Source organism: Quercus robur, chromosome 5, assembly GCF_932294415.1.
Source record: "Quercus robur chromosome 5, dhQueRobu3.1, whole genome shotgun sequence".
In the NCBI taxonomy this organism is placed as follows: domain Eukaryota; kingdom Viridiplantae; phylum Streptophyta; class Magnoliopsida; order Fagales; family Fagaceae; genus Quercus; species Quercus robur.
In genome coordinates this window covers 59,589,103-59,661,191 of record NC_065538.1, presented here as the reverse complement: position 1 = coordinate 59,661,191, position 72,089 = coordinate 59,589,103, and the positions used below count along the sequence as shown (strand labels likewise).

Here is a 72,089-nt window from a genome sequence, read left to right as displayed (position 1 = left end):
TGGGGCGTCGTATGTGGAATTTCTTCCACGTATCATGCAACGTGTCATATTTTGCTCATCTGAGTCTAATGGAGGATTTTCTATAAAACTCACCAAGTATGATTCATTCGTCTATGTAAATGTCGTCTGTAGATACACTCATCTATGGAGAATTCCCTTTATTGCATGACTTGGTCATTCATGTACGTGTCTTTATGTCTTCTCATTCTTGGACAAGCTGATATAATTTTCACTTGTGTTTTGGACGGCGACACAAGGACCAGTAACACTTGTATTTATCCCCATCAATAAACTTTTATGTACTTCCTATTTTTCCCCATGGTTCTCAAGTATAGAGTTCAATAAACGTCTTAAAAAATATGCAATTTACACCCACTAACTTTGCCTAAAAATCATTTTAGTTATTTAAGTTTGAAGTTGGTAATCTTAGTGTAATAACTTTGCCCAAAAATTATTTTAGCCCTTTAAGTTTGAAACTGATAATGTTAGTCCGGTAACTTTGCCCAAAAATCATTTTAGTCTTTTAGGTTTGAAGTTGATCATTTTAAATAGAATTCCTAGTGTTAACATTTCTAGTGAGTGAAGGATAAGCACTCTAATACCTATTTATAAGAGCAATACAGATATTCAACATTATACAAATTATTTTGGAATAAGCTTATGAGTTATGAGTGCTATGAAACTTTGATAGAGAGTGATTGAACTTAGGTTAAGACATGAAATAAAAATATTAGAGAATTAATTTAGTTTTATGCCAAGGCAATCTACCATTTAAGCAAGTTTCTTATTGTAACGTCTAATGGACAAATGTGGAGAAGCCTATAAAGATCTCCAAATGAGTTTTATTAATTAACCTAGAGAAAAAACGTATGACAGGATACCTAGAGATGTTATGTGGTGATTTTAGAAAAGAAATGAGTTTCTTTGAAGTATATTAAGTTAATTAAAGGATATGTATGATGAAGCTATAGCTAGTGTGAAAACAAGTGAGATGTGGAAGTGTCATATAGTTTGCTCATGTGCAAGGGATAGTTATTAACTAGTGAAGGAGAGTGAGTTGATTCGAGTCAAGGAAAAAAAAAGAAAAAAAAAAAGACCTAAAATAAAATTAGTAGTTGTAAAAAATGACATCAATTAAGCAAATAATAGAAAGTATGGCTTCGGACATATTATAGAAAAATGAAAAAGAATATTTGTGATTGACTCTACAGCTTAGTTTGATGAGAATCTATAATCGATATTAAAATTTTGGGATTGTTGTTCTATAATAATAGAGAAGGGACAGGGCGAATTTTTGGTGAGACTGTGGGGGCAATTCCTCCTCGAACCCCTGGCTCTGCTTTATATGTATCATGTTGTATGTTTGTGTATGTCTTGTTTTTTCTGAGTAACATTATTTTATTAAAGAAAGCAAATACAGAAATTTGAGGAAGAAAGACCATCTACTCCACCATCCAAATTCTTTATTAGAGAGGATGGAATCAAGGAAATGGAGATCTTTCTCGAGCACAGGAGATCTTTCTCGAGCACAAAGAACTAAAGGCTCAACGCATAATATAATGAGCCATGTATGTTTGTGTTTATATGTAAATGAGCCATGTATGTTTGTGTGTGTATGTATGTAAGGAAGCATACATGATATAATCCTTTTTTTTGGATAGTCATATATGATATATTTCTACCAAAAAAAAAAATCATATAAGTATTTTCCCGCGTACTCAAATCTTTCTCATATAGGATATGCTTGAACTGCACCCCACTTAAATACCGCACCATGTTGTCTCCTAGGTAATGCGTAAATATATAATTGTTCTAAGATGGAACCCCAATGAAGTCTAGCTAGCTTTGATTGCATCTTGACCCAACAATGGGGACAAAAAGGTGCTTGTCAGCTTTATTTCCTTTCAATGGAGAACTTAAGGACTAATAAGGAGTTGTTCCTAGTAGTGGAATCCGTATAATATCATAATTAAAGTTGATACACTTTCTTTTCTTTTCTTTTTTTATTTTTTTTATTTTATTTTTGACAAATACAATTAGTGTTTGTTCTTAATGATTACTTTTTATTATCATATATATATATATATATATATATAATTGATTTTTTTCTGTAAACAGAATTTAAATTTCAAATCTTTTATTCAATAACAAAAAATTTTACTAATTAAGTTAATTAGAACTCACAAAAATTGGTACTTAGAATATGTAAAAGCATGAGTAGCTTTTTCATTACAAATCTTCAGCCAGCCTAATTATTCACCCACTCTATCACAAATAGCTCCTTCTTCCATATTGGAATCTCGAGGATACGATTTGAGCCACGGCTTGTTGGTACCAACTTTTCCCAGTGTGGGCATAAGGTAGAACTAGCACAGGTTTAGGAAGGTTTCTGGTCAGATTAGTTGTTTGCAAATCCAATAGCTTGGTCTGAGAGTTAATTCAAAAAAATGAAACTTTGGAAGCATTAATCTTGAAATAACTGGCAGTGAAGATGAATCTAATCACTTATGTATATGTATATGTATATGTTTCCAAAAATATTACAGAAATACTAACTTGCTTAAGATTTGAAATTTAATATATTTGGGCAGATAGTTTTGGTTTGGGGGGGTTTCATGTTAGACATTACTAGTCCAAATCTCTAAGCTCTAATCACTTATTTGATCATTTGGATTTGGGGTGAAATAACTTAAACTTTGTATAGTATTATAACTTTCTTAAATTTTCCATTAAAAAATGCCCTAGGCACATATTAATTGACCTATAGTGCAAAGTCAAAAACTAAAAACTTTAATATATATATTCTTCTTTAGTGCATTCAAAATGGTAGTTACGAGCAGATTTGTTTGCTTAGGAGATATTAAGGTTGTGGAGAGACAATCATTACTGGAAAAATGGCATTACTTTTTAAATTCACGTTGACAGTGATAGTGTCAAAGTAGTGGACAACTTATAGTGGAAACTTGCAATTATCCTTTAAGATTAGGCTCAATAGCCGATTAATGGTTTCTTTTGGTAATATTATTTTGCCAGAACTCTCTCTCACAAAAGGAAAGGTCATCATATTGTTACGAGGGTCAAAGAGTTGAGGGAAAAGAAAAAGTACTTCAGCATTTTTGTTTGGAACCAGTCTACTTTCGACACATCATTGTAACTAAGAGAAAAGGGGCAAGAAAAAAGAAAGAAATATTTGAAGAATATAGATAAATCAGAAAAGTGTAAAATAATGCTATAGGATTCTAGAAATAATTGAAAAAAAGAAACAAATTATTACGAGTTCCGTTTGGATAAGATATTTTAAAGTGTATTTTCAAAAAATAGCGTTTTTAAAACTATATTTGAGTGTTCGGTAAAACATGTTGCTCTAAAATTGTTGTTTTGAAAAAATTACAAAAAAGGACATGACAAGCTATGTTGTAATGATAATAATAAGAGTAATAATATATATATATATATATATATTTATTTAATAATTTAATAATAAGAAAATGTCCCATAAAAAATTTAATAAAGAAAGTAGTAATAATAATATGTTTCTAATTAATAGTGTAATTTATTTTTGTTATTATAATAATAAAAAATTACACAAGAAGGACACCTAATTTTTATCTTTCCCAATGTCTATCTCCTACTACCACAAGTTTCTCCTTCACTTGCTGGGTAGCTAGACAAAAATCCTCTACTGCCAATCACATGGTCCACATCTAACCTGGTAATTTCTAAAAAAATTCATTCAATTGCATCCAAGTTTCTCTAGATTCATCTTCTTTGCGTCACCCACAACCTCATCCCATACCAAAGTAATTTTTGCTTGCGCTCCAATTTTTGCGTGCCCAAAATATTCAATTAATGAAAAAAGCTAGAGAGAAGAAATTTCATCAAAGCTAAGCAAAATTAGATAGTGGCAAGGCCTAGAGGAGATAGATGATGGCAAGGTAGCAGGCAAGACTTATTCTAGGAATTTCAAGCTTCAACCGACTATGATAATTGCGTTTTTTACCCGTAATTTTTCAAAAAACATAATGCCAAACATATAGTTTTTAGCGCTTTTGATCAAAAACACGGGTTTTCATTTAGAAAACGTCCCACCAAACAGAGCCTACATTAAACTAGATTTTATTAGGTGTAATATGCATTTTTCCACCTTATTTACAATATCTCATAAATTTTCAACCCATGGAATCAATTCCGTAAACTATAAGGTCAATTGCAATATAACATAAATTTAAATTTGAACAATCAACCCTCCAATTATAAAATTAATTACAATATCTTAGAAATTTCAATTTTGAACAGTCAATTCCTTAACCTATGAAATCAACTATAATATTTTCTCAATATATATATATATATATATATAATATCTCTTTTTTTCTCAAAAAAAAAAAAAAAAACTATAATATCTCCTAATCCTAAATTTTAAATTTGAGTAATCAATCCCTTAAACCTAAACTATGAGAATAATTACAATATCTCTTAAGCTTTAAATTTGAGCAATCAATCTCTATTGTCTGAGTTCAATTGCAAGTTCCTTTACCATATATAAGGCATAAAGTTTCCCCAATTTTTGTTATACTTAATTTCAAAATTTGCATAGTTATTGTATTATCCTATGATCACCAACTTATCTATACGATTTATAAGAGGATTCTCCTCTTTGAACTAAACTTTTATATGGTTCAAAAATACCCTCATTAATAAAGGATAAATTCTCTTAGAAATAGGGTTATAAATGTCAAATAACAAATTTCATTTTGAATTCAAAAAGAGAACTCATCCTAAAATTTAGGATTTTTTTCCTTCATGTTCATCTTTTTATTCCATAAGATTTAGCTTTTTTTAAAATTCTTTTTTCATTTGAATAAAAGTAAAACACCCCCAATTTAGAAAATAAAAAATAAAAAACTAAGAGAACTCCAAAAATTTAGCCTTCTTTCCCCTCATGTTCATCTTAAAAGAAATTACTGCTTAACTCTAAATTTTATCCCTTTTTATTTTTTTTAAAAATAAAAAAATAAATTTCCAAATTATAATAGATGCAAATTATTAATTTTTTCCCAAAAAAATAGAAGAATCTTTGAGCACAAGCAACGTGTGTGCTTAGAGGCTAGTTTTTCTTTATACATTTTCTATGGTAATGTGATAAGCATGTAGAGACTAAAGATGAAGCTTAAATATTATAAAATTAAGGAAATTTAAACCATGGGGGAAATTGCATCTCTAAAATAATTTAGGGAGTTCATTGGTGAAATCTAAAACTAATTATTATTAGCAAGGATATTACAAATTTAAACTCATTAAAAAATGCAAGTTACTCCATTGTTAGACACTACAAGCAACTAACAACCATTATCTCCATTTAAAATGGATCTGTTCATGGTTTATTATTTAGATTAGATATTGCAAATCTAAAGATATATTAAGTTTCATATCATCTAAAATTATAAATGATGTGACATTTTGTATATAATAGGATTATTCAAACCCTGGATTGACATATTAAGTCACTGTTGTGCCATTTGCACTAAGGTAAAGGGTTGCTGATGGTCTATGGGGTAGTAATCAAAGGTACAAATGACTTTTTGATGTCAGTCAGAATCGTTGGTGATGGATCTTGCATTTCAATGTGTACCGAACTAGGCAATGTGTGTGTGTGTGTATAACTTAAGCAAAATTATGACCTTTAATGTTGAACTAAACGATGCCATTTTGTCCCTAATTAACCCTAATAAAATTTCTCTCCCTCTTTTATGTCAATTTCACTTTGATTTCTCTCTCTCAGTCTCTCCCCCTCTCTTAAATTTCCTTCCCATCCTTAGTGTCACTAACAGTGAATTGAATCCTCCCCCATGGTTGCCACTCATCAACTCCAACCTCCTTGAATCTTTGTTGCCACTGAGATTTTGGATGTGTCAACCTAGTCTCCAGTAGTAGCATCGACGAGAATGCTCCCATCCCTTCATTATTATTATACTATAAAACCAATGTCTTTGACTTTTTGTTGACCATTTAAAACTTTGACAAATTAGCTTTGCAAGCCTCACAAATTTAGACCTCATTAATATTTTTTTAAAGTTTTATTTTATAAAAACCTAAAAGAAAAATCTTTAGGGTTTCTTCCTTTCTTGCACAAGAACCCTGTATGGCACCAACACAAACATAAATCCTTAGGGTTTTTTTCTTTCTCGCATACAAACCTCCCTTTATAGCACCAACACAAACATCAAACCTTATTAGTATCATTGCATCCCTCTCCTCGGTGAAGGTTGATTTTCCACTCTCCCTCTTTGTTTCCTAGAATTGTTTGTTTAATATTTCTTGGAATGAATATATAGATTGCTTTTATTTTTATTTTAATTTTTTTTTTATGAGAATTGCGTATGTTGGAGTGTTCCTATATAGGGTTTTGTGTGTGTGTGTGTGTGTGTGTGTGTGTGTGTGTGGTTTTTAGATTGGTTGCTATCAACAAAGAAAGAGAACAAACTAAGGTAAAGAGCAGCATTGTGACTAATCATATTCAATAGTTGGGAACGTTAAACAACAAATTTAGTACGTTGAGTTACTGGATTTTATCCAATAAAATTTTTGCAATTGATCTTTTTATTTTAGAACTTATTACAATTTAAAATTTAAGAACAAGAAACATGAAGTAAAAAGATGAACTTCTTGAATTCTGGTGAGCCACTGCTTCTGTTTATGAAATCAATCTTTTATATTCATTAATTCTGCGCGGTAGGCAATCATGATTAAAAGTGAATATGTTTAGCATCTGAATTTAAAATATCATATTCCATTTTGTTGAATTCAATAGGTGTGTTTGGAAGATTGAATTAATCTTAATTAAATTTTCAATATCTTTTCATTATCCTCTCCTTATATCAATTTCAAATTATAATCATGTTTTGACAAATCAAGGAGGTGATACTAAATTCCAATATTGTCACCATATTTATAATCAACTTATTGGTGTTTGGGTTTATGAATAATCATTGAACTAGTTATTATTCGTACTATATTGGATGTTTTACACTAATTAATGATAATTATTTCTACTAGACATTATATTAAATTATATTTTTTTAGAATGACTGAATTATCTTGATTTTCTTTTGTTTTGATATTTGGGTCTCTATATTTTGATGCAGATTGGTTAAGGAAGAATAAAATATTTTAATATTTTATGTTATTTTCTTTTTCCTAGTTGAATTAGGATTTTAATTGTTTTTCTTTTCCTAGTTAAATTGTTTTTCATTTCTCAAGTAAAAGTAGGTTTATTATTTTTTTTCCTAAAAGGAGTAGGAGAAATTTTATTTCTATAAATACTCTTTATAGAGAGGTTGATTATGGTTATGTGTTGATTAATAAAAGTTTGCTAGAGAGGTTTTCTCTATTATTTTGCCTATTAGTCTAGTGTTCTTGTAGAACTTAGGTTTAGTGAAAGAGTTGTAGTATTTTGTGTTATAGATTCTACTTCTACATGCTTACGCTGCATCAGTTGGTATCAGAGCTAGGCTAGGTTCCTACTATGACCTGTTGCCATAGATGATGTGTATGAATGCGATGAGGTTACACACGATGCGCAATTAGAGACGTTCTTTCAACGAATAAAGGAGTGGTTTGATGCGCTATCAAAGTAGGTCACCGCCTTAGCCGTTGGAAATCAACCTCAAAACTACCATCCAAATCCATGTTTTGTGGAGGAAGAGGAGGATCTTGATATCGAGCAGGAGGGTTGCGATATCAAATAGGATGATGAATATATTGAAAGAGTTTGTCTAGTAGATTGGGATTCTCCACCAATTTATGATGACTATCCTGAAGATTTTAGTCAAGGAGAAAAGATTGAACTTGATAAAAATAAAGTCATATACATACGAGTAAGGTTTTCAGACCCGGATCATTCATTGAACCGTAAAAAGGAGAGGTTTAAGATTTTTGAGGTCGAATCGGGGTCTAATTGAGATGACGTCATAATTAATTTAATAATTAATAAAAACCTAAATATAGATATTAAATTTATAAAACTAGTAAAATTGACTAATATATCTATATATGTGAGGGGAATTTAATGATTTTCAAACATATATTTAATAATTAAATAAGAAAGTTAATAAAATAAAATAATAACCATGAAAACATTAAAATTTATGATTAATTTTTGAAGTAAAGTTGAATACCTTTGAAGGATTTTAATTATAATTTTTTTTAATTCCTTGTAAGAGATGGATAATTTAATTAAGTAGAATAAAATTGTGTTAAGTTGTTTTTATTAAAAAATAAAAATTGCTAAGGGGTTGGACTGCATAGTTCATGCCACCTGTTCGTGCAGTCCAGCCCCGGTTTTAAGGGTTTACAGAATTGACACATATGCCAGGTTCTCTATGCTTAAAAAACCGGTTTTTATCCCGGTTCCCAGTTTTCACGGTCCGACCTCTCGATCCGGTTCGGTTCTGAGAACTATGCATACGAGATGAGCCCATAACTCACATTGTTGATGAAACTTTCAACATTTAGAAACAAAAGGTTATTGATCCCTTCTAGGAGGATTTTATTAAACAAGAATTGATTGAGGTCAACAAGAGGCGTGAACGAGTGATTTTAAGTAATCTTTGTGGAGGAGGAAATATGAAGTTTATGGATGTGTGCATGGATTCTTTTTTAGTATTTGCTTCTTATATCCCGCCGTGGCAAAAGAGGTTAAGAATAAAAATTCGTACATCAAGATTTATTATGAGTGAGAAAAGATTGATAAGTAGCATATTAATTTGTCTTGTCTTACATAGAAGAAAAGGATGGAGAGAATTATTCGGGGTTCCAATTGATCGTGGAAGATTGCCACAAAACTCGAGAACGAGTTTTCCCCAACCCCGAGAGAATGATGCAGATTGGTTAAGGAAGATATTTTATGTTATTTTCTTTTTCCTAGTTGAATTAGGATTTTAATTGTTTTTCTTTTTCTAGTTAAATTGTTTTTCTTTTTTCAAGTAGAAGTAGGTTTATTTTTTTTTTTTTCCTAAAAGGAGTAGGAGAAATTCTATTTCTATAAATACTCTTTATAGAGAGGTTGATTATGGTTATGTGTTGATTAATAAAAGTTTGCTAGAGAGGTTTTCTCTATTATTTTGCCTATTAGCCTAGTGTTTTTGTAGAATTTAGGTTTACTAGAAGAGTTGTAGTATTTGTGTGTTATAGATTCTGCTTTTACACACCTACGCTGCATCATATTTCCTTTCAATCTATATTTTTGTTGGTCCTAACTTTTGAATGAAATGTTTGATTTAGCTAATGGCCATAACAAACTCCAACCAATTCTTTGTTAGTCTAAAACTTTCACCTAATTGGTGGCTAACCGACAAAGAATAGAAAACCACCCTAAGGAGGTACAAATACAACACAAGACTACAAGAGAGCTTGGTGAGCTTGAATTTCTAGAGTTTCTACTTGTCCATCGAGGTACATAGATATTATTTAGGAATGAAATATCATTTGAGTTATTGACAGAATGATAATTTTATTTTTCACTTTAACATAGGAATGAAATATTATTTGAGTTATTGAGAGAATGATAATTTTATTTTTCACTTTAACATTAAAAACAATATAAATTTTACACATTTATGTTAAATAATACCGTGTATTGCACCGGTTAGCAACTAATTATTAATATTATTATTATGTATCTATGTTTTTTTGTGTGTAACTGAGATTTTAGATATTGTTAGTAACCGATATAACCGGCCTATCAAACCTTCTAGGATTGACCAAGAAAGGCCGAAATTTCGACACCCAACGGGCCATATCATTCTTGGTTATGGCCAAACCGGCCTTCACGGTTCGGTTAAAAAATGGCCTAAAAGTCGACCGTGCGGACCGATGTTCACCTCTATTACATAGTTAAATCCAAAAAATCAAGTTTTAACTATAAAATGAATCTTCTTAATTTCAAGTCAAAATAAGAGGATCATGTTCACTGCATAGACCTTTCTCCCATATCAACATATTAGGCAGTCATATTTATTTTGTTTGATTGTTTGTTTGTTGTTTCTTTTTAATCCCCAAGAACCACTTGTCGCCTTTGCGCTCCTTACAAAAACTGCAATTTCGTTCACATGCATGATTTTAGTTTGAATATGAATAGTACAACCTTTACACCTATGATCATTATTCATTATAGCAACCAGCACAATGGCAGGCTCGCCGGAAGCCTCGCTGCAACACATTAAGAAGCAACTTGGTATATATGGTAAGGCCAATATATAATGGCTGCATGTCAGAATCATTATAAATATGACCCCATGTATATATATTATATAATCAAACACTATGATTGAAAATGAATCTTAAAAAGTGCGTATCAATTGATTAAATGTACCACACTACCGAGTTTGGCACTTTCAGTGAGATAGACCACTCGACTTTCCTTAGTCCTTACCCAAAGATTGGATGAGGATTCGTTTTTTTTTAGTATATCACTATTTTTGTCTTTTCTACGTTTAAGCTAATCTAGCTTAAACATAATTTCAAACTCGTTTCATTAGTACCAAAAAAGAATGATATAATTGGATCAAACAATGCAAATAGATATATATCAAGCTCACAAAAAAACATTTCTTCCTACAAAAAAAAACGAGGCGTCTAATATTGAACATGTGGCATTTTTATGTCATTGTGCATTTGGGATATTCGTTTTTCCATGTCCATTAAAAATTTAAAACCATTTCGATATATATCTTAGAGTAAACAGATAGGTGCAAGTCTCTACCACTAACAAAATTGTGGACCAAGAAAATGTGTCTATCACATGAGATGATTGCAAAAAGCCACACTTATGGTACATGTAACTGGCCTAACACCTCATGTTGGAAGATGCATAAACCCTAGTTTGACGGCAATATTTATCTTTGGTCCCTAGCTTGGCATCCTCGATATAAAAATTATAAAAATTAAAATTAAAATTAAAAATTAATGGGCTGCGCTGGCCAATCACTTTGTGGTGGGGAACATCGATCATATATATATATTTGGCATCTTTTTTCCATGGACTAAACTTATACGAATCACCTAACTCAACCCTCGAGTTTAAAGAGCCACAATGTCAAAGTTTGTGTAATTTGATTTATTCTCGATTTTGATCGATGTTATGTTTTGTCAATATTGCTGAGTGACTTGTTTATTGGATAGTATAGTTTGTAAGTTACCTATATGTACATATATATGCTTTTTAAAAAGCTTGTGTCTATTGTATTAAACCCTAATCATCTAAATTAACGTTTTTTTTAATGTATACTTACATAAAAGTAATAATTTGACTGAAGTTGTATACCTTTTTCTTTTAGAAATGAAGTTTTTATATAGTGATACTGTAGTTGGTTTTTATACCAAGTTTTATTTATATAATTATTATTAGCTACGAAATTATCGAATAATTAAAACATGTATCCTGTAATCTGTATCATATTTTACACATTTAATTAACGTTTTGCTTGATATATTTTTTAAATATTTAAATCTAATGAAGCAAGTAAGTATCATGTATCATATAACTTCCGTTTCATATATTATTATGTTAGGTTTCATATATTATTATGTTAGGTAGTGTTATTATAAATTTAAAAAATAAAAAATAATTGTTAGGTAGTGTTGGTTACTCCAGATTCTTTCATTTTCATGTAAAGATCATTTCCTTCACGAGTAACCTATTCTACCAAATACAGTTACACTTGGTGCAACAAGAAGCACCAGTTTGACTTGGGGGTGCTGATTTAGTGTCAATGGGCAGAAATGTTGCTTTGTTACCTATTCCATTAGGAACTGCGGGTTTGCAACTTGCAACCGTTTTATGTACACTACTCTCTTTTGTATTGTTAGCAACACGTGTATTAAAAATTGAAAAGGTAGAAACATGAATTAATTTTAATACAAAATCAATAATAATAGAGATGAGGTCGAGGTGTATATGAAAAATATAAATAAGAGATATATAGTTTACATTTTTCATATAACATATAATAAATATGTCAGTAAGTGTATTTCAAACACGCAATCATGTCAGTATATATATTTCAAGGTACGTAGATATATAACATATAAACGTCGTTAATTATTGGTGGATTATTCTCACTTTCCGCCAAGTAATGATATTTAACTTAAGCAAAACATTTTTGTAATAGTTTGGTTGACAATTGACGTAGTCAGTCAGGAAGGACAAAGTCGGTTTCAGTGCGACGACTGGGCCAACTTAAGTTGGGCCTGATCAATGAAAATAGTGAGAAAGTAAAAGTCAATCACCAGTCAACAATTTTTTATTTTTTATTTTAATAATTGAATCGAGATATGGTTTGTTTAGAGTGATGTTAGGGAAATTATATATTTTATTACATACATACATTCATACATTCTTACAAATGATGTGGATGGTGTTTCCTAATATATATATATATATATATATATATATATTAATATTATTGCATACATTCATACATTCTTGCCTCCTTTCTTTTGGGAGTGTAGGAGGTGGGGGTGGTAATGATTTTGATTAGAAGTGGTAGGCCAGACGGGGTAACTGAAATGGGAGATATTATGAGTTTTTTTTTTTTTGATAGGGAGTCATATCTAAGTATCTAACCCATCCTCAATGGCATGCCTGCTTTGTTACTGGCTTTGTGTAATCGGCATGTTGTTGACCAAAATGAAATTAGAGACTTCTCCATGTGAAGCAAATGCCACCCACACAATTCTTTTCAAGTATATCAGGATGATCACACCATAACTTGATATCTTGGAAGGATGGTTAATGTTGGGTTATTGACCCTGTTGATGAATTAATATTATTTTATCAATTAGCTAAGTTGATAAACTAGTTCAATTATATATGCAATTTAGCAATTCACAAAATTAAGCGTGTTAAGCAAGTAACAACCAAACACAATAGAAAATGTGAAACGGTGGGAAAGCTAATGAAAAAAATATTTCAAAGAAAAACCACAGTGGAGCAAACCTTCTCCGATAGAGCAAATCTACTATAGTAAGAGAAGTTATTACAATTTCAAAAAAAATATTTTCCTAGACTTTATGACTTATAAACAATTTATTATGATAACTTTTTACTGCACTAGAATGTTTGCACTCTTTAATTTTACAGATTACTTTTACAGATGACACGCCTATGATACAATTGGAATCTCCGATTAACTCCAAAAACAATAGTAACAGTAGCATCTAGAATACAGTGTCTTCAATCACTTTGTTGCCAACACTAAACCTATTAAACCTAATAGTTAATTTGCTTTACAATACGAAATTGTCCTAAGGTTATGGTTTTTTGTGAAAGCATCTTTGATCATCTATATATTAAAGGGATGTGAGATCATTGAGAAGGCAAGTTAAAGGCATATACACAAAGCTTCTCATCTTCTTGCCATTGAAAATAAACATGTTAAAAGCCAAAAATGTAGGACACCCTAGCCTGTAATTTTCATTGAGATATTGAAGGAAAATTTGTGAAGAAGTAGCATACACAATATATTCTGTTTAGGTTTTGACTATCATTCCATCAAGGTTCGATCAATCAATATTCAAGGTTTCGTCAGACATTTGATTGATGTTTGATCGATCAAAATTTAGATTTTGATAGCAATTCATATGCGGTTTTTTCAATCAAAAATTGTAGACTCAGATGATATGTTTTAATTTTGAAATTGGTTGCCTTGGAATTCATACTGTACTTGCGTCACATATAAAAAAACATGTTATAACTTGATTTCACGAGGCTCTTAAAGGCAAATCCGGCTTATCAAGCTTAAATAAAATCTAAGCATTTTTGAAGTGTTTAACTCATGAGTTTAGAAAGTTGACTTTCATAACAGTGTTGATGTCCTATTTGCACCATCAAGCTGTGAAACCACAAAACCACCAATTATAGTGTGACACTGCGATAATCAGACCTTCAAGGAGGGGTCCTTGGAGTTAGTTAAAGGTTTTGGTCGTGAACACGGATGGGTTGTTCGTGAAGAGATCCATGTACAAAGAATTTAGATGTTCTGAAGCTAGTGTGGCTTGCATTAGTTAATTCATCTGCTAGTTGTAGTGTCTTGGGTCAAGCGCCTTGAACTAGATTGTAACTTCTCCTCATATAATGGATTCCCTTGTTTGGGGTTTGTTTCCCTCTTAGGCAGGGGCGGAGCCACATAGTGGCTTGGGGGGCCCCGGCCCCTGCAAATTTATTTATTTATTTATTTTTTATTATTTTTTTCTTTTCATTAGAGTAGGTAGAAAAAAAAATTGGGCCCCCCAATATTGGATAGCCGGCCCCCCCATGGCCCACTCTCAACTATTCTCCTAAGCCCAGCTCAAATATTCTCCCAAACCCGGTTTTAGTTTTAGACCTTATCACCTTATGTACTCCAAATAAAACAAGCTGGCCCACTCAAGTCTAAACACAAAAAACAAAACTTCACTTTCTCTTCATCTCAAAAAATCCACCCACTGACCCACGGAATCCCTTTCTTTACTTCTTATTCTTTTGTTTTGTCTTCTTTGATACACTTTCATTTCCACCGGTACCGTTGCCTACCTACCAGCCCCCAAAACTCCAGTCCTCTGTACTCACAGTTCGAAAAAAAAAAAAAAAAAAATCATGACCAATTTTTTCTTTCTTCATCAGCTTTAGTTTTGGAACTTGGTGACTGGTGAGTTTTCTTCTCTTTCTTAAGTATTAGACATTCATCTCTTTTTAGCGTCTTTTTTTTTAATTTTCTCAACTATCTACACCTAAATATTCACATGCTCTTTATATTTTCATAGATTTTTAGAGAAATACATGATTGAAGGCATGGGGAGATTGTTTGTGATGAGTCTTGAAGGGAAGATCTAAAGTTGGAGGCAGACAGGCAGAGGCAGTAGGCATTGCCACACGGGTGACCCATCTTTGCACTTTGTGAAGACAAAGTTTCTAAGGTAAAATTGTTTTGATTTATTACCTATTTTTTATTAGTTAGATATCATATGGTTGTGGATGTGGCTGTGAGTGTTGTTAAATTGTTTGGTTTATGTTGTGTACCAATACTTGTGTGTTTAATTTTTGTTTTTGTTTGAGGGCTTATTATTAATTAATGTCGTATTAAAAATGGATTGTATGTTTAAATTATAGTGGAAATTTTGTTTTTTCTTGAGTATGAATAACATCCATATAACTAAGTAAAAATTTCTAATTAAAATTTTATTTTTTAAACTTCTTTTCAAGTTAATTTTTGAGTCATATTCTTAAAGCTAAAAGAATTATGAGCAAACGAAAAATAATTGATGCATTCTTTAAGAAAAAAGATGTTAGCAATTCAAAAATTAGGACACCTGTGGTTGTAGAAACAAATGTTGATACTTCAATGCCTGATGAACACCCTGACCCCTCCAAATGTTCAAGAATTCAATCTAAAGAGATAGATCGTGATCCAGGATCACATAAACAAATATGTGAATTCCCTATCAACAAACAAGATGAAATCCAACGAGCTTATCTCAAAGAAGGTCCATATCAACCTAAAAATATAGGCTATTCATACAACGATGATACTCATCGTCGTCGATTTCAACCTTCATGGTTCGAATCAGCCCCCCATGTAAAAATTCCTGGCTACGCTCCTGCTCTTAGTCTTAGGGTTTTCTTCCTTTGGAGTTGTTCTCCATTGGTTTTTTTACTTCGTTACCAAATATGTTTGTCTATTGGTTCTTGCTTTAATTTACATATTTAGTTATTGTTGTGGTTGTGGTTATTATCATAATTGTAATTACTAAATCAACTTAATTGAATGTTAATTGATTGATGCATAACTAACTAATTAAGGGTCTAATCAAGAATTTTCAATTTAGATGATGATAACTACTAATTGATACAATCCAAAAACAAAAGTTACAAGGCTCTAGAGGTTAACATACAAGCTGCCACATCAATCGCAGTTTGGGAGCTTAACTTGGTTGAATAATACTTTCAATATATAGTTCAATACTTTTCAGCAAAAAGGGATAAAAATAGTAAACCGAATAAAGGACCACATGATTGAGAAGGAGTTGAAAATTGGGGAAAATCTCATGATGAACCATCATTTTAGAGTTACAGCCTTCATATTTGGCCGCAGCCTTCCAACCATGCATCACGGGAACTTCCTTCTTTGATCTCTTTTTTAATTATTATTTTTAATCCTTTGAGGTAGGATTTGCAGGGTTAAACATCTAGCATCTAAAGTCAAAGATTTATAGTTAGATAGTCACATGAATACCACACCCCCACTTCTTTTTCTTTTTTTAAAAATCACGTTATTTATATATATATGCACACTCGTAATCAATCACCTTCTAAATACGTCTATCAACAGTTTGGAGGAGTTAAAACTAGAAACTTTTCTAATTTCTTTTCCAGGATTTCATTTCAACCAATTTTTTCAATCGTGCAGCTTAATTAGTAACTTTGCATTGGTTTGATAATTGTTAAAACTAATCTCTATTCTGTTATTACTACAATCTGTATCTCCAAATAGTATAATATAAAATGCAACCATGAAAATATGTAACGTACGTGCGGATCGTATTTTCACCATACACATTGGAAGTTTTGGAACAGCCAAATGGGTTTGGAGCATTGAGATGGAGGATTTTTTTTTTTTTTTGAAGGAGAGATGGAGGAACTTGACCTATATATGTTGGTTTACTGCTAAAAAAAAGAAGGGGAAAAAAAAAAAAACAAGAGTAAAAATTTCAAGATTTTGTATTGCAATTTACTATTTAATATTTACTGCCACTTTCATTTTTCGGCAGAATTAACTATTCTATTACTACCTCATTTCACACTAAATTTAATTAGTGGAATAAAGTACAATACACAAATAATTATATCTAAATTTTATGCGTGAAAAGCGAGATGCATTGGATCCCTACCAAATTGAACTGAATTTGAAATCTTTCAAAACTATCAAATGCCAAGGACACAGGCAAGGCTGGCAACTTTTAGATTGATATAAAGAAAAAGAAAAAGAAAAAGAAAAAGAAAAAAGAAAGAACGAATGGAGAGGGTTCGTTGAACCAAACTCCCAACTCTGAGGCACATGTGGTGCACGTTGTACTTCTTTTGCTTTCTTTGTTTTGGCCGGAAATGCACGTGGTGTTAGTGACTTAGTGCTGCAAAGATTTAACGTGTCTGTGTGTCGTACGTCCTTTGTTCCCTCCTGCATGCTTGCCTTACACCGGGCCAAAAAAAATTAAAAATGGATTAATTGCTTATAAGTTATATATTGTGATGGAGAAGACATATCTTGTACTCGTTGCATGCAATGGATTTAACAATATGTGGATCTTATTAATGTAGAGGGCCTAACGTATTATAAAAGTTTACAATGGATTAATTGCTTATAAGTTATATTTGGTGTGAAGAAGGTATATCTTGTACCTGCTGCATGTAACGGATCTCTCATAACATGTAGACCTTATCAATGTGTAGGGCCTAATGTGTTATGAAATTTTACAATCAAGATATCCTTTCACTAGGTGGTAGCCCTTCTCTTCTTGGCCTTTTTTAAAACCGCAAGAATTTACAACCAAGCATTTCCCCGTTTGGATTAGAAGTACGCCTTTAATACATTACACAATATTGATAGATAGGGACTAGTTCTTATATTATTCTTCTTCCATACTAATATTAAGAATAATATTAAACCAATAACACTTGAGCTATAAAAAAACTATTGCAAAGTTTGCAAGAAATGATAATGTTTTCTAAAGTTTGTGATAAAAACAAATGCAATCTTTATCAATTAACATAAGGGGAAAAAAAAAAAAAAAAGAATTTCATTGATAATAAATGTTAAAGTAAAGTCTTGTCAAAAAATGGTATAGTAAAGTAAAGTAAAGTAAAGTTAAAACATATTTGACTTAGGGTATGTCAGTTCAAAAATGTTATCTATTATGTTTATCAAAAAGTTCAAGGAGGCTTTTTTTTTTTTTATATAATTTTTTTTGAATATTTTTTTAAAATAAATTTTAATTGCAAATTACACTCTCCAAATTTGGTCCATTTTCAATTTTATCCCTTTAAAAAATATATATTATGTCACTCAACTTTCATTTCGTTTCCTATGTGGTCTTTTCTTCACTTTCATCAATTGGGTTGCCATTCATATTATGGTTTTAAAAAGGGATCAAACAATAAACTAAAAAAGATAGTGGTTTTTTTTTTTTTTTTTTTTTAGTTGAACCAATATCGTTATAAATAATTTAATTAATATTTAAGAAATAATACAATTAATTAGAGTAAATCTCAACTCAAAGAAAAATTCAACTTATGACTTGTGAATGTGCACAACACTATGATATATACATACATACATATATATATATATATATATATATTGAGGGTTTAGATGTTCTCATTTTATCTACCTAGTTCCACCTAATGGATTGTTTGATTGTTTTTATATTAATGAGATGACTTAACAATTGAGCATCATTAAAGATTAGATACTTTTCATGCTATAATAAATTCTCAATTATAAGAATTGAATCACTGATTTAATAAGCATTAATGAAGTTTCTTATAATTATCTTGGCAATGGATCCTCAAAAGGTACATGAATATTTTAGAATTGATGATAATTATTTATTGGTGAACAAGTTTTATCCATAAGACTTCACAAATCATAGAAAACTACTGTTGAAAATTGAACCTCATCAATATAAGCATAATGTGGTTTGACATCTACATTTTAGAAATTGTTAAATATTTCCATTGCTGGGATTCAGTTCGTAAGCTGGTATTTATTTAGTCATTCAAATGGTGACTGATGATTTTTTAGTTATGTATTAGACATTTTGTGTGGATTTAGCTTTCAATAAGATATAACCATTTGCGGTTGCTGCTCTGGTATATAGCTCATTGGCTGCTTCACATGAGTTTCATCGTGTGGATATATCTCATGTTTGTAGACAAGATAATAGGCCTGCTCATTTACTAGCAAAACATGCCCTTGACATTGCTGATTTCTTTGTTTGGATTGAAGAGAATTCTTATTTTATTAAACAAGGTCTTCTCCATTATATACTTGTTGCTTTCCATTCTTAATAAAGTTTATGCAATCTTCCCATAAAAAAAAAAGAAAAAAAAAAAAAAGAAGAAAGAAGATATAACACGTTACGAGAGATGTTGAAGGTTGCCGGTTGCTCCATTTTGTTAATAGCTAGTAAGAACCGAAAAAATCAAGTCTATTTATGTAAATAGTGATTGCACTTGTGCTTAATATTCCAATTTCTATGACAACCATGAAACAAGCATTTTCAACCATTGCTCCATTTGTTAATAGCTAGTAAAAACCATAAAATCGATAGTCTTCCAACTTATTTAAATAGTGATTGCACTTGTACGTAATATTCCAATTTTTATGACAAGCATGGAACAAGCATTTTCAACAATGAATATTAACAAAAAGGAAGTTGTTAATTGGAATCTTTGATTTTGTATATTAAGAATGGAGTTGCCATTAAATTTAGTACTTTAGAATCAACTATAGATGATTTTTCTCCCTCAAAAAAAAAAAAAAAAAAAAAAAAAAAAAAGTATAGATGATTTTTGGGATTTTGAAAAGAAAAAGGGTCTAGTTTCCTTTTAATAGATTATAAATGATTAAGTTGATATTATAAAAATAGTTGTTTTGGAAATATTGACTAGTTGTATTTTTTTCATGTATTATTTAATTTTGAATTGTTAGTATAATCATTATTTTGGAATGATCAAAATTTTTTTATTCATATTTTAACCTTCTAAAGAAAAACATTCTGTTTCTGGTCATTCATATTTTTTTATTCATATTCCCACCCATTCTTTTTGCTGATGTCCTTAAATTTGGGCCGGTGGGCATAAATCTGCGCTTCCATTACCTTTGGGAAAGAGATCTTTGAAGGATCCTCCATGGACTCTCTAGAAAACTGGCCGTCTTGACACGTACAAAATACACGAGTACATTTTATGGTGTTCTCTTCTTTCAACTACAACTACAACTCAATTTCAATTTTTCGTTAAAAAAATTGGGTTAATGGCATATATTAAACATTTATTTAAAAAAATATATATAAATTAAAAAAAAAAAAACTGTCAAAACAGTTAGTTCTTTTTTCAGGAATTATTTTAATTTTTATATTTTCAACAACTAAAAGCACTTTAAAAAAATAGAATAAAAAAATACTATTCAAATTTCTATAGTGTCAGGAACTAAAAGCCCTTTATTCCTTTCTATTCAAAATTTCACATTTCGTGATTCCATGAACTCTCTCAATTTTATATTTTCTTAAGCTTTTTTTGTATTGCAATTTAACATTCAAAATCATTAGTAACATCAATTTGTCTAAAGAAGAACATGGAATGAACGGAAAGAATATAATGAACAATTAAAGATAAAGATAGTAATCTCGACCATTCGATTAGCAGCTAAATGTTTTATTTAAAACACTTTGGAATTTGGAATCGATAAGCAACAGATAATCATCAACAAATCATCGGCTGTGGGCGTAAAAGTACTAGTTGGCGTGAAAATCAGTAACTGTAACACTCAGGTCGGTCGATTCGAAACGGGTCACACCCACACACGCAAGAAGAGAGAGAGAGAGAGAGACTGAGAGAGGTGGTTAAAAATATATAGCGGGAATCTTATTTCACACCTATGACTCTTATTGCATTGCATAAACAAACAACCTGGGCACTTAATAAGAAAATGAAGAAACTACAAAAAAGTCTAGGTACACACTTGTTCACACCCCACAACTTTATATGTTAGTGTGGCGATATATTGCATAAAAAAAATTGAGTAAATGATATGAAATATGGAATGATGTTAGACCAATCACAATTTGTTAGTCTAACCAGTCTGTTAGTTGTGTATGCAGAGAAAGTTTGTGTACACAATTTTTATTTTTGTGCCACAACTTTTGCAACCACTTTAATGCGGTCAAAATGTGAATAGTAGAAAAAAAATGGTAGGTTAATGTGAAAGTGATAGTTCATCAATCAAGCAATCACAACAATAGATCGTATCTATTAAGTTGTGACAAAGTGTGTAGTTTTAAAAGAATTGACGATAATAAGATAGCTCTAGAAATTATATTTTGAGCGATGCTAAAGCTATAGACACAACAATTTCTCACAACAATTGAGTTGACAAACTTTTATTGGCACTCATCTGAACGTACCACTAATTCTTATTTGGTTTTTATGATTAACATTACTTTTTTATCTACTGTTAACAGCTTACAAGGTTTGAAATTATTTGTAATTTTTTGTGTGAAATTATTTTTGTCCACCGACTTATTGATTATGTTCACAAGGTTTTGTAAAAGAGTGACATAAGTGTCCGTTTAAGAACAATTTATCTAGTTTTTTTGTTAAAAGTGTGTTAAAGTATACCTGTAATTTTAAAAAAAAAAAAATGTGGGGAAAAAAAGGTTTTAAAAAACTGTATATAAAAGTTAAAAGTTAATCAACTTATAAGGTTAGGTCAAAGAGGCTCTAATTTTAAAAATTTTACAAACTAACGTGTTTCAAATCTTACAAATTGATATGTCAATCTTACAGTTTATTATGAGTATTGTTATAGATACTACAAATTTTATTACATGAAGAAAATAAAATTTGTTAGGTCATTTACTATAAGTTTACCCTAGTAAAGAGTTCATCAAAAAAAGTTTACCCTAGTAAAGATTGAAACCCTGGTGAAGCACGCTTAGCAATTTTCTTTGAAAGAAGTGTCAAGCCCTCTAAAACAACCTCCGATTGGTCCACATGGCATCATTAGTTGAGTCCCTCCGGATTCTACTGCGGCTGTCTGGTCCAAATTCTGGCTTTGAAATGAAAACACCATAAATTTTCATTGAAACATATCTCTTCAAAGCCTTGTGACCTTGTCCCTATGCTATATATATCACACACACCTCAACGCATGTATACATTATGGAGCTCCCACAACCACCACCATCACCGACAATAACACTTACACAACCAGAAGCACCATTACCATTTTCTTTCCTCTTCTATCTCTTTCCTTCTCTCTGTCTCTCAGATTCCTCATCAGCAGTGCAACTGCATTACAAAATGTCTCTCATGTCTGCCACTTACAGCACTTCCTCGTTTTTTCTACCGTCTGTTTCTGGTTTACCTTTCTAGTTCAATCAGGAAAAATATACTCCTATATAAAATCTCCTTTCACATGTTTACCGCTCTTATCTTCCAACCATAGTGACACACTAGCAGCAGAAGCTTCGTGCAGAGTCATATATAAGTAGGAAAAAAAAAGTGTCAACATGTCACATGTGTCACGAGAGTCACCAATAAAAGTTCAATACATATAACCGTTCGAAGGGGACTTACCTCTGCTTAAAGTTTTTTTAGCAGTCTCAACTGTAGCCTCTGGAGGAATTCGAAAACACACACACACCATGTCGTATTCGTGTGTAAAAGACTTCTTGAAGAGGTTCTGTATGGATGAATTTCCTATGGAGGGTGTTCCTCGTAGCGGCAGCTTCCTCTCTAGTGATCTCTTACCATCACTTGGAGCCAGAATCAACCAGGCAACTAAGCTTCGAAAATACATAATTTCTCCTTTCAGCACCCGATATAGGTGATGACCTTTGCAATATACTGATATGGTACTCACTCTAATAATTTGTATAATGTGGCTGCTGATTCTCATGGTCATATCATATTCCTTATTTTCAGGGCTTGGGAGAATTTACTGGTTGTTTTAGTCATTTACTCTGCCTGGATTTGCCCTTTCGAGTTTGCATTTCTGCCTTACAAGCAAGATGCACTCTTCATCTTTGACAACATTGTCAATGGCTTCTTTGCCATTGACATCGTTCTCACCTTCTTTGTTGCATTTCTCGACACCCAATCCTATCTTCTCGTCGATGAACCTAAGAGAATTGCATTCAGGTGAACTAAACTTTTGCACCCTATAATAGTAAACTTCATTCAGTTTGACATGAATCAACAATTCTGTTTCCTCAAGAGAAATCACAGACTTGGCCTTCTTCATCCAACTTGCAGGTACATATCTACCTGGTTTATCTTCGATGTCTGTTCCACCGCACCATTTCAGTCTATCAGCCTGTTGTTCACAAAACATAGCGGTGAACTTGGGTTTAAACTGCTCAGCATGCTCAGACTCTGGCGTCTCAGACGAGTCAGCTCCCTGTTTGCAAGGTCCACAACCCCTTTTGTTTTCTTTCAAAATTTCCAATTGTTAAGGTGGAAGAATCACAGTACTAACTAGTTGGTTTCTTTCCTTCCAGACTTGAAAAGGACATTCGTTTCAATTATTTCTGGACTCGTTGCATAAAGCTCATTTCTGTAAGACACTAAAATCACCATCATTTGTTTCTCTTCTAAAGTTCCATTAAAGTCATTTAAAGTAAATTTTAAATTTGGGTTGTTGTTCTTCCTGGTTTATTTCTCAGGTAACTTTGTTTGCTGTACACTTTGCCGGATGCATTAATTATCTGATTGCAGACAGATACCCTGATCCAAAAAGAACCTGGATTGGTGCAGTGAACCCAAGTTTCAAAGAAGATGGTGTCTGGAATAGGTATGTGACAGCAATTTACTGGTCTATAACCACATTGACAACTACTGGCTACGGAGACTTGCACGCTGAAAACCCAAGAGAGATGCTGTTTGACATATTTTACATGTTGTTCAACTTGGGCTTGACATCTTACCTCATTGGAAACATGACAAACCTTGTTGTTCACTGGACCAGCCGCACCAGAAATTTCGTATGTCGTCTTTACCTAATGATTCATTTACTGCTCCAATTTCTTTTTGTTTTTGTTTTTCATCTGCTAAAAGAACTTCAATGATCAAATATTCTAAATGGACTAAAAATAAATCCTAAATCACAATCATACTACTAAAGTCTCCATTACTTGAGGCAAAAAACTTGGAAGTTATCTGTCTACCTCATATTTGGCAATTTTATGGCAAAATCATTTGAAGATATATTTTCCACTCTTATGTATTTCCACTTCCTGCATGGAGCTAATTTCCAGTCAACTCTACTATAATCTCACTCCCTTCCCCTCATTAGCCTAATTTCCGGTTAAATCTACTCTAATCCTGCTTCCTTCCCTCCATCCAAACTGGCCATTAATTTTTTAAAGTAAGACTTGCATGATAAAACTTTTTTTGGTTCCTTTGGTAAAAGCAATTAATATTCTATTCAAAAGAGATCAATTTAAGAGTGCTAATCCAATGAAGCATGCTTTGATTCTACAGAGAGATACAGTGAGAGCTGCAACAGAATTCGCAGCACGAAATCATCTGCCCCCTCCCATACAGGATCAGATGTTGGCACACATATGTCTCAAGTTCAAAACAGAAGGATTGAAGCAACAGGATACCTTGAACGGTCTGCCAAAAGCAATTCGTTCAAGCATCGCACAGCATCTATTCTTGGACATTGTTCAAAAAGTCTATCTTTTCCAAGGGGTTTCTCATGACTTCCTTTTCCAATTGGTAATACTTCACATGACGTATTAAATTTGAGAACATCATTGTTTTTACCCAACCTTTTTTTTTTTTTTCCCTAAGCTAAGAAAGTATCTTAAATTCACAGATAATACCAGCAAGTAAATACATGAGTTATTGTATTTCATAGCATTTATCGTAAGTTCAAAAGTGCTGATTTAATCACGTTCTTTAAAGGTTTCCCAAATGGAGGCAGAGTATTTTCCACCCAGGGAAGATGTAATTCTGCAGAATGAGACTTCAACAGATCTTTACATAATGGTCTCCGGTGTGGTGGTAAGCAAATTTTGAACTTATATAGCATCCGAAAATCCCAAAGAATGACTACTAACATAAAGTTGATTTTGAAATGATTTATGGTTGCAGGATATCCTGTGCAATATTGATGATGGGCAAGAAAAAGTATGTCATCTAATTTTGACATTTATACATTGTCTATATTAAACAAAAGACCATTCTAAATTCAAATTGCCTTATTCACAATACAGGTTCTTGGAAAGGCATTTGCAGGAGATTCATTTGGAGAGTTTGGAGTCTTGTGTTACAGGCCACAACCTTTCAAAGTTCGGACGACAGAGATTTCTCAAATTCTCCGACTCAACAGAACTTCACTGATGAACATCATACAAACAAACGAAGAGGATGGGCGCATTATCATGAGCAATCTTTTCCAGGTATTTGCATTATTAGTCATCCTCTATTGTGGAAAAGAATTTTATTTATTTATTATATTTTGCCCTTCTTTTCCCAAAACTAATAACTGATAACCAATCTGCACATCTACAGAAATTGAAAGGGGAAGAAAGCTTAGGCTCTGAATACCCACATAAAGATCCTGGACCGATCCTGAGTGAATGGCCTGATGGAGGACCAATTGGAGGAACCTGTTCACCTACAGGATATCAACATAATTCACATGACGATACACCAATGCAGGAAGCAACAGGCATACATTTCCCGGGATCAGAGTCTACAGAGCAGAGTGAAACAGACCAAAGTCAAATGTTTAACAGATCTGCTATGGATGTGCATTTCATGAATGAGGATGTCCAAAAAGCTCTTCATGCTGCTATTCAGAAGGGGCATCTTGAGATGGAGAAGATTCTGCCGGAAGGAGGAGCAAATGTAAATAAACAAGATGCTGGAGGATGTACACCAAAAGCTATAGCTGAACAGCAAGAAAACAAGTGCATAAATGACCTCCTACTAAGTTATGAAAATGGGAGGAAACTGGAAGAACACAGAATAGATTTAATTGGCCCAGAATCAGCTGACAACGGCATGTATAGTCAAAGCAGACTTAGAAGACAAGGCTGCCAATCTGTTAACTCCCAATCGAAAAAGAAACCCACAGACTTCTTATCAACCAGAGTTAATTATCCTGGTGATACAGACGTGATTAAATCGATCAAGAAGAGAGTCACCATCCACATGCAGCTTCAACATAACAGTTCATCACAGAGGCAGCTTGCAAAGCTAATAATCTTACCCAATTCGATAGAGGAGCTGCTCAAAATAGCTGGTAAGCTTTGTTTGAACTCAAAAGACTTGAAGTGAACCTGGAAACTGAGAATTATAATTAATTAATTAATTATTAGCCAATTAGTATCACAAATTTAGATAACAGATGCAATTGAAGCCAAAATTATAAAGGAAAACTTAACCTTGAACTGGTAAAACTATTTTAGTAAAAACATAGTTTCTTCCTCAAGTTTTATCGATTTTTATCCCAGCGGTTTGTGAAACTGCAGGTGAGAAGTTTGGAGGCTACAAACCTACAAAAGTTATTAATGCGGAGAATGCAGAAATAGATGACATAAATGTTATTCGAGATGGCGATCATCTGTTTCTCCTTTAAAACAACTGTGAAAATCTGCATTGCAATGTGACCTAATGTTTATTCAAAGGCAAGGATGTACACATGCCAATAGCTTGTAACTTTTAGCCAATGATTAAAGAGTTAGTAACAAAAATTTGACTGCTTCAAGTGGTAATTTGAGCCTCTAGAGCCAGCAATATCACTGGAAAAAGTCAATTACAAAAGGTGGAATTCTACTCAATACTTTTGATGGGCAAAACCCCATCCAGTAATTACTTAAAACATCCATTACAACAATACATCTTACAGTTTCTCTACAAGTATATCAAATTTCAAAAAAAAAAAAAAAAGTCTCTCTCCAAGCTATTGCTGGTGATGTAGAAGATTGCAGATTTGATTACTGATGCATCGCATATGAAAAGAAACAAATTAAACGACCCCTATACTTCTTCATAACTTAACCAGTCACTTTCACTTCCTATGGGAACAGACGCTACAAGACCACATAATGATACAGCAGTCAGTCTCAGAAAGAGCATTCCAGTCTGTGCACGCTACAAAATGCTTGAGTTTCTCATTTTGTGCAAGCTTTCCTTTTGCATAAATCCTTCAATTTGTTAAGAATCATTCTTAGTGCCTTTTATTGGAAAAGGATGAGCTTCTGTGTTAAAAACAAACTTATCCAATGGAATGAGTGAGCTGTCCGCGAAGAGCAAGTACAAATACTTGAGTGTCTCGCCCAAAAAGAAGGTCTCCATCTTGTCTCTTCTATGGGGGGGAATTGTTGTAACATCATCAAGAGAACTGTATCCACCAGTATCCACTTTTGTGTATTTCTCAAATGCTTCAAAGATCTGCCAACCCCATTCGCGGTATCTGCAGCACACAATATTTTCATCATTTTAAAACATAAATTTAGGGAGGAACCTCCCTCGCCATGTGTGTCTGAGTGTATCTCTCAGACAACAAATAAATTAGACAGGAAAAACTAGCACATGAGGGGGGAATTATACTTTGGGTCTTCTGTGATACGATACAAGAAAAACAATGACTCTACAGTTTCAGGACGCAAAAGATTATGGCGATCAGCAGGCTTGATTATTATGTCCTTTACAAACTCCGAACTCTTGTTCCCACCATCTAGACCTCCTTCAGAAAAATCCTGTTTCAATAAGAGTAATGTGTCAACTTTCTGTACAACATAGACAATAGGTCTTAAGTATCCAACATAGACAAAGGTAAAAGAAAGTTTGAAGCTAATAATTACTAGAAAAAAAAAATGGCAACAAATCTAAGAGAAGATGAATAATAGAGTAATAACGCATTTGTGCACATATATACTTAATTCATTGACCAGTGCTTCCAACACATAGTTCATACATATCCAACTAACCTTTGTATGGAAGTACGCAATTTCTGGACCAAGACCAGTAGAAGTAACTGCATACATCTCAAAACATGTTTTAGCCAGATCCTCTGCAAGCTTCAGATTTTCCAAGTCCTCAAAGTTAAGCAAATTGTCTTTCATTGCCTTTTCCTTTGTAATGCCTTTAGTGGCGCCAAGAGCAAGAGTACCAGACAAGAAACACACCTAAAAGGTAGTACAAAATATTGCTTTTACCCACAAACATCAACATACATTAACTGATAATCTGTACAATAGTGTGTGTGTGTGTGTGTGTGTGTGTGTGTGTATTCCACCCACTTAATTGCTTATTTACAATGGTCATTTCAATGTCATAAAGAATTTTCATTACTAACAGGAGAGCTTCAAACTCAAAGACTTGGCAACATGTTTAACAAAGAAATCCCCAAGACATATTTTAATTCATACAATTCATGAGAAAAACAAATGGCCATGCACCCCAGATTGGAACAAAGAAAGTACTGTATCATACCCAATGCATGCAGTACAACAGAAAACCTTGATACTGCAGATTGCATTTCTTTATCCTATTATTTGATCAGGGAAGACAAGCTTATGTTTTACATAGTACATCAAGTAACATTACTTTTGATAAAGAATGAGATACATTACAAGCACAGAACTTTTCACATAAGAGCAAGAGGATGTAGGAGTGTTCCTATCAGGAATGAGGAGAGACTTCCAATTTTTTTTCTTTAGTAGATGGAAATGGAGGAGACTAGTAACTTCACCATAAAGAAGTTATGGAGACAAAATCTTTAATTTATTTAACATAGTAGTAGAAAGTTTTCCACCCAGAAAAAAGAAGCAAAAATAATCTTACAGAAACTTCATCCAAAAACAAAAATTCCAAAAGCTACATCAACATCAAGTAGTAGAGAAAATACTGCATACCAGGTGATCCATTTTTGGACTAAAAGAACCCTCAGATCCATAAGGCAATTCGCCAACAAAAACTAGTCCATTTGGAATTGATTTCTGAACTAGACGGTGCCTAACACCCTTCATTGCTTCCGTATACATATCATATAGATAAGTCAAATTATTATCTTGGGCAGTTCCTTGCTGAAGCCACACTTTGATCAGGTACTCATAGTAACTATCACCACGAGATCCCAATCTTATATTTTCTCCACTAAATTCACCAGTCTGAGGACTGCATTTAGTAGTAGGAAATATGAAAATGAGTCAATAAAGTAGAAAAAGAGGAAATCTGATTCTTATTATGGATTAAAGGGGAAGCTTCTGGATGGAAAGGAGAGTGATCTCATAGAATCATCACCATAAATAAGAAGGCAAGATCTTTTTATAATAAACAAACAGCCCTTAAAAATAAGGCAGCTATTGTAATTTTAAACTGCAGTAGTTTCTTGCAAAGTTGATTCAGATGAGGCATCTAGTTGTATCAACCCCACCCCCCCCCCCCCCCCCCCCCATGTGCATGGTGGAAGGAACAAAAAATTGAGAGAGAGAAAGAGAGAGAGAGAGAGAGCTACTTATTTGAAATAGGTAAGGCTAGTACCTAATGTAGATAGGAACCAGTCCTTCCACCTTTGGGAGAGTCTTTATGTGTTCCAAGACCTTCATGGTTTCCACGCTGTACTTTGGATCACCAGAAATGGCACTGAGATAATTGAACTCGAGCTGTAAAGTGGAAACTTCTGAAGTGCTGCTTAATCCACCAGAAGCTGGATGTGCTGTGGAGTCACGCAGAATAACATCACTAAAGGGAATAGGGGTTGGACTGGAAGTAAAAGCAGATAGGAGACGATCGGCCAAGTTCTTAGCAATTTCTAGATAAACAGTTGGTTTAGGCCCTGTATGTGTCAATTTCATCCCTTGTTCCCCACCACTCAAATGATATGCACTCAAAAGACCACCCAGAACACGTATGGTAGTTTCAAACAAATTGACTTGGCCTTTCTTAGTAATCCTATCTAAAAGGTGTTTCTCAATCCATGAGCCAGCTTCAGAGACCACTTCATCAACACCCATTATCATGGCAGTATCAAGAGCATCCACAATGGTAGCACCGAGACCTCCTAACCCGTCAACTCCATGCTGGCTCAATGGCATAAGTTCATCATAACCTATCGCATATTTCGTATAGCCAGACCATGCATGGATAAAAGCATCCTTAACACTTTGTTGCCTAGCTATCCATTTTGACCCGGCATTTAGCTTATCAGACTCATGACTAGAGCTATTATTAAAACCTTTTTGATCAGGTGATAATCGAGGAGGAAGCCTTGGCGGTTTTCTCAGCAGCTTCCCCAACCTGCTGCCACCATATGAAACGAACTTATCTTTACTATTCTTAACACCTTTCCCTAGTCTATCAGTTACAGAATTGGCAGGACTTGTATGTGTAAGCATAAGATATGCTATACCAAAGATCAATAGTAATGCTAAAAACTTCCCTGTACTACAACTTAAAGAAGTACGCTTGACATTACTGGTGAAGAAGGTCTGATAAAGAACCTGGAAAACAAAATTAATAACTGGGAGTCATTTCAAGCTGAGAATCTCATATATAAAATCATTGTGACTTGCTATTGATACAAAAGATAATTACTTATTTTCTATAATTGGTCTTGAATCCAAAACCTCATCCTTTACCCAATGCTTAAGCAGAGAGGGTACAATTTGAGCTAGAGCTCATAAAGCATACCACATCAAATGTAATAAAAACTATATAAAAGAAGAAAACAATAAAAGAATATCACAAGCTATGAGAAAATCTTATGTATTTGGAATATCAATTTGTCATTTTATCCATCTCTTGTGCATCAGTTAACATTTCCCATAATTTATTTGACTTGTTTTCTTGCTTAAGGTTATGAAACTTCTTTAAGGGTCTCATTAACAGATGCCCTTAGGGCATTTGTTGATAGGCTATTTTAGGAAAGTTTGATCCCACATAAATATAAAAAGTTTCCAAAAAGTCAATTTCCTTTTTCTTTTTTCATAAAAAGTTTCTTAAAATATTTCTTAAACCAATGCTCTTAGGGAATCTGTAACTTTTTCCCTTCTTTAATAGCTCTAAAAGTTATCAGCAATCTGAAAATCTAATTAAAAACCAACCGGGTATTTAGAATTTTCAATAAACACTTAAAAGCACAAGAAAGTGTCCAGATATTCACACAAAAAAGCTCAAACTTAGTCTCTTTGTAATATAATGAAACTATTAATGGTAAGAATTTTTTCCTAATGTACTTGATTTCAATTCAAAACACAAAATTTTCATTTCATTTTGCAGAAATCGCAATGATCACACCCAATTCTAAAATGTAAACACACAATCCAATAACCAAAACGCGAAGAAATCAAAGATTTATTACTACTGCAAACAAAAAAAGTGCCAAAATTCAAGCTAACGATTAACCATAAATTTGATCAGACAAAAACCAAAAATTCACAAAAATCCAAAATAGTGGAGAGGCTGAGATCTTAGGACCTTGAAGAAGGATCGATGGCGGAACTTGGCGTTGTCGTAGTGAACATCTTTCGTGGAGTAAGGCAGAGACTTGTTGGACGAAGACATAGTTGGTGGGGGTGGTGGGCTGGATCCAGATCAACGGCTAGGGTTCCGTGATCTGATCCGCTCCGCTCAGATGCAAAGTGAGAAAAGCGATTCGATAGAGAATTCCCAAGAAAGTGACGGAATTCGATTGCCGGGAAATATGCGTTTGAGCATTCAACCGTGTCTGAGTCTACTCGGTCACAGAGAGAGAGAGAGAGAGAGAAAGAAAGAAAGATTATAATTTATATAGTGTCTGAAACTGTGAAAAGGCTTTGGGCTTTGTTTTCAAGTCAATGGAGCTCCGCCACCTGAACGTCGTAATCGTTGTACCCTGTTTCAACTTATTTGTACCTAAAAACTTAGACGGTTTGGAATAATATTTTAAGCAATATTTTTCAATTTTTAAACAACAAAATATATATATATATATATATATAAATTTTTTTATTCACACATATTTTTAAAAAATATAAATAATGTTACTTGAACAACGGTTTTAATAAGCAATTTTTTTTTTTTTCAAAAAAAAATTCTTGTTCTAAAAATATAATTTAGGTTATATTTCACATGATTGTACGTTCATTGTACATTGTACACAATTTTGTAAATCCAAGTTACATAATTGATTATGGAATGTACACAATTTAATTTATTCAACATACACAATTTTTCATAAAATGTTCAAAATTTTGTACATTTAACTCACACTCCCCACCCCCCCCCCCCCCCCCTCCCCAAAAAAAAACTTAAACAATACTTTATATATAGAGTTATATACACAATTTTTCAAAAAAATAAACAAAATTAAGTATATTTAATGTACATAATTTTTTATATATATTTAAGGCACACAATATTGCACATTCAATGTATACAAAATTTTCAGACACAATTCTGAACATTCAATATACACAAATTTTCAGAGAATGCACAAAATTTCTATATATTCAACAAACACAATTTCTCAAATAATGCTCAAAATTCTAAATATTCAATGTACCTAACTTTTCATAGAATGTACATAGTTTTAAATATTCGATGTACACAGTTCTATATATTCAACATACACAATTTTTAAAAGGAATGCAAACAATTATGTACATTCAATGTAAACAATTTATAATAGAATGTACAAAACTCTATAAATTCATCGTACACAATTTTTCAAAAAATGTACATAATTCCTTATGTTCAATATACATAATTTTTCAAAAAGTATAAATAATTTTGAATATTTAACTTACACATTTTTTTTTCAAAGAATATACACAATTTTATACATTCAAAGTACACAATTTATCATAGAATGTACACAATTCAATATATTCAGGTTACACAAATTTGTGAATTGAATGTATCAAAATTTTCAATGTATGTGTACAATTTTGTATATTCAATATACACAATTATTCAATGTACACTATTTTTCAAATAATATACACTATATATATTGTAAGGACTCTATTTGTAACGACCCGTAATAACGTTGGGTTCGCACGTAAAAAGACCTAAACAATATCATTTATAGAGCGTGGGTTTGAAAGGCTAAGTTTTGGTCACCAGACAATGGGTTTTTTTTGTGGTGTTCATACATAATTAAACCGTGTGCGCCCTAGGAGTCTTTCTCCAGGAGGCGGGCTGGGAGGCTCTGGTTTTTTGCCATTTTTCCCAACCTCTTCCTTTGGATCCTTACTTTTCCTTTTATACTGGCCTGTATCCTTTATCTAACGTCCACGTGTAGGATCGACCTTTCCAAGACTGATACTTGTCCCATCAACCCATACCTAGAGTGGTTGGGGGTGGTTGTAAAAGCTGAAGGGTATGGCTCTGTCAAGTGCAGAGTATTGAATGGCAGTAAGGGCAGCTTTCCCTTTGTCCTTGGTCGTTAAACTATCCAGCGTATCCTTCCTTATTGACATAGATATTTTTAGATTTTTTCCAAACTGTTCCTATACCGTTTTTGTCCTTCCTCCCAAGGGGACCTCGGACATGCCAGGACTGAATCGTCCTCGGCTGTGTTTCAAGACTATTTTGTACTTGTATTACCTATCCTGGGCTATAACCTTCCTCGGCTCGGGCCTTGGGCCCCAATGAATAAATGGGCCAGGGCCATAAATTATTGGGCCTCACAATAGCCCCTCAAAATCTTACTGTCCGACCTCTTGGTCGGGGAGAAGGGTTTTGGTGATGTCAAGCCTTTATTACGGCTCGTTTAACTTTGTCCTTCATTAATGTTGGTGTCTCTTCATCTACCCAGGAAACATACCGGGTTACGAGACATTCCTCTAAATTCATTCACAATGCGTTCCTGCCGTTTGATTATCCAAAACGCGCCTTTAATGATTTCCCTTTACGAGACCATTTAAATTCGACGGTTATTGACGGTGTGGGGGAAGTGGAACGGGTATATTCTCGTTTACAGATTTTCTTGGAAATCTGGACAGATTAAATACCTCCCGTTTTGCCCTTCATATAAGAAGAAAGGCAAGAGGTTATTTCTCTTATACAGAGACCCTTTTAATTCTTCTGAAATCTGAAACCCTCAGCCTCCTCCAGAGTTTACTTTATCCGCTAGTTACACCTTAAATTGTGATACGTTCGAGATAGGAGTAAGTAATGAAGGAACCATTCCCTTCCCAGAAATACCATGTTCTTATGAAGCTCAAAATGGCTCGGTCAGGGCAGGGATGGCAGAGACTCAAGATACTTCTTACCCTCCTTTCAGCCAAAATCCGAAGTAGGGGCTCGTCACGTCAAACTTTTGACGCGACTGAGCTGGGGTCACTCATTATTAGTACCAGTCGCTCTCTTATGAGCATAGCTAACATGGCACCAATGTGTTAGGAGTCAGGACTGACGCAGGGACAAAGTATCCCTGCTTCTTCCTCTCTTCTTTCACTGGTGCCTCCTTTTGCCTCTCTTTCTTCTTCTTTCCACTACCAGATCCATCCTGGTGCTTTTCCTTCTTCCTCTTCTTCTCCTCTCCTACCAAGGAAGGTTCTCCTCTCAATATGGATGCTAATGGAGCAGAATTTGGAAAGACTTGGGAGCAGAGCTTAAAAAGATTTCTGGCTGTTCGTTTGTTGTTTTTGTTTTTTTTTTTTTTTTTTTTTTTTTTTTTTTTTTTTATTGTTTTAGTAACTCTTTTTCTATATAGGCTCGTTTAAGCCCTTCTTTGTACAATGTAATACCCCTTTATATTAATAAAAATCATCATTGCTTTATTTCGTATGTTCTATTTCTTCTTTTTGAAATGGTTATGTCGTAAATAGACGCACTACTTTGCGACTTCTTTTTTATTTCTATACTCTGAACGATGCTTAAGGCCAAAATCCCAGTTAATAAAAAGATCTTGCTCTGTGCTTATTGAAACTATCCGACTTAATAATACTAAATCGAACAAATGATACTTAGGGCTGAAATCCTTATTAAGAAAAAAAGGAAAAGATATTATGATGAGCTTATTAGGGCCGTCTGGCATAATAACGCCGACCTGAGAAAACAATGCTTAGGGTCGAAATCCCTTACCAAGAAAAAAGATGTTATCATGAACTTACGAGAGCTGTTCGGCACAATAATGCCAACTTGAACAAATGACACTTAGGGTCGAAACCTTTGCTAAGGAAAAGATATTATTATGAACTTAATAGAGTTGTTTGGCACAATAATGCCGACTTGAGAAAACAATACTTACCCCAAAATAGCCGAGATGACAGCTGAATGCTCGGTGCGGTGTAGGAGGTAATCATCCGAGGACATATAACCCAAAAATGAACAGCCCCTACAGGTTGCTGAGTAATAAGGCATTTCACCATCTTCCTAATAACTTTCATAGCTTTAACCTCTCCTGGTATTTGATCCAAGGATTGAGCAACTTAGAATTCTTATTAAGTAGCTGACCTTTCCATAGGTTTGAGTCCGAGGACCATGCAATACCTTGGTTCTGTCCAAAACTTGATTTCTATAAGTAGTTGGTTTCCCCATAGGTTTGAGTCCGAGGACCATGCAATACCTTGGTTCTGTCCAAAACTTGATTTCTATAAGTAGTTGGTTTCCCCATAGGTTTGAGTCCGAGGATCATACAATACCTTGGTTTTGTCCAAAACTTGATTTCTATAAGTAGTTGGTTTCCCCATAGGTTTGAGTCCGAGGACCATGCAATACCTTGGTTCTGTCCAAAACTTGATTTCTATAAGTAGTTGGTTTCCCTATAGGTTGGGCGAATTAACCCCTCGGCTATGGCATGAGACCTTGGTTTTAGGGGACTTAGCTCCTCGGCCAAGCCCCTAAAACCATCCGTGCTACTGACGCTACGAAGCGCAGCCCCTAGTAAAGAAACATAGCCCCTAGTGGAACTTTACGCTAGAACACTACAACCGGCTGTTAGAAATGATAAGGGGACTGTCTCGACCTACTGCCTGTGCCAACACACAAGCCTTCCCCACAGACGGCGCCAATTGTAAGGACTATATTTGTAACGACCCGTAATAACGTTGGGTTCGCACATAAAAAGACCCAAACAATATCATTTATAGAGCGTGGGTTTGAAAGGCTAAGCCTTGGTCACCAGACAGTGGGTTTTTTTTGTGGTGTTCATACATAATTAAACCGTGTGCGCCCTAGGAGTCTTTCTCCAGGAGGCGAGCTGGGAGGCTCTGGTTTTTGGCCATTTTTCCCAGCCTCTTCCTTTGGATCCTTACTTTTCCTTTTATATTGGCCTGTATCCTTTATCTAACGTCCACGTGTAGGATCGACCTTTCCAAGACTGATACTTGTCCCATCAACCCATACCTAGAGTGGTTGGGGTGGTTGTAAAAGCTGAAGGGTATGGCTCTGTCAGGTGCAGAGTATTGAATGGCAGTAAGGGCAGCTTTCCCTTTGTCCTTGGTCGTTAAACTATCCAGCGTATCCTTCCCTATTGACATAGATATTTTTAGATTTTTTCCAAACTGTTCTTATACCGTTTTTGTCCTTCCTCCTAGGGGGACCTCAGACATGCCGAAGACTGAATCGTCCTCGGTTGTGTTCCAAGACCATTTTGTACTTGTATTACCTATCCTGGGCTATAACCTTCCTCGGCTCGGGCCTTGGGCCCCACATATATATATATATATATATATAATGTACACAGTTTTGTATATTAATAGTACATAATTTTGTGTATTAAGAGTATCAAAATTTTCAACATATGTGCACAATTTTATATATCTAATATACACATTTTGTACATTTAATGTACCCAATTTTTCATTGAATGTACATAATTCTGTACATTCAATATGTACACAATTTTTTCAAATAATGTACCCAATCTATATATTCAATGTACACATTTTCTCAAGAAATGTAAAAAATTTTGTATATTTAACATACCAAAATTTTTAAAGAATTTACACGACTTCTATATAAACGATGTGTTCAATTTTTCAAAGAGTATAACCAATTTAGTATTTTCAATATACACATTTTTTTATAGGAATATACGCAATTCTGTACATTAAATGTACCAATTTTTTTTAAAAAAATTACACCATTCTATATATTCTAGACACACAATTTTGTATATTTAATGCACATAATTTTTCAATGAATATTTGCAATTCCATATATTCAATTTACAAATTTTTTCAAACAATATACATAATTTAGTACAGTTAGTATGCATTTGTTTAAAGAACATTCCCAATTCATTATGTTTAAAATACAAAATATTTTACAGAATGTATACAATTTTTCAAAGAAATTACCGAATTTTGTATATTCAACATACACAATTTTTCAAAAAATATAACTAATTCTGTAAATTTAACTAACACAATTTTTTGAATGTCTTACAAATTTTTTTAAATTCAACATACATATATATTTTTTTTAAAGAATGTGCATAATTCTATATATTTATTGTTAACAATTTTTCAAAATTTTGTTTATTCAGGTTAAGTTTGGATTGCACTAAAAAATGAAACTCCCTGCGTTTAGCATTTTTCCTGTGGGTCCCGTGCACTGTTCACGGGACCCGCAAATATGGATTTTAGCAAATGTTAAGTTAAAACTGGGTCTCACGGCACTATTCACACATTTAAAAATTATTTTGATATAATGTTTTTAGTTTTCAGCAATAAACGGCATTCAAACAGACCCTCAATGTACATAAATTTTCAAATAATGTGCATAGTTCTATATATTCAATGTACATAATTTTTCATAGATTGTACACAATTCTCTATATTCAACGTGTATGATTTTTCAACGAATGTACACAATTTTGTACATTTGTTGTACACATTTTTTTCAAAAAATGTGCACAATTTCATACTTTTAATGGACCCAATTTTTTCAAAGAATTTAAATAATTTTTTATATTCAATGTTCACAAGTTTTCATGGAATATACACCAATATTTTTTTTTAAATGTACACTAATTCTATATATTTAACGTACACAATTTTTAAAGAATGTACATTGTGGGGCCCAATAATTTGTGGCCTTGGCCCATTTATTCATTGGGGCCCAAGACCCGAGCCAAGGAAGGTTATAGCACGGGATAGGTAATACAAGTACAAAATAATCTTGGGACACAGCCGAGGACGATTCAGTCCTCGGCATGTCTGAGGTCCCCTTGGGAGGAAGGACAAAAACGGTATAGGAACAGTTTGGAAAAAATCTAAAAATATCTATGTCAATAGGGAAGGATACGCTGGATAGTTTAACGACCAAGGACAAAGGGAAAGCTGCCCTTACTACCATTCAATACTCTGCACCTGACAGAGCCATACCCTTCAGCTTTTACAACCACCCCCAACCACTCTAGGTATGGGTTGATGGGATAAGTATCAGTCTTGAAAATGTCGATCCTACACGTGGACGTTAGATAAAGGATACAGGCCAGTATAAAAGGAAAAGTAAGGATCCAAAGGAAGAGGCTGGGAAAAATGGCCAAAAACCAGAGTCTCCCAGCCCGCCTTCTGGAGAAAGACTCCTAGGGCACACACGGTTTAATTATGTATGAACACCACAAAAAAAACCCACTGTCTGGTGACCAAGGCTTAGCCTTTTAAACCCACGCTCTATAAATGATATTGTTTAGGCCTTTTTACGTGCGAACCCAACGTTATTATGGGTTGTTACAAATAGAGTCCTTACAATTGGTGCCGTCTGTGGGGAAGGCTTGTATGTTGGCACAGGCGGTAGGTCGAGATAGTCCCCTTATCATTTCTAACAGCCGGTTGAAGTGTTCTAGCGTAAAGTTCCACTAGGGGCTATGGTTCTTTACTAGGGGCTGCACTTTGTAGCGTCAGCAGCACGGATGGTTTTAGGGACTTGGCCGAGGAGCTAAGTCCCCTAAAACCAAGGTCTCATGCCATAGCTGAGGGGTTAATTCCCCCAACTACTTATAGAAATCAAGTTTTGGACAGAACCAAGGTATTGCATGGTCCTCGGACTCAAACCTATGGAAAGGTCAGCTACTTAATAAGAATTCTAAGTTGCTCAATCCTCGGATCAAATACTAGGAGAGTTTAAAGTTATGAAAGTTATTAGGAAGATGGTGAAACGTCTTATTACTCAGCAACCTGTAGGGGCTGTTCATTTTTGGGTTATATGTCCTCGGATGATTACCTCCTACACCGCACCGAGCATTCAGCTGTCATCTCGACTATTTTGGGGTAAGTATTGTTTTCTCAGATCGGCATTATTGTGCCAAACAACTCTATTAAGTTCATAATAATATCTTTTCCTTAGCAAGGGTTTCGACCCTAAGTGTCATTTGTTCAAGTTGGCATTATTGTGCCGAACAGCTCTCGTAAGTTCATGATAACGTCTTTTTTCTTGGTAAGGGATTTCGGCCCTAAGCATTGTTTTCTCAGGTCGGCGTTATTATGCCAGACAGCTCTAATAAGCTCATCATAATATCTTTTCCTTTTCTTCTTAATAAGGATTTCAGCCCTAAGTATCATTTGTTCGATTCAGTATTATTAAGTCGGATAGTTTCAATAAGCACAGAGCAAGATCTTTTTATTAACTGGGATTTTGGCCCTAAGCATCGTTCAGAGTATAGAAATAAAAAAGAAGTCGCAAAGTAGTGCGTCTATTTACGACATAACCATTTCAAAAAGAAGAAATAGAACATACGAAATAAAGCAATGATGATTTTTATTAATATAAAGGGGTATTACATTGTACAAAGAAGGGCTTAAACGAGCCTATATAGAAAACGAGTTACTAAAACAATTAAAAAAAAAAAAAAAACAACAACAACAACAAACGAACAGCCAGAAATCTTTTTAAGCTCTGCTCCCAAGTCTTTCCAAATTCTGCTCCATTAACATCCATATTGAGAGGAGGACCTTCCTTGGTGGGAGAGGAGAAGAAAAGGAAGAAGGAAAAGCACCAGGATGGATCTGGTGGTGGAAAGAAGAAGAAAGAGAGGCAAAAGGAGGCACCAGTGAAGGAAGAGAGGAAGAAGCAGGGATACTTTGTCCCTGCGTCAGTCCTGACTCCTAACACGCTGGTGCCATGTTAGCTATGCTCATAAGAGAGCGGCTGGTACTGATAATGGGTGACCCCAACTCAGTCACGCCAAAAGTTTGACGCGACGAGCCCCTGCTTCGGATTTTGGCTGAAAGGAGGGTAAGAAGTATCTTGAGTCTTTGCCATCCCTGCCCTGACCGAGCCATTTTGAGCTTCATAAAACATGGTATTTCTGGGAAGGGTATGGTTTCTTCATTACTTACTCCTATCTCGAACGTATCACAATTTAAGGTGTAACTAGCGGATAAAGTAAACTCTGGAGGAGGCTGAGAGTTTCAGATTTCAGAAGAATTAAAAGGGTCTCTATATAAGAGAAATAACCTCTTGTCTTTCTTCTTATATGAAGGGCAAAACGGGAGGTATTTAATCTGTCCAGATTTCCAAGAAAATCTGTAAACGAGAATATACCCGTTCCACTTCCCCACACCGTCAATAACCGTCGAATTTAAATGGTCTCGTAAAGGGAAATCATTAAAGGCGCGTTTTGGATAATCAAACGGCAGGAACGCATTGTGAATGAATTCAGAGGAATGTCTCGTAGCCCGGTATGTTTCTTGGGTAGATGAAGAGACACCAATATTAATGAAGGACAGAGTTAAACGAGCCGTAATAAAGGCTTGATATCACCAAAACCCTCCTCCCCGACCAAGAGGTCGGACAGCAGGATTTTGAGGGGCTATTGTGGGGCCCAATAATTAGTGGCCCTTGCCCATTTATTCATTGGGGCCCAAGGCCCGAGCTGAGGAAGGTTATAGCCCAGGATAGGTAATACAAGTACAAAATAGTCTTGGGACATAGCCGAGGACGATTCAGTCCTCGGCACGTCCGAGGTCCCCCTGGGAGGAAGGACAAAAACGGTGTAGGAACAGTTTGGAAAAAATCTAAAAATATCTATGTCAATAGGGAAGGATACGCTGGATAGTTTAACGACCAAGGACAAAGGGAAAGCTGCCCTTACTGCCATTCAATACTCTACACCTGACAGAGCCATACCCTTCAGCTTTTACAACCACCCCCAACCACTCTAGGTATGGGTTGATGGGACAAGTATCAGTCTTGGAAAGGTCGATCCTACACGTGGACGTTAGATAAAGGATACATGCCAGTATAAAAGGAAAAGTAAGGATCCAAAGGAAGAGGCTGGGAAAAATGGCCAAAAACCAGAGCCTCCCAGCCTGCCTCCTGGAGAAAGACTCCTAGGACGCACACGGTTTAATTATGTATGAACACCACAAAAAAAACCCACTGTCTGGTGACCAAGGCTTAACCTTTCAAACCCACGCTCTATAAATGATATTGTTTGGGCCTTTTTACGTGCGAACCCAACGTTATTACGGGTCGTTACGAATAGAGTCATTACATACATAATTTTGTAGATTCAACATAAATAAATTTTTAAAGAATAATAACAATTTTGTACATTCAATGTGCAAAATTTTCAAAAAATGTAAACAATTTTACAACCTAAACATTTTTATCAAGGAATATACACAATTTTGTACATTCAATGTTCAATATTTTTCTAATAATGTACACAATTAAGTGCATTCAATGTACATAATTTTTTAAATATTATAAAAAAATCTATACATTTAATATACATAATTTTTCATAGAATGTAAACAATTCTATGCATTTCAAAGAACACAATTTCTATAAAATTTATACAATTTTATATAATCAACATACACAATTTTTCGTGGAATGTACACAATTTTGAATATTCATTGTACACAACTTTTCATAGAATTTACAAAACTCAATAAATTCAATATATACAATTTTTCAAAAAATATATTCAAGGTACATAATTTTGTACTTTTAATGTACACAATTTTTAAAAGAGTATTCATAATTCTATATATTGAATGTACACAATTTTTTGAAGAAAGTAAACAATTTTTTATATTTAACGTATATAATTTTTCAAATAATTAATTTTATATATTCAATGAACACAATTTTAAAAAAAATGTACACAAGTCTTTATATTAAAGATACATAATTTATTAAAATATGCACACAATTTTGTACATTCAATGTAAACAATTTTTCAAAGAATATACCAAATTTTGTATATCCAATGTACACAATTTTCAAAGAATGTAAATAGTTTGTATATTCAACATATACAATCTTTTCAAATAATGTATAAAATTCTATATATTCAATGTATACATTTTTTTTTTCTAAGAATGTTGCCAATTTTGTATATTCAACCTAAATTTTTTTTCTAAAAAATACACAATTTTATACATTAATAAATGTGCACAAAAGAATATACATAACTAGTGGCTAACCCGTACAATGCACGGGAAAAATACTTAAAGAGATTTTAAAAAATAGTAGTAATATTTTCAAAAGATTTTTTCACTGTCATGTTATCAAATTAAAGAGTTTTAAAAATAGTAGTAATGTTTAAATGTTATCAAATTAAATATATATATATATATATATATATATATATAGAGAGAGAGAGAGAGAGAGAGAGAGAGAGAGAGAGAGAGAGCATGACTATCATGTATTTCTTGATATAAAATAGAATATAATTGATATAAAATATAATGGTTACCCCAATGTCATCAACCATAACAGTACAAAGAAAAGTATATAAATTACAAATTCGAGAATACTATGTTTCCAATAAAAACGGGTAGTAGAAATAGAAATAGATATCATCAAAAGCTTAGATAACACATTAACAACATATATAAATCCCACACATATTTATTTGCTTGGTAAGTGGAGGAAAAGAAATAAGTTTTAGTCTTGTGTTTGATATTTATTTGGAATTTAATTGTATTGACAGTTATTAATTTATTTTCCTATTTTGTTTATGAGAAAAAGGTTGAAAAATAGAATTCTTTTTGGTATTTTATATTTTATTATTTTTGAAGAAAGAATACTTAAAATTATAAAATAAAGCAATTTAAGGACTTCAAACTTGACCAGCTATAGACTACATGTTACGGCAATGATAGAGCATATATACCAATGTTAGTAAATACAATTTTAGTTTGTCCAATGGAATATTTCAGTATCGGCCAATTTTAACGTACCGTTTAAGGGTGTTTCAGAGTTTCTAAAAAAATAATATATATATATATATATATATATTATTTTTTATAAAATAATATATCCTATTACTTTTTTAATTAAAAAAAAAGCATAAAATTTCTTCACTCACTAACTTCACTCACTTGCCACCGCAAGTGCTTCTTTTTCCCAGATGCTCTGGTGAAACTTCTTTTCCTTAGTTCTCTCTTTCTCAATATTTCTTCTTCTTCTCTTCATCTTTCACTCTCCCTCCATGGACGAGGTTACGAAGCAGTGGGAAAAACTTACTCTGACAAATCTAGAGGGGGAAAAGTGTGCTCACAAGGAGGATGTGGTTGATGGCTCCTTTGCAGTGGTAGCGAGCTTCTTAACAAAATGGAAGATTAACCTTGAGGTGGTGGCATGAACCTTTCGAGGTGCGTGGAGGGCAGATGGGGACTTTGAGTTTCGTGATTTGGTGAACAATAGAGCACTTATTGTTTTCACTGATGAGGTTGATATGAATAGAGTCCTTCTCCAAAGCCCATGGTTTTTCGACAAATATCTTATGGATCTTCATAAGCTGGGCAAAAATAAATGCGTCAATTCAGTAAGTTGCGATAAAGCTTATTTTTTGGGTGCAAATTTCGAACCTTCCCAATCACCATATGACAAAGGAAAATGGGGAACGCATTGGTAGCACTCTGGGTGAGGTTATTTATGTTGACGCCCCTGATGGTGGTTAAGCATGGGGCACCAGCATTTGTGTAAGAGTTAATATGGACATCACCAAACCTTTGTGTCGAGGTAGAATGGTTCAATTAGGGGCTTCGGATAGACGGTGGGTATCCTTACAATATGAGCGTCTCCCAATCTATTGTTATTGGTGTGGTAAACTAGATCACGATGAGAAGGATTGTCGCCTGTGGATTCAAAGTAATGGTTCTCTGAGTCGGGATGCACAACAATATGGTCCATGGCTCCGAGCTAGTTTTGATCGCTTACAAAAACTGCAGGTGGTTCGGGTTAGAGGTCATGATACACAGTGGGGTGGTCGGGGGTCAACTAAGTCAGCAAGCGTACGAAGTATTGAAACAATACAGTGGCAGAATACGGCGGGTCCGGTGGTGCCGATGAGTAATCAAGATCCCGATATTTCTAGAAATATTGTGCCATTTGATTTGCATGCCCCACAAAATCTGGAGTTTCCTTCAATTCAAAAAAATTCAATTCCTGCAGACTTTGAGGCCCAAATAAGGAAGATTGATAAGGAACTAGAAAGGAAAGTATCGAAGGAATCTCATTCTGCAGAGGGATTTCAGTTTCTTTAGCTCTACAGTTAAATGTTCTTGGTTCAAAGTCAAATAGGGCTGGCGTCACCCCTTCATGTGGGCCAACTCAATTTGGGCCTCTAACTGAGGTAGATAAGGCCACTCTTGTATTTGTTTTGGGCCCAGGGGATGTGATAAGTGAAGCTTTAAATCCAACAAGGAGGAACATATGAGGGACAACGAAAAAACATGGTAAATCTTCCAATGGTGAAAAGGTTAAGAAGGACTTAAAGGGGACTGGGAAACGATTGGAAATTTCAACAATCTCTAAGGAAGTGGTAATGGGTGATCAAAATAAAGATACAAAATGAAAATTGGATGATATGAGAATACAAAAGAGGCAGACACAGTGGTGGCAAAGAGGTCCAAGTTGGAGGATGCAATGTACTTGGGGAAGGTTTTTGAGGAACAATTTGGATCGGCGGAGGTTGGTAAGTAACCCCGCCGGAATCAATGAATACATTAAATTGGAACTGTCAGGGGTTTGGGAACCCCATACAGTTAATGCACTAAGAAAGATAGTGCAATTTGAAGCTCTCGGTTTGGTTTTTCTTATGGAGACCAAACTTCCTCTAAGGGCCAAGAACTGAATGTCCAATATAAAAAACTCTCTAGGATTGAATCAGAGCCTAGTAGTTCTTAGTGATGGGAAAAGTGGTGGTCTAGCTTTGTTCTGGAAGCCTGATGTCAAAGTGAATGTACAATCTTCTTCTCGCTGGCATATCGATGCCGTCATTGATTCTGGTGGTTCTAATGGGAAATGGCGATTGATGAGGTTCTATGGAAATCTTGATACCCGTGGAAGACCAGATTCATGGGCACGCCTATCTCAGCTTGCTGCAGTAAGTAATCTCCATTGGTTATGTGTGGGAGACTTCAATGAGATCCTTAGTGTTACGGAGAAGCAAGGTGGGGTGCATAGGCCATCTAGGCAAATCGATAACTTTAGGTGCTGTATTAATTCTTGTGGTTTAATGGACATTGGTTATGTGGGCTCTTGGTTTACATGGAGTATGTATCGAAATGGTTTGGGTTGGATACGGGAAAGAATTGATTGTGCTTTTGCTACAATGAAGTGGCTTAATATGTTTCCCAGTGCTAGACTTCATCACTTGGCTTCCTCGGCTTCTGATCATTGCTGCTTGATGTTGAGGACAAATAAGAGGTTTCAACGGAGAAAATCAAAAAAGTTTTTTAGATTTGAGTCCATGTGGCTTAAGGATGGAAGATGTGGTGATATTGTGAAGGAATCTTGGGCTGAAGGAGAGCTTATAGGGAGAGGGAACATTTTCTCTTCTTGTATGGATAGATGCAAAGAAGCTCTGATAAAGTGGAACATGCAAGAATTTGGCCATATTGGAAAAAAACTAGCCAAGGCACAAGAGTTACTTCAAGCTTTGGAGGCAAGATCAGTGGGGATGTCAAACACCTTGGAGGTATGCAAACAGAGGGCATAGGTCAATCGCTTGTTGGATTTGAAGGAGCGAATGTGGAAACAAAGGTCTTGTAACCCGTGATTAAAAGAAGGCGACAAGAATATAAGATTTTTCCATGAGAAGGCCAACACTGGAAAACAACGCAACACTATTCTAGGGGTCATGGATGAATATGAAAATTGGCATGAGAATGAGGAAAAGATAGCTAAAATCATAACTGAGTACTATTAAAAGCTCTTCACCACCTCCCAGCCCGTTATTAGTCCGGAGTTTCTTGATGCAATACAAACAAGCGTGACCCCCCCAGATGAACCATATGCTCACCAAGGTTTTTACTGCTTCTAAGGTTAAAAAAGCTCTTGGCTAGATGTCACGATCCGAACATGTACTTCAGAATTTAGAGCATGACTAGCATGTTAATATCAAGCCTAAACCTAGTATTAACAAGAACCAACTAAACTTTTTACAAAAGATTTCCTCTTTCTTTTCATTCTTGTTTCTTTACTTTTTGAGGTAACTTTTTACTTGATATTCAGAGCATCTACATTGTACTTCAACCGATAACACAATCCACCGGTTATTTAAATTCTAAATTTCACATAATACATCTCTTAATACTTTAAGGTACACAACTTCCATTAGATCTTAAAATACACAATACTACAAAGCTAAACATTAAATACTAATTTGGGATTTATATATTAAAACTAAAACCAGCTCATTCCAAAACTCGACTAAGGCTCCCTTTGCTCCAAAATAAAACCTGCTAACTGAAAGAGTGGAAGGGGTGAGTTATATAGCTTAGTAAGGGCAAGATACATAAGAATTTAATAAGAATGCATATAAATCAAATCATTTCATTTTATAAATGTTCAGATTGGAGAACATCTTTTCATGCATAGTATTTTATACTATTTCTAATAATAACTTATATGCTCTTCGTAGGAAAATAATTGTTCTCCTTTTTCTTTTCAGAATAATATCACCAAAACCTTTCGGATTGAACTTCTTTCATTTCTTACAAAGTCACCAAATATGATATTGATTATTTAAAATCATATACATACATACATAAATACATATATATATATATATATATATATATTCTCTTTACAAAATAATCATTTTAACTTAAATCAGATAATTGGTAACTTTGTCTTAAACTAGAAACATCTTAAAGAATAACAAAACTTTTCTTCATAAACTTCTTTTCGTAAACTATTATAATTTTTATAGTCATAAAACTTAACATTTCATAAAAAACAGATATCTAATGACTTTTTAACATAAACTTGTACTGTCATCAGAAACTTTATCTTTACAAAACACTAAAACCTTTTCATCAGATTCTTTATCTTTAAAGTACAACAGAACTTCAAAAACTCTTATCTTTAAAGAACAGCTTTTCTTTTCATCAAAAATTTCTTTTCATGAGAGCTTTCAACTTTTCATAATGCATAAACAAAATCATTCTCTCATGATCAATAAAATAATATAGTTGCTCATAGCATATTGGTTAGTCCATATCTGATAAGTCTGTACTTATGAGCGCAGACACACCACCATCCTTAACACTTACTTTGATTGAGCGTGGACGAACCACCATCCTTAATACATACTTTGATCGAGTTCAAATTACAAGAGGACATAACTCGAAAACGTTTCGTACTTATACTTCATATTGACATTCATAGTTTATATAACATTTCACAATAATAACATTTCCATTATTTTCTTAAAACATCATGTTCGTGGAAATTAATAATAGCATCAATATGCTTAAATCATATACATAAGGTTTTGAAAACTCGCGAACATACCTTTGTCTGAAACATGATTATATGTCATATATTTAATAAAAAACCTTTTAATGCATAATATACTTTAAAATAATTTCATGACTTACCAAATGCCCATATAACTTATCCCTTACCTGAAAGTAGAGGAATCGAGAGCTTAAAGTCGAAGGAGCTCAGATCTAGGGTTGGCAACACCTAAACCAAATATCAAAGGTTATTACTATCAATTATTCCTCATCATAAACTTACACATTAATCTCAAAACCTATATCTTAGAACCAAGGAAATCCTAATCACACCTCAACGAGGTTCCCATAAACACAAAATACATTCATCAAACAACATGATGCACTAAATCATAGAGAAACCAACATTCTCACATTAGTCTCATATCTCTAGAACGGCCAACTTCATTTCAGAAGGTACTTTGAGATTAGGGCAATAATGCATGCATAAACATAAAATCCTTTAAGCATGGTCATGTAATCATATACACTCATAAGGCAACATACAACATGTTGAACAAAACAATTTCATAAATACAACCGTCGAATGATTTAGAACCCCTCTTTTGAATACTAAATCTTGAACCAAGTTATGCAAAATTAATCTATGATCTAGACATACCAAAAGATAAGTATATTAAATTATAGCTCAAAACATTCACCCTAACTTTAGAATTAAATTATCAAAGTTAGAGTTATCATTTACTGTTTGCTACTCATTTCAAAAGCATATGCTTCATTTATAAAATACAAACAGGCTATCTAAACACATCCAATATTCATGCAATTTTACAGAGAAACTCATCTAGATGTCTAGTAAATACCATATCAATTTCGGAATCAAATCATGAAACCATAATTTACTAAAAATCATATAAGACAACATGCTCAAATTTGTCCTGACATAATTTCATGCAACTTAGAAATTAAACCATTATTTTTATATTGATCCAAATACTGTGAGACCACTTACATAACAACCACACGTGTCTTAAATTTCATAGGAAATATCCCTAGCATCCAAATTCACTATATACAATGTAATACATAATTTACCATGTGTAAATACAAAATCTGTCACAGTGACAGCTTTGAAACATTTTCTTGTAAAACTATAAAATGATCGCAAATAGTCTTATTATCATATGAAGATTTTTATACACTCATTAGACATGTTAGAAAACACTTATATATGGTCATTTAATCATTTATCGCAAAATTACCTACAACAAAAATCCTAACAGTAACATCAAAAGTACTCATCCTAACTATTCTTACTTCCTTAATCATATACAATCATTAATTAATAAAACCCTATTATACCTTCAACAAATCACCAACACAGTTTCAAAACTTCTTCAAACAACATATATATATATATATATATATATATATATATATATATAGACTTACAAGTTCATGATTTCCTAATTTCACAAATCACAAATTTCAGTTTCTAACAATCAGATTAGAGAACATAGAAGTGAAACTAAAGAAAACCATTCCACCATTAAAATACCCATAATAAGATGAGGTTTTTATTTACTTACCCACAAACTTTAAAGCTGAAATCTTAGGACTAATCTTTTAATTTCTTCCTTAGAGTGAGATATATGGTTCCGGTGAGAGAGGGAGGGATGTTGGTGAGAGAGTGAGAGAGAGGTGTTGCCGAACAAAACAAAGAAAGAAGATGAACAGAAAAGAGCAAAGAAAGAAGAACAAAGAGTCTTCTGGTATAGCCAAGAAAAGATAAGAGAAATATCTTGGGTGGGGCACGTGTTGGCCAAGAGAAAGAAGGTTGATGGGTCTCCCTTTAGACTTTTTTAAAATTTACTTTCCCCTCCCCCCCCCCCCCTCTCCCCTTTTATAATCTTATATTCTAGAAAGGCCCAAACAACGATATAACTTTACATAAAACCCTTACCTTTATAAACTTCTTTTTATCATTAAAAGAGCACATATCTTTTATAATATCACAATATCAAAGTTTTATGCACTTTAAGTAATTAAGATAATAACAAGCATATAAACCCTTACCTTAAACACTTAATTAAAAACCAATAACTATATATCTAATAACTCAACCACTTAATATAATTTTGTACTTACTTAGTATATATTCATAATACAATTAACCCTTCAATTTTCTATAATATTTACAATTCTTATTCAAAGGCATTATAAAATAGTATGGTTATTAAATACTCTGCTATTAATTATAAAAAGAAAGTGGCTTAAAATAATAATTTGCCACTCAAACACATTGTTTAACTATAAAGTTGGGTTGGGATGTTACACTAGATGTATCAACTAAAATCGCCGGGACTAGACAGTATGCCCCCCTCTTTTTTATCAGCATTTTTGGCCAGTAGTTGGTGATAATGTAGTTACTTGTGTGCTGGATTTTTTAAATAATGGTACTGCCCCCCTTGATTTTCATGAAACCCATATTGTTCTTATTCCTAAGGTAAAGAGCCCCACAAAGGTCTCGGAATATAGACCCATTAGTCTATTTTATGTTGTTTATAAATTGTTCTCTAAGGTTCTTGCTAATAGGCTTAAGACCCTTTTACCATCTCTTATTACCGAAAATCAAAGTGCTTTCCTATTTGAAAGGTCGATTATTGATAATGTGCTTGTTGCTTTTGAGATTATGAATACTATCAGTCAAAGGAGAAGTGGGAAAATGGGTTCTATGGCTCTAAAACTTGACACGAGCAAGGCTTTTGATAGGGTTGAATGGAGTTGCACAGAATAAATTATGAGGAAGATGGGTTTCCATTCTAAGTGGATTACTATGGTAATGAATTGTGTTACTTCTGTCATATATTCTATTCGCATTAATGGTGTTCCTCATGGGCGTATTACCCCTTCTAGGGGTTTACGTCAAGGGGACCCTCTCTCTCCTTATTTGTTTCTCTTGTGTGCAGAAAGTCTTTCAGCCTTAATCCATAATGCAGCAAGCTGGTTTGGCACTCTTTGGGGCCTTTAGGTTTGCAAGCGAAGTCCTCACATCACTCATCTGTTCTTCGTTAATGATAGCTTACTCTTTTGTAATGCTACAATTGCTGATTGCAAAGAAATCCAAAGATTGTTAATGGTGTATGAAAGAGCAACAGGGCAGCAGGTGAACATGCAAAAAACCTCATTATACTTCAGCCTAAACACACTTGAAGAGATCCAAGAATATGCAAAGCAAAGCTTTGGAGCCGATATTATCCACCAACATGAGAAGTACTTGGGTTTGCCATCCTTGGTGGTAGGAATAAGCGAAACACGTTTCAGCAACTGAAGGAAAGAGTGTCTAGCAAGTTGACGGGCTGGAAAGAAAAGTTCTTGTCCATGGCAAGAAAGGAGATATTGATCAAAGCTGTTGTTCAAGCAATCCCTACTCACACTATGAGTTGTTTTCTTCTTCCAAAGTCCCTTTGTGATGAGCTAAATAGTATGGTGAGCAATTTTTAGTGGGGGCAGAAAAATTATGACACTACAAAAAACGCGTTTTTAAGTCGCGTTTTTGTAAAACGCAGCTACAGGCGCTACAAAAAAGATTGCTATTTGCGACGAAACTTTTTTGACGACTACAAAAAGCCGTTGGAAAAACTAGCTTTTTTGACAGCAAGTCTCTTTCGTCGACAATTACTCGTCAAATATTAAAACATTTGTGACGGCAAAATAAGTCTGTCGAAAATGCCTATTATTTTTGTCGAAAATATGATTTTTTTTGGAGGGAAGTGTTCCCGCCTTACTTTTTGTGACCGAATAAAAATATTTGTCGCTAATAAAGTATTATTTATGACGACCGGAGAAAAACCGTCGGAACTATTAACACTTGTGACGGCTTTCATGCATCGAAAATACCAAAAATATATTTTTTATGGTGTTAGTATTTGTGACAAACTTTCTTCCATCGTAAATATAAAAGAGAATATTAGCGATAGACATAAAGCCATCAAAAATGGTAAAATATTTTGGAGGGAAAATCCCCCCCTTAGTTTTCACATTTGTGATGGCATTTATCCATCACAATTATTATTTTTTATTTTTCTAATTGAGTTTGTATTTGCGACGAACATGTTGACCGTCGTAAATAGTTAATTTGTTTTAAAAGAAAGAATGTATTAGTGATGGACTTGGATCCCTCACAATAAATAAGATTTGCGATGTACCTAAGCCGTCGACAATGATAATTTTTTCAAAGGGGGAATTCATGCCCTTATTTTTCATGTGTTTAACTCTTTTTTTTTTTTTTCACTATATATTGCATTTGTTATTTGCAACGAACATGTTGGTTGTCGTTAATAGTTAAAATTTTCTTAAGAAAAGAAAGTACTAGTGACGGTAAGGTAAATCCGTCACAATAAAGATTATTTCCAAAATACATATGGCCATAAAAAATGGTTATTTTCTTTGAATGGTGAATTTTCCTCAATCTTAATTTTAAAAGCTGCTTAAAAACATCTTTCAAGACCCTCCAAGTACTTAAGGGCTATTTTGGTCATTTTAGAGGTAAAAGGTATTTTGATCATCTTAAAGGTTTGAGGGGCACTTTGGTCATTTTGTAGGTTTTGGGTTGTGTTTTGGTTATTTTAGAAGTTTATGGGTATTTCAGTCATCTCCTAGCTTTGATGTCGTATTTCAGCCATTTTGGATGGTCGGATTGTGTCAATAGGGTTAATCAAAGTTTTCCATTAGGTGGGTACAACAATATGTGTCCATCATGCAACTAGATAGAGATCCAAAATTTGACCATTGGATTGGAAGAAAGTGGTGAAATATTTGTGTTTGTAAATTACAGTGACAATCAGATAGCCAGATTGTGAGAACAGAGTAGTCAAATCTTGCAAAAATTCGTCAAAGACTATTAAACTTGTTCAATCTTTGGTCAAACTTCAAAGTTGGTTCTAGGACCACTAGATTTGATCAAATTAGGTTGATCAGGGAGGATTTAATTGGGTTTTGGGTATTAGTTAGTGTTTTAAGGTTTTCTTGATTTTCATGTTTTTATCAGTTTCAAATTTTAAAATAGCAAAACAAGGTAGTCAAAAGTCACATACAAATTCATTATGGTCATTTTGTAGATTTTGGGTTGTGTTTTTTAGATCATTTTCTCAATTCTTAGTAATGTTTATAGAGTATATAACTATCTTGAAAGAGTATTGAATATTTTTAGTGATTGAAGTTTCATGATAGGTGGATACAACAACACGCTTTCATCTTATGCCATAATCTGATTTAAAATTTGACCATTGGATTGAAAGAGTGTGATAAAATATTTGTTTTGATGAACTTTGAGCTCAATCAAACGGTTGGATTGTGAGAACGTGACCAATCAAAATTTCTTGATGTGTTGGTACAATGATACATGTCCATAATGTTCTAGACATAAATCCAAAATCTAACCGTTGGATTGGAATAATGTAATGATATATTGGTGTTTGTAAAGTATGACAAAAATCAAATGGTCGGATTGTGAAAAATGAGTAGTCAAAGTTTGCAAAACTTGATCAAAATTAGTCAATATTTGGTCAAACATGGTCAACATTGAAGTTGGGTCTATGACCCATTGGAAAACTAAAAAATTGTGGGTACATAGTAAGTAATCCCTTCACTACATCCACATCTTCATTTTTTAAATCATCCACAAGTCACATTCACATTCAAGCTTTGGACAATGCGAAGAATGTCTCTCATCTCTCTTCCTATTTTAAATTGAGATATTGAATAAATAAAAAATCTATCTTCTTTTATCAAAAAAGAAATCTTGATGTAAAAAAAAAAAATGCAAGAAGTGAGATTTCATAGTGTTTCTATATTTTATTAATAATAATAATAATAATAATAAAAATAAAAAGTGATATTTCAAAGTGACAACAACAACAACAACAACAACAAAAAAGGTAGTGGCGTGGTTGTCATAAATGAAATAAATAGTTTTGTTATAAAAATAAATAAATAAATAAAGTTATATTGATTTAAAACAAACCCAGCCATGCCCCTTATTATTATTATTATTTTTTATAAAAAAGAAAACCCCACAATATCTTTTTTATCATTTAGTAAAAAAAAAAAAAAAAAGAGAAAAAAGAAAAAGAGGAAAAGACAAAACCCTAGCTCCCTAGCACTCTCCCTCTCCCTTTCACTAAAAAACCAGCGCCCCCACCTTTTTTTTTTTTTTTTCAATCCCCTGCCTCCCTTGCCCCCTCACTCAATTAACACACCTATTTCACTATTCACTAAAAAACAAGCACCCCCACCTTTTTTTTTTCCTTTTCAATCCCCTGCCCTCCCTTACCCCCTCACTAAATTAACACACCTATTTCACTAAAAAAAATAAAAAAATAAAAAAAATAAACCCTTATCTCCATCTACTGTTCATTCTCAGTCTTTCTCCCAATCATAATCAAACCCAAAAGGTTGGTCTTCTTAGATCCTTATCTTTGGATTTTTTTTTTCTTTTTTGTTAATGTATTGTGGTTTAGTAAATTTATTTGCTTGTTTATTTCATTTATCTGAATTTTGGGTTTGGTTTAGATATACCTCTTTCATAATATATCATCTAGTATTTTAGGCAAAGTTCTTGATAGTTTGGTACTAGCTCATAGTGTAATGTTTGTGTGTATTGGTGGCCTCAACCAATCTATTTCACTATTCACTAAAAAACACCTATTTCACTATTCACTAAAAAACAAACGCCCCCACCTTTTTTTTTCTTTTCAATCCCCTGCCCTCTCTTGCCCCCTCACTAAATTAACACACCTATTTCACTAAAAAAAAAAAAAAAAAAAAAAAAAAAAAAAAAAAAAACCCTTATCTCCATCTACTGTTCATTCTCACTCTTTCTCCCAATCATAATCAAACCCAAAAGGTTGGTCTTCTTAGATCCTTATCTTTGGATTTTTTTTTTCTTTTTTGTTAATGTATTGTGGTTTAGTAAATTTATTTGCTTGTTTATTTCATTTATCTAAATTTTGGGTTTGGTTTAGATATACCTCTTTCATAATATATCATCTAGTATTGTAGGCAAAATTCTTGATAGTTTGGTACTAGCCCATAGTGTAATGTTTGTGTCTATTGGTGGCCTCAACCAATCTATTTCACTATTCACTAAAAAACACCTATTTCACTATTCACTCATTTAACACACCTATTTCACTATTCACTAAAAAACAAGCGCCCCCACCTTTTTTTTTTTTTTTTTTCTTTTCAATCCCCTGCCCTCCCTTGCCCCCTCACTAAATTAACACACCTATTTCACTAAAAAAAAAATTAAAAAAAAAAAAAACCCTTATCTCCATCTACTGTTCATTCTCACTCTTTCTCCCAATCATAATCAAACCCAAAAGGTTGGTTTTCTTAGATCCTTATCTTTGGATTTTTTCTTTTCTTTTTTGTTAATGTATTGTGGTTTAGTAAATTTATTTGCTTGTTTATTTCATTTATCTAAATTTTGGGTTTGGTTTAGATATACCTCTTTCATAATATATCATCTTGTATTGTAGGCAAAGTTCTTGATAGTTTGGTACTAGCCCATAGTGTAATGTTTGTGTGTATTGGTGGCCTCAACCAATCTATTTCACTATTCACTAAAAAACACCTATTTCACTATTCACTAAAAAACAAGTGCCCCCACCTTTTTTTTTTTTTTTTTTTTCTTTTCAATCCCCTGCCCTCCCTTGCCCCCTCACTAAATTAACACACCTATTTCACTAAAAAAAAAAAAAAAAAAAAAACCCTTATCTCCATCTACTGTTCATTCTCACTCTTTCTCCCAATCATAATCAAGCCCAAAAGGTTTGTCTTCTTAGATCCTTATCTTTGGATTTTTTTTTTCTTTTTTGTTAATGTATTGTGGTTTAGTAAATTTATTTGCTTGTTTATTTCATTTATCTAAATTTTGGGTTTGGTTTCGATATACCTCTTTCATAATATATCATCTAGTATTGTAGGCAAAGTTCTTGATAGTTTGGTACTAGCCCATAGTGTAATGTTTTTGTGTATTGGTGGCCTCAACCAATCTGTTGATTCATGGGAAGCGTTTTTCACTTGATAATAGTGCTTTGTTCAATTTGTGTTTTAACCTTTTAGTGTTTTCCCTTTTTGAGTTTGCCTCTTCTTTGTTAGTAAAGTTCCAAGTAAAGACAAAAGTAGCTTATAGTTAGATAATAGGATTGGTGATTATATTATTCTTTTATTATTTATATTCAATATATATTGATGGATCATATTAGACTAAAGAATAAATGTAGTTCAAACACACACACGTGTATATATAACAATTTGTAAAGTTATATTATTTTATTTATATTTATATTGAAAATGAAAAATACCAAAGTTCTAAATTTTTTTTTCCAATATTTTCTATAAATTAACTTATGATATGATAAGTGGTTATTGGAGGGAACAATCAGTCAATTGAAAGAGGTGATAGCTTTTATTATAGAAAATGTTTTGAAATCGATGGGCTTTAATTATATGCAAGAAACTACTACACATAAATATTTTCTCAGTATAATCAACATTAAATTTTTTTTGCTATTTTATTTAGGTTGTCGAAATAAGTGATAAATTTGCTCATTATAATTTTCAATTAATTGTTATTGTTGGTACATATGTGCTTTCATGTGACTTGTTGTGGTGATGGATATATTGTTAAGGGTGATGGAGATGTACTATTAATATGGTTATTGGTGGTAGATGTATTCTTTTAAGTTCTCATTAACTAGAACACTACAATGTTCTTATATATTTATTCAGTTTAATTTAAAATATTGCAGACCAATGCCAGAGGAGGAGATCACAATGTAAATAATGACACAAGATGACTATGAGGAGGAAGATGACTCTTAGATGGAGGACGACACTGACTCAGATGCTAATTGATCTTCCAATATTTATGCTTTCAAGTTTAGTGAAGGATATAATATAGCCTTCGTGTATTATTGAACAACATGCTATTTTGTAGACCTTTTAATATTTTCATTTTTAATGCACTTATTAGTTTTGAACAATTATGGATTTGTGTTTGTTATTTGAATGGAGAAACTTTTATGAACAATTATGGATTTGTGTTTGTAATTTATATATTAATTATTCCATATACAGAAATATTTGATATTATCAAATAAAATAAAAATATCATAAATTTTTTTTCGACGGAGCTATTTTTTTGCAAATAATGTATGAGTGACGAGATAAATGGTTTTTCATAACGGCTAAAGTTCGTCAAAAAAAAGTAATTGGTTGCATTGATGTTATATTTTCGATGAAAAACTAGGTATTTACGATGACTTTTAGTCGTCGAAAAAATACAATAATGACGGTCATTGTTCGTCGCAAAAGGTATTTGGTCGACCAACTTCCTCGTTTGAAGTTCTATATTTGACGACAAGGCAAGTATTTATGATGACTTTTAGTTGTCGAAAAAAATACATTAACGACAGCCTTAGTTCGTCACAAACTCTATTTGGTCGTCCAACTTCCTCGTATGAAGTTGAATTTGCGACGGCAATTATTAAGTACTTACGACGGAGTTTTGCTGTCGAAAATAAGTGTTAGCGACGGCCTTGTCGGCAATATAGTATTACCGACAAGGCTTTTGCCGACGGACGTCGACGGCTTTTTGCCGTCAGTCATACGAATTTGCGACGGCTTTTTGTGCTTTTACGATGAACTTTGACCATCACAAATAAGCTTATTTTTTGTAGTGGTGAGACTTTGGTTTGGATGAGATGGGAAAAATTATGTGCGCCTAAGGCAAATGGTGGTATGGGGTTCAGAGATTTGAGATCTTTTAACCTTGCCTTACTAGCAAAACAAGGTTGGAGGTTGCAACAAGGGTCAAATTCTCTTTTTTATAAGGTTTTTAAGAGCAAATACTTCCCGGTACTGATTTTGTGAATGCTTAAAAAGGTAGAAATCCTTCCTATGTATGCCGTAGTCTTTTAGCCGCACAGCCCATTGTAAATCAAGGGATGCGTTGGCAAGTTAGAGATGGAAAAAGTATTCGGATTTGGAAGGATAAGTGGATTCCTACTTTGTCCACCTGGCACCTATCGAGTTATTTCACCTAGAACCTTGCTGCCAATAGAAGCAACAGCTGATATACTCATTGATGCAGACCACGGCACATGGAGTGCTGATCTGGTAAGGGAGTTGTTCCTGGATTTTGAAGCTGAAAGCATCCTAAGCATTCCCTTGAGTACCCGTATGCCTCCGGACAAATTGGTCTGGGCTGGTACATCCAATGGTCAGTTTACTGTAAAAAGTGCCTACTGGTTAGCTATGTCTATCAGTCTATGTCTCGTGCTACACAAGAAGGAACCTCCGGAGTTTGTGGACAGAGGCAGCTCTGGAAGACCATTTGGGGTACTGAGGTGCCAAATAAAATTATGAATTTTGTTTGGATAGCTTGTCAGAACATCCTCCCTACAAAGTCCAATTTGTGCCGACGACAGGTGATTAACTCTGATACCTGTGAGCAATGTGATAAATGCAGTGAGACAACAGACCATGTTTTACTCCACTGTGATTTTTCTTCGGCAGTTTGGGCAGCCTGTGGTTTGGTGGTGGATGGGGACCGTGCTTTTGTGGACTTGCTATGGAAGTTGAGAAATGTTTTGGGACCAGCAGGAGTTAACTTTACTCACTTCATGCCAATTGGGTGGAACATATGGAGAAATAGGAATGGAGTTCGTCATGGAGAGGCCCCAAAAACTGTGCAGAAATTGATCTTGGAAGCAACTCAGTTGGTTACAGAATACCAAGCTCTTCAGGATTATCCCATCTCAACAAACAATACTCTCCCTACTCAATGGTCTCCCCCTGTGTCAGGCGTTTTCAAAGCAAACGTGGATGGGGGTGTCTTCAATGATCTTTCCTCTGCTGGTATAGGTGTGGTACTTCGGGATGACAAGGGTCGTGTGGCTGGAGCTTTGAGCCAAAAGATCTATGCTCCATTGGGACCTTTGGGGGCTGAAGCAAAGGCGATGGAGGCTGGGGTGCTCTTCGCTAGAGATATGGGAATACAAGATATTGAATTTGAGGGGGATTCTCTACAAGTCTGCAATTTTTTGAGGGGGAGTTCTTTAGTCCCACCTGATGTGGCTAATGTCGTAGAGGGCATTCTTTCCCAGCTTCAGTTGTTCCGTAGCTTTGTTTTTTCTCACATTAGAAAGGTAGGCAACAAGCCTGCGCACTTGTTAGCGCAAAATGCTAAGTTGTAACTGATTTTGAGTCTGGGGTTGAGGAAACCCCCAGTTTCTTAGAAGCTGCCATTGCCTCTGACGCAACTGCTTGTAATTGATTTTTTCCCGTTAATGTTATGAAGCTGTGGTTTTCTTATCAAAAAAAGAAAAAAAAGAAGAAGTGTCAACTCGTGACTTTCCTTAGAATCCGTCCCCGGCTCATGCTGGTCCGATCGATTTGTTGACCCCATGCTGGAAACTGCAACCTTGATTTCCTCAGGTGATGGGATAACACCAGGTTCTTCATTAATTCTCTTCATCAGTGATGACATGAGGTTCTAGGATGTGTTGGAGATCCTCGAACCAGCATGAATTTGATGATTGAAAGAGGTACATTGTAAAAATCTACAAAAACAATTGTCTATCCCTTCTCTATCTTGAGATCCAATCTCCATTCTCCTTTCGTCAAAAACTGTATGGGCGCTTGTACAAAGCAATTGTAAATGCGGAATGGAGGACGCTATAAGCTTATGTTACCACCCATTCTGCTCAAAGGGCCCACACCATTCAGATTCGAAGAAACTTGGATAAGAAAGGGAAAGCTGTACTGTTGTGGTTTTCCAAAAAGCATGGAACTTAGAGTCCATAGGATACCCCCAATTTCCTGGCAAAGGAAACTGAAAGGAAACTAAACAGAAGGTGAGGTGGTGGAATTGTAATGTATTTGGGTTTCTTCATCAGAAAATACTAGAACTAAGAGAAAGAAATTGTCACTATCCAGAAAAAAGAGGAACCTACCAGGAAGAACACACAAGAAAAGACAATTTTAGAATCCTACAAAGAGTGTACAATGAAACTTTAAGAATAGAGGAAACCCATCTGGCAACAAAAGTCAAGAATATCTTGGCTGTCTTTTTTTATTTTTTGAGTGAAATACAAATTAGTCGGATATGGCACAGTATACAATAAAACGAAGGCCTTGATAAGTCTTTAAAAAACCCTTTCGGAGTCCTTGAAAGTCATAGTTACGCTAAGTAGTTAGTACGTATACATTCACATCTTCTCTCTTAATCCTTCTCTTAAAAGCCACAAAGGTCCTCTTGGAATTAACAGTTCTCAAATCTCAGCGCTTACCTTTTGCAAACAAAATTTACACAATAAATGCTCCATAAACCAAACTCTCAAGTCTCATGGGTCCAAATAATAACTTGAAGAGCTTCTTCTGCGCCTTACTGTTCCTTTCTCTCCTCCTCGTGTCCTTTCTTCCCTCTTCTTCATCATCATCATCATCATCCCATGAAATCCAACCCAAAGCTCTCTCTAACGTCCCAGCTAAGTACCGAATGTTCTACCTCGAGAACACCGAAACTTTCTTCTTGAACAAACAAGACCTCAGCAACAAGAAAAGGAGTACTAACAAGAAGAAGATGAGGAGAAAGAAGATCAAGAACTCTGGAACCGGGCCTTTCTCTGCCATGCTACCAAAGGGTTTTTTCCCTCCCTCCGGTTCATCTAGGTGCCACAATGACTACCCCGAGTCGGAAACTTTATATTGTACCCTCTCCAACACAAAACCTTAAAGAGTCCAATCTCCATAGAACACAGATGAAGATGGGTTTGTCTCAAGGTTTATGTTCTATAATGCATCTTCTTTATATCTTTCTTGGTGTCTTTGTCACAGTTTTTGTCTCTTTTCTTTAAGCTACATATCAAAAGGGTGGCTTTGAGTATATGTCAATAGCATTGTTGATCTTGTAATGAGGATAACATGGATGATAATAGTCAGGCAATAATATAGATGAAAGCAGAAGGTAAAATTTTGAGTCATTTATTCTTGAATTTTATTTAATGCATGTTATGTCTATGCACCCAATTTTGTTATTGTGTGGAAATGGATTTCTTTGATAGTTTGAATCCCACAAAGATAAAAAAATTAGATAGATTTAGGCTGATAAGCGTATTTACTAACGCTTCTCTCAGTTCTCTGTAATTAATGCATCAAACTATGAATTTCATTTTCAATTGGTAACAATTAAAGTTACCCGCGAAGAAATGTTAGATAGAATCATAGATTCAGGCAAGAACTGTCGCTTCCACAAGTTGGATTTCACATACTCACCTTTGTAAGTGTTAGATGCCAGCTTAGAAGACATACTATATACAGTCTACAAGTATGAGGATTATGTTGTGAAATGACCAAGGAGAATATTATTGCAACCCAAAGGTTTATGCGAAAGATATACATGAGCTCTAATGAGGAGGATCTAGCCGTGGCAATGCTTCATGGGTTGTCAATGGCAAAATCTAGTGCGGTGACATATTTTTCTGGCAAGCATACACGAGAATCTATCTATTCAAGGAAAATACTCAATACATCTCCTCAGCTCCATGACCTCTCACCATTTTGCCAGCTATTTTAGAAGAAGCAAGTATCATGAAGAGTTTCAAGTTATTCAATGGGGTCTACTCAAAGAACCTGAATTAACATCAGCAAAAACGATTTGATCAAGACACTTTCTGTACCTCCTAGCCTGGATTTTGTTGTGGAAATTTCCCTTACAATCCATGGCTTTGTATCTACCTTTAACTGGAATAATATAGCTTTTCTATCTTTAATGAAAAGCAATTGAGGGTATATAATATATTCCCAGCTGAGAGAACTAATTAATAGCAAAGATATATACTTCAGAATCTTAGATAGTTGTGCGAAATAACATGCCACCTTCTAAAAGTCAAATTTGACTTTGCATAATTTTTTTTCTTCTTTAAACTTTCTCCTAATTAAATTCAAATGGAATTTGCGTTAATGGTGTGCGAATCTAGACATGTTACTGAGATGTCTGTTACTTTTTGACATCTTTGTTTTTCATTGCTCCCCCTTAGATTGAGGGTCAATAGGTTCTTGTCAAGCATGTGAATTAATTTGCTTGTTCCACGGGGCTCGGTTTTACATGGATTATTGACATAGTCGTGGCGTGTACTCCATGCATGCAATGGGTTGGCTCTATTTGCAATGTTTACACAAATCTATATACTTAGGACCTATATTCCATGAAGGTATAGGCCCTCTTCAGTCAATGAACATATGTATTTAATATAAAAACTATTGTTTATATCTTCGTTCACATATTATTCTGAGTTAGAATGTGATTCTAGCCTAATTGTGTGGATTTTGATTGATTGTGTTATGCGTGTGTATATTGAATCCCATGTTGGGTATTTAGTTGAATATTGAATTCATAAATAATTACAAGAAGTCCAATTACAACTTAATTAGTCATTTTGAAATGAAAGCACATATATGACTGATACTTTTCTTAAGACCTAACAATATAGAATTGTGGAGACCATTTTTCTCAACCTTTTTAAAAAAATATATATATTTCAATATTTTTTAGCATTAAAGGTAAAATGATAATTTTATATATGTGAAAATCTCATATACAAATTTTATAAATGAGCTTTTCCTTAAACTTAACATCATAAGTGGTTACTGTGAAATTAAGGATGAATTGTTCTTTTTCATGTGCAAAATCATGCCCAGATCATGATGATTTTACCAAAGCTTAAACCTTATTGATCAAAGGTCTCACAATAGACATGCACGTATAAGATTATCTTAGATCAGTTTGGTTGATCCTTAAAATGATTAATTTGAAAATTTAACTGAACGAATAAATAATATTGGCTTTAATTTTAATTATGGACATGTAAATACTAAATTATTCCATGTGGATAATACCAATTTTTTCGATTTTCAATTTATGAATTATTAATTGGTAGATTAAGAGAGTCACTATCAGGAGGGAGGAAAGTGAGAAAGGCTGAAATTTATAATTTTTTTAATGATAAAGTTTAGTTACAAAATTAGTTGTAGCTTATTGTTACAACCTTACTCAATATCATTAACATTACTACATATTTTGAAAATTTAATTGTTGGATTATATGTGATGTATGCTCTTAATACCAAGGATGTCAATACCGTACTGGAGGCCGTACCGGTTTGGCTACCGGTACGATATATTTCGGATACCAGTCAATACCGGTGTACTGTTTCGGGTTTACTGCTATTTTTTATATTTATAAATATATATATATATATATATATATATATATATATATGTGTGTGTGTGTGTGTGTGTGTGTGTGTGTGTGTGTATATATTATAATAAATATAAAAGTTTACCATAAAACATTTCCTCAATTCAGAACTAATTATTCATGATTTTAGACTTTAGTATCAATTAAAAGAGGAAAAAAATAAAATAGAAAGCTTAAAAGTTACCATTGCATACTAAGAAAACAAATAATACTAATAAGTTAATACAAATAAGTTACCATTATGTCCTAACAAAAATTCAAAAATTACATGTCGAAATTGGCAGATACGGCCGGTACGGTATGAAATTGATAACCTTGCTTAATACATGTCAAATTTTGTGTCAATCAGATATTATTTACTATATGATCTATAAGCTTATATTTTATGTATAATTTTAAATAATTTTTAAAAAAATTTTAGCCATTTATTAATGACATAGCTATTAATATTTAATTTTTTAGAAATTTTGCAAGCATCCATAAAGAATTTAAGAAGAAAATGTAATATAATGGTAGATTTGTAGCTAAACTATGTCATTTTTAATAAAAAAAACTATAAATAAATAAATATATATATATATATATATATATTTCAAAGTCGTTCCATTGGGCCTAGGGTTACGCAACAAGACTGGCCCCATTTGGGAGGGCTGAAAAGATTCAGCCCTATAGAAGATTTTTGGGCATTTTTGTTGGTATGTGAGGTGAGATTTTAGAAAAGCAGGCTTTTAAGCTAAAGCTGGGGCCCTTTTTGGGCTTTTTGGAGAAGCTCAGATGCGGAGGCTTATCTTGGAAACTCGAAAATCAGCTCACGGGGAAAGTTGAATGAACTATTTGAAGTGAACTAGCCATGTTTTACAAAATGACTTTTTAAACGACAGTTTCAGCCCATTTGTGAAGTCCGTCGACCCAAGAGAGAGAGAAAGGCGAAGCCAATTGGTAAAGTCATTATTTTGTTTTTTAGAGTTTAATGTTTTTTTGATAAACTTTAAAGTTTAATGTTTTAGTTAGCTATTAAAAAAGAAAAATTTTAGTGGGTTCTAGTTAGCTTAATTGATAAAGTTTTTTATGGTTAAATAAGAGATTTGAGATTCGATTTTTGCCTATACAAAAAGTCAATTGGTGCCTTGATATGATAATAAAGAGCTACCGTTAAGAGCGGATTTCATAGATTTAAACTCTCTTAAAAAAATTACTTAAGAGTTGTCAATTTTTTTATTATCAATAATCATGTGTTTAAATTTTAAATTTTTGTAATCTAAAATTATTGCATAAAAAATAATTCTATGAATCAAATAATAAATACATTTGATTGGTATAAAACTTGATATGTATGTTAAAAATATAATGAATATGCAATTCAATAATTAAAATTTTAAAATATGCATCTATACTAAATTTGTTAGTGGGAGTTGTAACCGTGTGTAATTTGTAAGCGAACTTATTTCTAAAAAAAACAAAAAAGTTTGTTTGTTCTTAAAAGATAAAAGAAATTATTACACCATTAATTTTGGCTGCTTCGAAAAACTAATTGGATATTTGATTGATAAATCAGTCTGGAACCTTGGATTTTTTCTAAAAAACCAAAAAAAAAAAAAAAAAAAAGTGCTAGACTGATTTATAATTTATCAGTCTTGAAGTATAATTAGTTTTTCGATAAAAAGTGCCAGACTGATAAATCAGTCTGGAACCTTGGAGTAATAAGTTTCTTTCTCAAATCTCAGGGGATAATTTAGCAGTTAATAAAGTGCCATTTTCAGTATAAATATCAAACGGTACGACGCCGCATGAGAAGGTGAGCTGCTTGCTAGCAAATCTCTCTCTCTCTCTCTCTCTCTCTGTGTAAATTTGTCTTAAAATTTTGGTGGGATAGTTACATGCATGCGAAATGTTTGATAAAATTCCTGAGTGTTCTGTTCTATCTCTAATAAAAACCCGTTGCTCTCTCTCTCTCCTTCGCTCTCTCTATTTTCGTTACATGCACACAAACTGTTTGATAAAATTCCTGATTGTTTTTTTTTTTTTTATTCTGTGCCGTGTCCATTTCGCAGGTCTAGTAAGTGGACTTACTGAATGTTCATGGTCTGACTGACTGCCGGAGCAGTTTGCCATCTTGGCCAGGGTATACATTTCTAGGTGCACACAAAATGCCCACCAGTGCGTGTGAGTGTGTGTATTTATCTTTGTTGAAGTAAGATTGTTCTGTTCCATTTCAGTGGGTGTCACTGATGGGGAGCCAAGTCAGTAGAAGATTCATTTCCCTAGCCCATTGTAGTTGTGGTTCTCGTACTTCTCACCACCAGTTGCATTGCTCATTGTAATATCCTGCAATTTAAAACAAAAACAGCCTTCAACATGAGGACACTCTGTAAACATTTATTTGCTATTAGAATTAGAAGCCCTTCTTCCTTATTCTATAATTTTAAGATAAATGGACCAGTTGAACCAACATGCCAAGTTCCCGTTTCTGTTGCCTCTCAATGGCTGCTTAGTCCCAATATGTCATTACTACAAACATCTTTTTTTGATTTAGTCAAATTTTCATACCCTTCGAGTCTGCCTGTTGCTTTTAAGGTTGGTGTGCGGCCCTTTTGTTCAGAAATTGCTCCATTGGGTCCAACATTTGATTGTACTGTGAAAGATGTTGGGGATAATAAATGTTTAGAAAGTGATGGTGAGAAGTTGTACAATGCTGTTGTCAAGCACTCTAATGCACATCATAATATGGAGAAGACTCTTGACCAAGTTGGTGTGAAATTGACTACTGATTTAGTAGTACAGGTCCTTCATAGGCTCCGGTTTGAGGAGAAAATAGCATTTAGGTTTTTTACGTGGGCAGGGCATCAAGAGAACTATGCCCATGAGCCTCGAGCGTATAATGATATGATTGACATACTTTCTAGTACAAAATACAAGGTCAAGCAGTTTCGAATTGTTTGTGATTTATTGGATTACATGAAGAGGCATGATAAGAATGCTGTACCTGTGGAAGTTCTGTTGAAAATTTTGAGACAGTACACTGAAAAGCATCTAACCTATTTGCAGAAATTTGCCAAAAAGAAGAGGATAAGGGTGAAAACGCAGCCAGAGATCAATGCCTTTAACTTGCTGTTGGATGCTTTGTGCAAGTGTAGTCTGGTTAAGGATGCTGAAGCCATGTTTAAGAAGGTGAAAAACAAGGTTACACCTGATGCAAATACTTACAATATATTGTTTTTTGGATGGTGTAGAGTAAGAAACCCAAGTAGAGGAATGAGGGTACTGGAAGAAATGATTGATTTGGGTCATACGCCTGATAATTTTACTTACAATACGGCCATTGATACCTTTTGCAAGGCAGGGATGATAACGGAAGCAGCTGAACTCTTTGAGTTCATGAGAACGAAAGGTTCTACCATGTCTTCTCCCACTGCTAAAACTTATGCAATCATGATTGTGGCTTTTGTCCAGAATGATAGAATGGATGAATGCTTTAAACTTCTGGGGCATATGATACACAGTGGTTGCCTTCCTGATGTTTCAACATACAAAGAGCTGATTGAAGGGATGTGTTTGGTTGGAAAGATTGAGGAAGCTTACAAGTTCATAGAAGAGATGGGTAATAAAGGTTACCCTCCTGATATTGTTACTTATAATTGTTTTCTCAAGGTCCTTTGTGACAATCAAAAGAGTAGTGAAGCACTTAGGCTTTATGGCAGAATGCTTGAGGTGGGTTGTGTGCCTAGCGTGCAGACCTATAATATGCTGATTTTAATGTTCTTTAAGATGGCAGATCCTGATGGGGCATTCGAGTCTTGGCACGAGATGGATAAGAGAGGCTGTGCACAGGACACAGATACTTATTGCTTGATGATTGATGGGCTTTTTGGTTGCAATAAGATTGAAGATGCATGTTTTCTTTTGGAAGATATGGTAAACAAGGGAATGAAATTGCCGTATCGGAAGTTTGATTCATTTTTGATGCAGCTTTCGGTGATTGGTGATCTCCGTGCCATCCACAGGCTTTCAGAACATATGAAAAAGTTCTACAATCCTGCTATGGCAAGACGAATTGCACTGAATGAGAAGCGAAAGAGCATCAGTTTGAGAGGGAAGTAATACTAGGTAACAAACTGAATTTCAGTTTTCTAATTTAAAAGCTTTAGAGAACCTCAATGCAGATATGTCCGCAAATGCAATTGTAACAACTTTAGCCTTTTTGTCCCTGTTAGATGTAATTTGGGAATTTTGTAAATTGAAATAGCAACTCTCTTTTGAGCTTCATTTGGAAGTTTCGTAACCTTGATAAATTTAATGGTGAATTGCATTTTCCCACCACGAATTATGAGGTTAATTGTAGTCTCTCTGTAAGCCTTAAATTTGAGTAAATCAAACTTCCAAATTTGGGGTCAGTTGCTATATCTCATTAACATTAAAGTTTCTCCGATTTGTGTTGTATTTTACCTTAAAATTCACATGCTTAACCATGATCAAGAGTTTATTGTTCTTTATCTTTCTTCCCTGATATCCCATGATGAGCATGTAGAAAGTGAGGTCAAATATGAAGGAATTGAAGAGATTTTAATAGTAGTGGGATATTGTAACTAATTACATGGTTTAGGGGGTTGATTTCTCAAATTTAAAGTTCTAGGAGACATTGCAAGTGACCCTATAGTTTAGGGTGGGAAATTGCAATTTACCATAGAGTTAACCTGGAATATAATAAAATTCAATTCAACCTGTCTTTAGTTTTGTAGTTGTCTTTTCTTTTCCTACATTATTTGAGTATCTGAAAGGGGATTTTCTATACACATTGGAAAAAAAGAATTTCTAGGCTTTCTAGAATGGTTATATCTCTTACCAACTTATGTGAGGTTATGCACTACTTTGAAAGCTTAGAAAAGAAATTGTACTACTTGTTTAATTTTTTATTTGTCATTATTAAAAATGGACTCTGGGATGCTACAAACTTAGTCCAGATCAGTTTCTGCTTGATATTTAGTGCCATAGCTTCTTATTTATATCAAGACTCTAATGGCATGGTACATTATCTGAAATCACTCTAGGAATCACCAACTGTCAAAAGATTCTGAAATTCTCCTGAATTAAGGACCTGGACTTTGTTTGTTGTTTTTCAAATTTTAGTGGTTGTTTTCTGGGAGATAGGCAGATTTTACAGCTACATTGACAACAGTGCACAATCGTTATCATATAACTCTTTGTTTGACAGTATTCCTTTTCTCCTCTCTTGATCCTTCTTTTTAAATATGCTTCAGGAGATAAGACACTGGTAGCCATTGGGGTACAACTGTCTCTGTGGATAAATGTCATGGCTTAGCACTGATTGTCCATGTCACCACAGATCCAACCCCCATCTCTTGATAGTCCCACGTGGGATAAGGAACCATCAGGCTGGAGGCATTAAGGGGTTGCTTGGAGAATTTTAGTCATCTGCTGGATTTTGGAAAGCAGATATAATTCATTCTGATGATTGCTAGATGATTGATATCATCCACGCATCTTTGCTCAAGGAGTTAAATTTTAGAAGTTTTTCAGCTTAAAATCCATCAAAACTACATCCCCATGTTGGAGTTTGAGAAAGGACAACTATAGGCTCTTACTGGGAAACTAAATTAGTTGAAAGACTGTTCTCGAAAGATATCAGTTGATGGGCTCAATGCAGCATGTTGAAATTGATTTCAGTGGTAAGTGTATTTGCCAAGTAGATTCTCTTAAATCTTTTCAAGTTAAAGAATGAAATCATTTGAAGCATATTTTCTTATTTGGAGAACAATTATACAGATGTTAGCATGGATGTGCAGGGAAAATTCTGCTGATGTAGGAGCAGTTTTTATTTGAAAAACCTGATTTGCTTACATGCTTTTATTTAAGTGAATATTTAAACTGACATTTATACATGTATGATATAAACTTCTGATACTTGCACAGGCTCCTCGTGTTGAATTTTGATGTATGCATTTTGTAGTCTTTTTGTTGTCCGTGGCAAATAAAAAGATTTAGAAACTACCTTTTATCAATTTTTACAGTGTTGTAATTTGATGGGCTTTTTTCTTTAGTGAATATAGTCAAATGGCAGAATGAACTTTAAAAATCTTGTTTTTTTTTTCATGTTTCCTAGGGCTTTTGAAGGAAATGTATCAGGTGCTCTAAAGCATTTAATGTTGACAGAACTCACCACCCTAACAGGTTGTCAAATTTTGGCTATAAATGTATTTGTACTAGGCTTGGATCTTGAAAAGAAAAAATAAAAAAATAAAGAAGGCAATCTTGCTAGCTTTAACAGTGACAAATGGCTTTGGAGTAGCTTTTCCAATGATTCTGAAAATTCTGAGTAACTATGCTGTATGCAATTTTTTTTATTCCTTTTTTTTTTTTGCCTTTTTGTTTCCCTTTTATTTTTGAGAATCAGGTGTCTTTGGCTTTTAAGTTGTAACATTCTCCATAACTGATCATTGTGTATGTATCATAATCTCCTGGAATCTCTCACCATGTCCTCTCAACATCAGTTTTGTGTCCAAATATGTCTTTCGTGAACTAGATTGCACATCAAGTACAACCTTTTCTTTTGAGAGATTAATCAGGAACCAAAGCTGAGATCCTGGTTGAAGATAGCTAGCCTGGCAATGTTGATATGGTGGAGTTTTGAATTTTCTGTAAGTGGGTTGTGGGTATTAGCCTAGTATTGTTAATTAATATATGTTTTATTTTAGGTTATAGTGGTGTTATTTATACAGAATCGATATAGAATGATTTGGCAGCATGTTAAATGCAGGGTATAGGATCTTCTGTTACACGTGACTGGATATTAAAAACTTATAATTATTGTGTAAAGAAATTTTTTTAAGGATAGTATTTTCCTTTAATCTGTCTTCTCTCTTTGGTTTCTTTTTTGGAACGCTAAGCTCGACTGGTTGAGCATTCAAGTAGATGAGTGGAGACTGAAAGTTAGCGACCTTGTTTACATTGTGAGATGCAGCTTTCTTTTGCTGTGGTCGAATGTTTTTTTTTTGAGATGGGCTGGTGTCTGAAGTGGAGAAAGACCTATGTTATGAATTAACATAGGAAAATTATATGATATCCTGGAAGTAATGCTTTTTCTTTTTTTCCTCTTTTTTCTTTTTTACATGAATGAATGGTCCAACCATGAATTCAAGTATTCAACCAATAGGATCCAACAGTATGTGAGAGGAGGGAGCATTGTTTTTAGAGTACTAAAACTAAATACTTACTCTTTTGATTTGTATTGTATAAATCATGGACATTGATTTCCTTTTTCTTTTTTTAATTTTTTTTATTGGCATATGGAAATTGCTTTCTTTGGTTTTGTATCGTATTGTATTTAAGGAGTCATGAACATTGATGATTTACTATCGTTTGTTTTGTGCTGTATTGTATTGACTAACTATTCATGTAGTTTTGGACATATTTGTTGTTTCATGAATGTAAATTCTGGTTAGATTCCTAAAATGGTGTATGCTGACCTGATTTTTTCAAGCGCATATGTTATGTTGAATGAATGTTTTGCATGAGGGTTAGTTTGAATTTGTGATGTTTTGTACAAGTGATGTTAATTTTACAGGTGAATTTGTGATGTGAATTTTATAAGCTAGCTTTACATGGAATTACTAATATGTTTTGCATCAGGGTCAGTATTAGAAAGTTTTTTCATAGTTGGCGGCTACTGGGCTTTGTATAGGGGTTAGTTTTATATCTGCCTAAAATAGTAATGAAACATTGAAAACATTGTTTTTATTAATAAATAAATAAATAAATATATATATGTATATATATATATATATAATATTAATGTACACAACTCCTGTAAACCAGCCATTTTTGCTTTAACAATACATTGTTTAAAATTCTTTGACAAAATAACACTGTTTAAAACTTAACCGTGCGGATCTGGCTAAAGCTCATATGGCCATTTTAAAAACTGGGCCACCTGAGTTTGAGTGTTGTCTCTTCAAGGGACAAGTTTTACTTAAAACATGGAACTCGTCTTTTTAAGAGACAAGATCCATTTTTTGATAAAATCCACCTTTGGTCGAGATGAGTCCAAATCAAAGTCCAGTTATGTAACTAAAGCTGCATAGGAGAAGCCTGCCCATTCGACATAGACATTAGTCTGTTCAAATATCTCGGTGAGAAAAAGAAGCAACAAGTGGTAAGAGAACAAAAATATTTCACAACAAATACAAGATAACAAGAAGCTTTTGCTTAGTGATTGTTTGTTTCAGCTTTCCCAACCCAAAAAGCCTGTTTTGAAGAAAGCAAATACAAAAAGCCCATTTGGTTAGGTCTAAAACGCAACTTTTTGGAAAAAGTTGCGTTTTGGGTTTGTGAAGAGAACGTGCAATGCCATAAAGTAGCTCAGAGGTACATTTTGGAAAAAACCCGTGCGCATTGATTTATATCCGTTGGACTCACAGTGCAATTACCAAATTACCCTTCAATAAATCAGAATATGTCCTCAGTTCTCATGTCAGATTCCTCATTCCTCTCCTTTCATCTCATCTCATCTCTCTGCTCTGCCCTTAGCCCTGAAGCTCACTCTTATGCCATCCTCTTCTACTTCTTTCTTCGTTTTCTTCAACGCGCATTCCTTTGTATATTTTTTTCAAAATTTTATTTATGTCTAATTTGATCTGAGAAATACATTTTGAAGGTAGAGTTTTGATCAACAAAACACCAAGCAACACTGATCTGTTACCAAAAACCACCAGGTACCACCAGAGTTTTGACATGGTATTGAGTCAACTTCGTTTGATGAGAATCAAACTGTGTGGTTGTGTGTGACCTTTAAGTTTATGTGTTTTGATGGGATAGAGGGAAAGAAACTTGCAGACGAAATGGCAAAAGAAAAGGGAGAAAGGAAGAAAGAAAATAGAAAAAGAAAGAGGAAGAAAGAGCTTAGCTCTGTGTGGCTGGAGTGTGAAGTGGTAGGGAAAAAGACGAAAGAAGGAAATAAAGAAAAAAAAAGTAAGGGCACGTGTGTGGAGGAGAAAAAAAGAAGGAAAAAGAAGAAGGAAATATGGATAAAAATAAAATAAAATAAGGGAAATATAAAATAAAGAATAAGAAATTAAAATTAAGAAATACTGTCATAATATTTTCATAATATTTTCACAATATTTTCATAATACTTTCACAATAAATCTTAAGTGGTAGGTTATTATTAGTTAATATTGGTGAGAAAAAAATAATTGTAATAGTACGTTCAAATTAAAATCAGTATAAATTATCACAATATTTTCACAATACTTTCACAATAAATCTTAAGTGGTAGATTATTATTAGCTAATATTGGTGAGAAAAAAATAATTTCATAATATTGATTTAAGTA

At 33.8% G+C, this 72,089-nt stretch overlaps 3 protein-coding genes and 1 long non-coding RNA gene across 5 annotated transcripts; 2 read left to right on the top strand and 2 right to left on the bottom strand.

The window, feature by feature from the left end:
* Positions 1–21,840: 21,840 nt before the first annotated feature.
* On the top strand, positions 21,841–26,544 carry LOC126726490 (potassium channel KAT2). The gene is made up of 11 exons (XM_050431751.1): positions 21,841–22,643; positions 22,742–22,957; positions 23,072–23,227; positions 23,317–23,374; positions 23,482–23,799; positions 24,299–24,538; positions 24,728–24,826; positions 24,917–24,952; positions 25,039–25,224; positions 25,337–26,072; positions 26,302–26,544. Exons 1-11 carry the CDS (start codon positions 22,462–22,464, stop codon positions 26,406–26,408), a joined length of 2,334 nt encoding a protein of 777 aa, XP_050287708.1. The 5' UTR covers positions 21,841–22,461; the 3' UTR covers positions 26,409–26,544.
* Positions 26,545–26,585: 41 nt separating this feature from the next.
* On the bottom strand, positions 26,586–31,615 carry LOC126726491 (mannosyl-oligosaccharide 1,2-alpha-mannosidase MNS3). The gene is made up of 6 exons (XM_050431752.1): positions 31,253–31,615; positions 29,318–30,276; positions 28,690–28,951; positions 27,763–27,960; positions 27,383–27,531; positions 26,586–27,245 (listed from the first exon to the last, which is right to left on the bottom strand). The coding sequence occupies exons 1-6, from the start codon at positions 31,337–31,339 to the stop codon at positions 26,987–26,989; spliced, it is 1,914 nt and encodes a 637-aa protein (XP_050287709.1). The 5' UTR covers positions 31,340–31,615; the 3' UTR covers positions 26,586–26,986.
* Positions 31,616–46,196: 14,581 nt separating this feature from the next.
* Positions 46,197–49,249, bottom strand: LOC126729126 (uncharacterized). The gene is made up of 3 exons (XR_007656516.1): positions 49,005–49,249; positions 47,584–47,644; positions 46,197–46,420 (listed from the first exon to the last, which is right to left on the bottom strand). It is a non-coding gene; the product is annotated as an uncharacterized LOC126729126 (long non-coding RNA).
* A 15,005-nt stretch (positions 49,250–64,254) lies between these two features.
* LOC126726489 (pentatricopeptide repeat-containing protein At1g73400, mitochondrial) lies at positions 64,255–70,019 on the top strand. 2 transcript variants are annotated; one of them, XR_007655936.1, is made up of 4 exons: positions 64,255–64,538; positions 64,795–66,847; positions 67,999–68,427; positions 68,862–70,019. XR_007655936.1 is itself a non-coding variant. In XM_050431750.1 (3 exons), the coding sequence occupies exon 2, from the start codon at positions 65,099–65,101 to the stop codon at positions 66,839–66,841; it is 1,743 nt and encodes a 580-aa protein (XP_050287707.1). In that variant the 5' UTR covers positions 64,255–64,538; positions 64,795–65,098; the 3' UTR covers positions 66,842–66,847; positions 67,999–68,598. The 2 variants fall into 2 exon arrangements, 1 of the variants encoding a protein (XP_050287707.1); XM_050431750.1 differs by lacking the exon at positions 68,862–70,019 and having other exon boundaries at positions 67,999–68,598.
* The last annotated feature ends 2,070 nt before the right edge of the window (positions 70,020–72,089 follow it).

Bases quoted from the DNA above. Each gene is read 5' to 3' on its own strand.
- LOC126726490 (XM_050431751.1), top strand. From the start codon at position 22,462: ATGTCGTATTCGTGTGTAAAAGACTTCTTGAAGAGGTTCTGTATGGAT. The intron at 23,375-23,481 runs GTAAGACACTAA...TTTATTTCTCAG, and splicing joins GTTGCATAAAGCTCATTTCT to GTAACTTTGTTTGCTGTACA. The intron at 23,800-24,298 runs GTATGTCGTCTT...TTGATTCTACAG, and splicing joins CCAGCCGCACCAGAAATTTC to AGAGATACAGTGAGAGCTGC.
- LOC126726491 (XM_050431752.1), bottom strand. From the start codon at position 31,339: ATGTCTTCGTCCAACAAGTCTCTGCCTTACTCCACGAAAGATGTTCAC. The intron at 30,277-31,252 runs GTCCTAAGATCT...TTTGTTTTCCAG, and splicing joins GCCATCGATCCTTCTTCAAG to GTTCTTTATCAGACCTTCTT. The intron at 28,952-29,317 runs GTACTAGCCTTA...TACTAAATGCAG, and splicing joins CTGGTTCCTATCTACATTAG to TCCTCAGACTGGTGAATTTA.
- LOC126726489 (XM_050431750.1), top strand. From the start codon at position 65,099: ATGAGGACACTCTGTAAACATTTATTTGCTATTAGAATTAGAAGCCCT.